The sequence below is a fragment of the Pezoporus wallicus genome, unplaced genomic scaffold (genome assembly GCF_028554395.1).
Source record: "Pezoporus wallicus isolate ANWC-B61680 ecotype Strahan unplaced genomic scaffold, APGP_CSIRO_Pwel_v1 contig_3017, whole genome shotgun sequence".
In the NCBI taxonomy this organism is placed as follows: domain Eukaryota; kingdom Metazoa; phylum Chordata; class Aves; order Psittaciformes; family Psittacidae; genus Pezoporus; species Pezoporus wallicus.
The window spans coordinates 1,795,683-1,851,825 of record NW_026638957.1 but is presented as its reverse complement, the minus strand read 5'-3'; the positions used below and the strand labels follow the sequence as shown (position 1 = coordinate 1,851,825).

At 42.9% G+C, this 56,143-nt stretch overlaps 1 long non-coding RNA gene and 1 other non-coding gene across 2 annotated transcripts; one reads left to right on the top strand and one right to left on the bottom strand.

Annotated features, from left to right (window-relative positions):
• Positions 1 to 7,170: 7,170 nt before the first annotated feature.
• On the bottom strand, positions 7,171 to 24,479 carry LOC130601378 (uncharacterized). The gene is made up of 4 exons (XR_008972653.1): positions 24,356 to 24,479; positions 23,607 to 23,726; positions 8,267 to 8,413; positions 7,171 to 7,275 (listed from the first exon to the last, which is right to left on the bottom strand). It is a non-coding gene; the product is annotated as an uncharacterized LOC130601378 (long non-coding RNA).
• Positions 24,480 to 28,713: 4,234 nt separating this feature from the next.
• On the top strand, positions 28,714 to 28,786 carry TRNAT-UGU (transfer RNA threonine (anticodon UGU)). Its single transcript has one exon. It is a non-coding gene; the product is annotated as a tRNA-Thr (tRNA).
• Positions 28,787 to 56,143: the final 27,357 nt, after the last annotated feature.

Here is a 56,143-nt window from a genome sequence, read left to right as displayed (position 1 = left end):
GTTTTGAACACTTCCAGGGACGGTGACTCCACCACTTCCCTGGGCAGCCTGTTCCAATGCCTGAGCACCCTTTTGGTGAAGATTTTTTTTCCTAATATCCAATCTAAACCTCCCTGGGCACAACTCGAGGCTGTCACCTCTTGTCCTATCACTTGTTACCTGGGAGAAGAGACCAACCCCCACCTCACTACAACCTCCTTTCAGGTAGCTGTAGAGATCAATAAGATCCCCCTGAGCCTTCCCTTCTCCAGACCGAACAACCCCAGTTCCCTCAGCCGCTCCTCATCGCACTTTTGTTCCAGGCCCTTCATCAGCTCTGTTGCCCTTCTCAGGACCTGCTGAGGCCTGGGCTGTACCCATCCCCACTGACCCTGATTCCACCTCAATGTCTAATTTCCTACCAGAGCAGCTCACTGCTGGAGGCCACCCCCTGCCCGCATGGTGCAGAGCTGCTGTGCAGCTCAGAGTGGGCAAGCTCCCTTGCCTGCTGAGCCTGGGACACCAGGCACTTCTGGCCAAAGTGTTCCCTGTGTAACCGAAGCTTCAGCAGCCCTTACCCAGAGGCCTGCTCACAGTTCTGCTGGCGACACCATCAACTGTATCTGCACTGTACTAAAATAAAACAGTTCTGTCCTCTGATTTGGCTTGAAACCCCCTCCCCACAGCTACTTTGCCCTGGCCTGAACCTCACTTAGAAGAAATTTTATGACCAATAAATAACCAAACAGGTATAACCAATTGCGGAGGTAAAGGAAGGAAGCAAGAGGAGAAAAACTAAACCTGTGCTCTCCCCCATACCTGTTGCACCTGTTGCGCATTCGTATTGTCAAGTGAGAAGGCAAATCATGAGGTGACTGTATTTTTGGCATTTCTCAACTATGATCTAATGGTCAGACTAAAGTTTTCTTGATTTTTAGAGCAAATAATTACCTTTTTGTCAATACTGGCCCACAGGTACGATGCTCGTAATCTTATCAGAGATGCTTCCATCCAGGTAACCAGACCATCAGTCCTGGTTCCACTGAAGCTGGCAGCAAAACTTATATTGGCTGAGGAGCAGGGCTGTCCCTTTAATCATGCACATCTGTAGGTGTGGACATTTGGACATGTTTTACAATTTTAAGCTAATAGAAGGTTCAGTTACTTCTTTCCAAGCCTATAATTCTTGTCGTTTTCCTGCTCCCTGTTTCTCTGCACAGGCTATTCTGTACAACTGCTGCAAGCAATCTCCACAGGCACACATGAAAACGTAGCAGTGATTTTGCCCCTCTCCCCTCCTTCCATGCATGTTATCTCATTTTGCTCTAACGGACCACCTTCTGGGCAGGGTACTGCAGATCAAATTAAATATGCTTCTGTATCAACACTGCTCCTAAGCAAAATATATTGATTGGTGAAGCTTTGGACCTCCTTTAATCAAGTAATCTAAACAGGGCTTAAGCTTCAAAAGCCTGGTTATGCTCCTAGCTTCAAAGCTTTTACTTAGACTGAATTAATTTACCCTGGATGTTCTAATGCTCCCAGCAACCCTATGGATTATAATGTTAGAGGGTGCAATCATGGCTCTGATAATATTCCCGAAGCTTAGACAGTATTGATCATATGGTAAAGGCAGAAAGGGGTGGGGAACACAAGGCAAAAACGAAAAATTTAATATAAAGCAGGAGTGAATCTGTTCATGCAGGCTGCTGGGAAGGAGTATCATAAGGTGTTAACAGTTGTTTTTTCCTTGACTCAAGATCTATTCTGATATGGGCTGAGTGTCAAGTGCTCATTTCCAGACTCCTTCTTGCACAATATTGTATTATGTCATAAATATAATTCTTTGGCAAAAGGGAAGTTGGTTTGGATTTCACATGGAGTAGCTAGCACAACGCCGCTGAACATCAGTACAAGTTACAGTATTAGTCTCGGGTCTACTCCAGGAAATGGGAATGACATTATTTCCCAGTCCAAGTGAGAGCTAGAGCCATCCTGTGTAGCCACCTGATGCTAAATTATGTGCACTAATCACACAACTGCTTAAGAAGCAGACCTGGTAATGTTAAGTTGATAGTTGGACTTGATGATCTTAAGGGTCTTTTCCAACCTAAATGATTTTATGATTCTATGACACAAAGTCTCATCTTTATGAAGCAAGATGTTTATACTTGGAAGAACCAGTCAGGCTCTTCCATAAACCCTAGCTGGGCACCTGTGCAAAGACAGGGGAATCTCTTACCCCATGTGCAATGTAGTCTAAAGGTGCCATTAAATCTGATAAGGTTTGACCTTCATCAGTGAGAAGATAAATGTGACACAAACATAGCTGCACCCACTGCGGTGCTGATGCAGGGTCCCTCAGGGCTGCAGGCACATAAGCCAGTGGCATCTAGCAGTTTTATCATAAGCACCCAGGGCTGGCACCTTTTGTTTCTGTTCCCCTCAGCAAAGCCCTGGGACAGCCTGTGTGGGTAGCTCTACCCTGGCAGAGCACTGCCTGGTGAAGTCTGCAGAGGGGCTGGGGAGTAGGGCAGTTATGGTCCATCAGTGGAGGGTGGCAGAAACCCCTTGCCCTGGGCCCTGTCTGTGTTCCAGAGATTATCACGGAAACAGCATATTGCTGAATGAATTAAAAGATGATTTAAGGCAAATATAACTTTCACATTGTTATTAGGTGTCCAGGTAAAGGCTCATACTATTTTCAATACAGACTATCTCCTGCTTTGCAAAATTCAAAGCCTATGAAACGGTTTCACACAGAGAGCTCTGATTACTACAGTAATAATTTCTTCTAACAGCCTTTCAAACACTTAATAGAAAAAATAGTTCAAACTGTCTTCCCATCACACAGAAAATACCAATGTTCACAGTGTGAACTTTAAAATCCCATCTGATTAGTTAATGCCAACAATTATTAGTGTACTGTCAATTTAGATTTCTATTGTCCTCCTCCATTGATCTCACTCTCCATATACTGTGCAGTGCACATCACTCAAAAAGTAACTTTGCTATGCTGACTGGCTAGGGATAATTTTCTGTTGTGCTGTCAACTGGCAGTAAGTAAAATAGGACTTGGGCACATTTTCCTGTGACAGGCTCCCACCTTGCTGCTTACCACCAGTAGGACGGCATCTTTAAGGATACAGAAAGTGGCTTCAAGGAGGGTCCAGGGGAGTAATAGCAAGCAGAGTGCCACTTGTTTTTGTTTCTTATTCTCCTCTCCTATTTTATAAACCTTTGGGCACACACATATGGCAAGTTTTCTGTTTTCAGCATGGCAGAAATGACTGTTACCTCCCATGAGAAAAGACACAAAAAGGAGTTAAAAGGTCAATCACAGTCTATTTAAGATATCAATAGTGCTGCACCTGCTGTTTGGAAGGCACAAGCCTTCTAAACTATATTTTTCTTCTAGTCTGTTAGTGTCAGGAATCATATTCCTCTAAGGGGTAAGGTAAGGCAGCCTCTGGCATTTGGTTTTCCTGCTCCCAGCCCTAATTAAGCTTGAGTACTACTAGCAATACTCTTTATATTCTGATTGACTGTATTGTGGCCAACAGAAGCTTATCCTTTTTTGCACTTAGGTTCCAGAATGGGTTGAATTGCTCCATGGGCACTGATTCCTGAAGCAGGGTTAATATGGACTGCAGCTGCTAAAGCTGTGAATGAGGTGATCCCCCCAGCCCATGCTTCCCTTACAGGTCTCCCACCCTGTACTGCAGGATCCCTTAAAAGAGACAAGACCTTTAGACAGCTGCATCCCAGTGGAAGGGAGGGACTGACTTTTAGCTCTGCAAAATCTGTGCCTCAGGTTCACAGGTGTTGGAGAAGACTGAGGAAACTCAGTCCAGCTGATCAGCTCTGCTTAAGGTCACATAACAAAATCTCAGTCCTGAGTAAGTGTGGACTCCTTGCATACATGTCTGACTTCCTGGCACAAAACAGTAGGGGTTTTTCTATTTTATTTCCAAAGCCCTTGGAAACCGCATATAGAGAGTAGACATCTGGGCTCCTAATTTCTCTCTCCCTGTTCCTGCCTACCCTCCCCCCAGTAGTAATCCCCTTCTGTGCTGCCTGCAGGAGAAAATGAGTCCACTTGTTCCTCCTGGGCACTGCTGCCAGGCCATTTTACATAAGCATCCTTTTCTGTTCTCCATTGCAGGACACCACGTCCTGCTGGAGCCACTTGTTGTCTTTAATCTCTGAATGTAAACACAGAGATTACATTCCATTCTGTCACCAGTGTTCAGTGGATAACAGATGTGCTGTCATATCTGTGCTGCTTACCCTGGGCTGTGCTGATCACTCCCCTACTGGGCATGTGGCACTGGATCACTAGCCATCAGTGATAATACAGGCTAGGATAAGCCTTCCTTGCCCCCCTCTTCCCAAGGCTTTGATACATCAGGCTGCTCCATTCAACCCTCTATGGAAAGCTTTAGCATCATCTTCCTCATTCAGAGGTAGGAGGACATCGAAGTGGGCAGGCTGGGCTGTCTGTGTGGTCACATATGGGACTCTCCCCTCTGTCCTAATTGGTTTACCAGTGTTTAACCTTCCTGGCAGCTCCCACAGATTTGTCAGAGGTTAGAGAAGAAGTTTGTATTGAAATCCAGCTCTCACTACAGTACTGTGTGGCCTGATGGATCCGAACAGCTTTATGACAATGCAATGAAAATGCCAGAAACATTTATCTTGGACAACTCCTGAGCCCCAGCATTCTCTCTTTCCACTGGTGGAGCTGCTTTTAGGACAGGTGATGGAGAGCTTGAGATTAGACAACAGAGGGACTCTAAGTGATGTCTTCATTGCCAGAGGTAGGGGTGGGAGGGGTAGGTGTATATGCACATGCGTATAGGTGGGGAAATATAAGTCACAACTTGCTATGGTGCTGCAGGCTCCACCTTTGTGTAGATATCGGAGCTCGGCTGCAAATTCAGAAAGATGGGGTTACAGGCAACATCTCAATATAGGATAAGTCAAGGGAGTGTGTTCAGAGCAGAGGGACTGAGCTGTATGTACTCCTCACTGGCAGAGAGCTGAAGGCAACATGATTTTTATAGAGTGCAGGAGACTCCCTTCCATCCAAAGCCTGAGGCTTCCGACCTTCATCATGTTTGGCTACAGCATGGCTGAAAAAGACTTGCACCTTGCATCGTCATTGAAACCCCTGCTGCAGGTTTCTGTACAGGATGATTAGCAGCTGCCTACACATGTCAGAGCACATGTTGTCTGATTTTCATTGTGTTATGCAGCAAGGACTTGAAAGCACTAGCAGGGAAGATCAAGCATCCTTATATTGAGGAGGGAATGGAAGTTTACTGAGAGGCTGCAAAGCTTTCTGAGTTCCTGATCACTTATTTTGTATTCATGCGCCACTTTCAAGAAGAGGGTGGCAAGAGGGGGGAGAAACATTATGGTTCATTCAGTCATTCCATTAATAAACACAGGGAAAGGGTAGACAAAATTGGTTCTTGCTTAATGTTTTATCATTTGAACTTTATCTATGTCAGGAGATGAAGGATGGCAATACTGTACATCAGCTGTGCTGGCTGCTCTGAACAGACTGAACTTAGGAGCTCAAATTTGGGAATTTGAGCCTCTTCTCAAGCTCCAGCTCAGGCATGGGCAACTAAAACACAGCTGAGGAACAAGAACACAGACAGGCTTGGTGCCCAGCTCTCCCCCACATCAGCATTGCACAAGCCTGGAAAATTTATTTGCTTTCTGCACTAATGGGATCCAAGAGACTGCTTTACCTAACACAAACACAAATCTCTAACACAAACGTATTTGCAGTGCTTTGAACCAGCTTGCAAAAGTTGAAATAAAGAATGGTTTACACCAGTTAACTGCATTTATTACTCAGGTTTCTACTGGCTCATCAATCTGTGCTGGTCACACCAGAGAAAATTTCCCAATATAACCAAATCCCAAGCAGCAGAGCAGGCTGCATCCCAGGCTGTGTACTAAATTGCTGTTCGCTTTCTTCCCAAGTCTTTGTCTTCCTCTCATTTTCCCTCTCTCTCATCTCTTTTTTCCTTTCTTCGTGCAGAGAAGAGAAATGATTGCTAATGAATTGCAAGCATGGGGTATGAAAAGATCAGTTAATATGGCCCAAGTATTCAGTAATACAAATACATTAAAGTGATCAAGCAATGAATGAAAATAGACCCGAAGAGCAGGTTCCACTGAGAAAACATGTGAGAATGTAAATTAATGTGACTTGATGAAACTTGAAATGTCATAACACAGCAGGGCATACAACACATCAGAGGAAATGTGAAAATTATACTTTTTCCTGAAATCATAGTTTTCAAAAATAAGTGGCTTTTAAATTCTTCTAAAAATATAATAAAGGAATTAGCGTCAAGAAAAAGGTTATTGTTGTTTATCAGACTGCAGGCTCAGTCCACGGTGTCTTTTCACAGATATCTGCTTTTATTCCTCTAACTATGTAGTGGGAAAAGGAAAAGAAAAATCCTGAAGTCTTTCTGCTTGTCTGGTTCCCTCTTCTTAACTTTGCATAAGGGAAATTTTTAGTTGGTTGGAGGGTAAATGGCATGACTAGCCCATCTGTTGGGAAAAAGCTTTCCTTTCTTTCTGCCATGAGGGACGTCAGATTTTTCTGCTGGCCTCCATGCTAGAATATGGTCCTCACAGGGGTCTAAGACATGAATAGGAGGGAAGGATCCCTCCCCTATATATCCTTCCCCTACAGCCAGCAAGTAGTATGAGAATAGTTTTCCTTTCATCTGACACAGTGAATTTCTGTAAGAACAGTGACAGTGCAGCTCTGTAGAGTGAAAGGAGGAATTCCCACACACCACAAAACTGTTAGTTTGCTCCTCTGACTGCAGTGATCACGCATGGAAAATCCTCAGCCTTTTCCTCTAGCACTGAGTGCTCCATAGGAAGGCTGGATTCTGGCTGAAGATGGGTATCCTCTATGGAGTGTGTCCTAACTGTCCTTGTGCCAGCCACCACCTCTCTTCACTGTTCCAGCTGAACTGCTTTCCTTAGACTATTTCTCAAGTCTTTATTTCACCAGCCTCCCTAGCCTTCTTTCTCTCAATTGAGTTAATACACATATAGGAAGAATTAACAAAAGCCTATGTCCAGCTAGGGACATGAAAAGACTTTCCATACAAGAGAGTGTCTAGCAAGCAGGACAGTCTGAATCACTAGGGGATACCTGAGCACAAGGCAGCCTTGATGCAACCCAGTCCCATCTGCAGATGGTGGGATGGTACAGTCCAAAGAGAAAGTTGACAGGTTCTTGTGTAACAAAGCCTGTTCATACACGAAAGAAATAGAAAACTAAATTAGAGAAAAATTCATGCAAGCAAAAAACATAAAAAGCAGGCTGGAAAGAAGAAATACAGCAGGTCAGTAGAGCTATTAGATGGCTAATTAAATATCATAGTATGTAATGTCATCTTATCCTTGTATAATAGATAATATTAATTTCATGAAACGTCATGATTACAACCAGGACCATAATTCCTATTTTGTCTCTTTTTAAATGAATGCAGGAAGCTGGCTGCAAAAGAGAAGGATAAAAACAGGTTAAAGGATATTTTACCACTCACAGAGTGCTCAGAAAATTTGTGCAGCTTGTGTATCTCTGCATTGATGCAAATAAGCAGAGTTGGAGGCTGGTTGGTCTGTTTTCATCAGCCAACAGGAGAAATAGAAATAGTGAGAAGGGGCTGCAAACCTCCCATGTCTCATCTCAGGTAACTGTTTTTTTCAGATTTGAATTTATATGCTGAAACATATGGCCTAACAACGCAATCCTGAACAAAAATGCAGCCTTTCAGAAAAATTCAGCACTTCACCTAAAGGAAAAAAATAATACAAATTTCAAATGTTTTAATGTGACTGAGCAAATGATAAATGGGAAACTACTGAATAGCTGTTTCTTCTGGACATTTTCTTTGCCTGGCTTAGGAATATCTTCTCCAGTTGGGTTAAAGTGTAAATTAAAGTTTTTTTTATTTTTCATATTATTTTATAGTAAGTTTTGTTACATATTTGTAACAACTATGCCCTCTATTAATTGCTGGCTAAAGCATAAAGAAGAGCCTTCTGCTCATATTAGAAACAAACCTTGAGTATCATTGAAGACAGGATTGTTTAGTGTTGGCTGGTTAGGATCCAATTACAGATGGTGTATTTATTTTAAGTATATATAAGATGCACAATAGAGATCTCCAGGAACAAAAATGAGCCAAAATTGGCTGAGCACTGAATGGAAAAAATAATGATCCGTGTTACATACCTTGTGTACTAGAGAGTGCAGATGAGGGATTAAAAAATTAAGGCCGTGTCTATGTACATTGCACAGCAGAGATTGTTCTGAGTGTTATTTGAATATTGGCACCCAGCAGATACACATCTTGCTTTTTCCATGATTTAAGTACACCTCCTGCAACACAAAGGATGGCATGAAGTACGAGTGTAAGGTAGCAGCTACTTTATCAAAACCAAGCCACAGAAGGGCTATAAAAGCTTTCTTCTGCCAACTCTAGTGACAGACACAGCTTTCCAGGGTTACTGGTGTCATGAAAAGCCTGGTAGTCATTTGTGCTCACACATTCAGGCTCATCTTTTTCCAGCCAGTACTCTGGTTAAAGTGGAGAGATTCCATCCCTGGACATGCAGAAACTAAAGAGGGGAGGAAAGGAAACTTTTCCAAAGGAGATGGCTGTTGAAGAAGAGTGTTTCTAATTCCATGAGAATTGGTAACAGAACACAAAGCAAAACCACAGAAGTAGAACCCCATCCACTTACTTGTAAGTGATAAGCTAAAGAAGCCAATTGGCTTTTGCAGTTCTCAGCATGTGTGATCTCTCCAATATCCCTTCCATTTACTTACGTAATATCATTGCTGAGGAAGATGAGTAAACTTCCCTGTTACAAGCCACCTTTGACTCAATAAATTCTTGTATTATTTTCTACATGCTTCATTACATGTTTTTAGACAGGACTTCTGAAATATCTTGTCCATGTTTCCCAAAGAAGGAGTTGGTGGCCTGTGGAAAACCTCTTCTGTCTTAGAAAGCCACAGAGCTCCACACAGTGTTTAGTCTTTCCTTGTTCTAAACAAACCTTACAAATGACCTTTCCCTGTTGGTAGACTTCTGCTACTAGAAGTTATTTCTAAAGCATCTTTGTGCCTTGCCAGTCTGCCTGTATTTACACTGCAGTTCCATCTGTCTGCTTGCATTTGAGCCCTAAGAGTGCTTTGCTTCCAACTTTAATTTTTTCCAGGTGGAATGAGTTGAGGCTGTGAGTGAAGGAGCTACTGTTATTAGGATACTTCCAGATAGAATTAATTCTGGATAGTTTCTCATAGCTCATACGCTTTCACTTCCCTGTTACTTTTACTCTGGGTTTGGGTTGCAGACTTTGTTTATTGCTTAGAAACAGCAATGCCAGAAGAGACATTAACATCCAGCAGTGCAAGCTGGTTTTTAAGAAATAAACTCAATTCATTAGTAGCAACTGTGAACCACAAGTGGAAACAGAGCATCTGGGTGAGCTACACCTCAAAAGAACTTAAGAGGATGAACCATTGTGGGAAATCTGATCCAGGACTACAAACGCTAGCCTGTATCACCCCAGACTGTAGAGTATCAGCAATAATGTCCATACTACTGGGATCACTGGTAGGGACCAGCTCTTTGAAAGCCTCTCACCAGGTTAAATAAGATCCAGTCATAGCAAGTATCTGTACATTGCTTAAGTCCTGGGTTCAGTTTTAAATGGTTTGGGAACCAAACGAATTGCAAAACAAAAACAAAAACCAGAAAGAGTAAAATATTTTACAGTTACTTAATAGAAAATGAGATATTATGATAGATTTTTTTGTTACAGCATCATGCATGTTCTTTGGAACATTTACTCTTGACACACTTTTATAACAGCTATTCATATAAACAAATACTTTTTGCCAAGAGACCAATACAGTTATATTATTTATGCAATCATATTAAAAAATCTTTATCCAGATGATATAAAACTTGGAGAGTGAAAAGCTGACCCCTTAACTCCCCGAGAATACTGGTTTCACTAGGATCAGGATTTCACTCTCATTTCTTAGTCTCTGACATACTCTGGTAAAATTGTTAATTATTGTACCTGATCACCCTGTGCTAAACTGATTTGCAATTTTCTAGCTCATAGGCAGCTGTCACCACAGTACAAAGGATTCACTAATTTTAAGCAAGACAGAGTCAAAAGATTTTTATGGCATTTTGGATATTGCAGTAGCCTTTAAAGAGCTTAGTGATGATACAGTTGGAATTAAGGTACAAGTCTCAGGTAATATTTTGTGGCTCTTGATGCTTGCTGTTATTAGCATGTTTGGTTGTCTTCCTTCTTAGTGAGTCCAAAAGCTATTTGTATGAATCACTGAGGTCCTCTAGTACGGTATTCGAGCATCTCTGTATAAGTCAATATATAAATACCATTCCTTAAACCCAACAAAATTAAAGGAGGAAATCCAGTTTAAAAACTATTTAAAAGAGCGTCAGCCACCTTCATTTTACTGGCACCTGTCTGGAAAGTAACAGAACAGATACAAGTGACTAGGAATCACAGGAATAAACACAGGGCAAGGTCAGGCTGGTTTCTGCCTCCGGAACATGGGCTGGTGTCCATCAGGCAAGACTTGTGAGCACTGGCTCATATCATCAGAAAACACCATTCTCCCACTGTAATCTGTGTAAAATGGGATGGACTTGAATGTCTTTTTTCTCATTTTACAGCTATATCTCATTCCCTTGACACTGTTTCATTTTCTGTGCTATGCCCTCTTACCACACTTTATTTGCTAGCCACTGCTGTCAGCAGCACCAACAGCAGCAGCTCCCTGTCTGGCCAGGCCATGTCCCTCTCTGAAGCAGATTTTGTAGTGGTAGTATTATATATGCCACAAAAGGAACATCCGCTCCATGCTATTCCTTCCTCCACCAAGCCATCCCTCTTATTTCTTCCTCCTCCCAATCTTTATTCTTTCAACTTAAATATTCCCCCTATATATAACTTCCTCCACTCACACTTGCATGCTTTTGCTGAGCTGCTGTTTAGCACTTAGGAGCATTTTTCTTTCTTCTGCATGGGAGGGCAGCAGTGGGGTTTGGGATCCTACTAGCAGCTATTAAGTACTATTGTAGTCAGATGAGCTGGCAGTTATCACATGTCCTTTTTTTGCATCCTTTCTATGGTCATCTTGAAGAGTCATCTTGGCGACCATCTTGAGAAATCCTAAGGAATTTTAAAGTGGCACTAGACACATGTGTTTAAACACCTAACTGGCTCCCCAGTGGTGATCAACAAGCTTTTTTCCCCAAAATTCCACATTAGTATTAGCTATCTCACAACTTGACTGTAGCTCATACAGTTCAGAAACATGCAATGGATAGTATCTTAGTGGTAGAAATTCTCGTTGCTCACATGAAGTCATGAAAGCTTCATGAAAGCTGCCAAAGCCAAAGAAACTATGCCATTTATTATGGCAGCTTGTGACATGACCTGCTGTTGTAATGTGTGCATCTTCTTATGCCTACAGATTTCTTCTCCGTGTCTTAAGAGCAAAATCTTTGCAATAAGGATGTTTTACTCAGCACAGAGCTCTACTTCAAGGTATCTGAAGTATGTCCCCCAAAGCACTGTCCAATTATACTAGTCAGTTTTCAACTCGCCTTTTTGTCATTTGCTTAACCATTCTGTAATATTCTGTTCGGAGGTCATATTGCCCATTTTGAGCTCAATGGTAGTGTTCACATTGATCTGAATAGAAGGTGGCCTGTATTTCAACTGGATATATAAATCACATGTAACAGGAACCTTTTGACAGTCTTCCCAATTTTTCTACTCTTTCCAGACTAGGTTATGATGTATCTTGCCAAGACGGAAGTACCAAACTGCATCAGATTTGAACACACTTTTAAAATAAAATTTTGAAGTTGAGATCAAGTCTTACACCCTTACATTACCTAGTCAGTGCAGATGTTATATAGATACATATTTTCATAACTCTTACATGAATTATTGTATTTTAGTAACTATGTATATTAAAAGAATGAGTTGTACTCAAACACCTATTGATAGGTTGTGTTTTTGATCCTGAAACTCTCTACATATATCCTGTATTTATCAGCAGGAACTTCGGGACTAAACTATTGAAAAGTGGCAAAGACAGGCAAGAGGCAAATAAGTTATCCTGAATGAGGGGCAGTGAAACCATCCTGCTGTGCCACAGAAGTCTGTACTCCACCCATACCACAGGAAGATAGCTTTCAGCTATTTCCAGATTCTTCTAGTGCTATCCACTTCTGTGTCCTGTAAAGGCAGACTTCTTTCTTCAGCCTCTACCTATAGCATCATAAAAAGTGTCCTCCTCCTGCCTCCCCAGAGTTTCTGTAGCTACACGTGTCACAGAAACAAAATGTGTTGTTCATCCATTTGGAGAAAGGAGACATCTTTGATTAGTAGGAGTCTCTTGAGTCTAGCTCATACAGTCTTTGAGGAATGGCCTGTCACTCATTATATGTGTACAGCATTTAGCATGGGGGGCTGCCTCACTGGAGGCCTGGGGATAGTATTGCAATACAAATGTTATCTGTGGGGGTTTGTGGTAAGTTGATGAACTACACAGTCATGCAGCAGCATTCATCACACAGCCTTCATTTCAACAAATAAAGCACAGAATATAATAATTTATAAAGACTTATATTACTTTTTCTTCCTCCCTTTTTGTCTTCTTCAGGTGGGAAATCTATATAGCACCATGGTAAATTGTAACTAAGAGAATTGGTATCATTAGAAAACAGTGCTGCAGAAAAAGTGTTGTTTCAAACTACTAAAATGCTTAAGAAAACTTCAATAGAGGAGGCTGAAAAATTCTTGATGATAATCTGCCCTGAGTCTAGGAAGAGTAAGATGATACTGACAAAGTAACATCCAAAACTTGACCATTTGTCTGCAGTGCCAGGGTTTTTAATTAATCAGCTTTCTAAGTGCACTACAATTTGTATCTGCATTTGGCATTTAGTCATTGCAGATAGTAAACTGTATTTAGTAATCTTGCTTATTCCTCATGCATCTTCTTGACAGACGGACAGGAGCTATACATCTGCCTGAAGCCAAAGAGGTCCTCTCACACATGACAAAACCTATCAGCAAAACCAGACCAACAAAAATGATCCCCAAGGTCAGTAATCCTGAGACAGCAATGCACAGGAGAAAGGGGCAGGAAAAGGTGGGAAAGAGAGTTTGATGGGGAGAGTCTGCAAGGCAGACCGGGACCCACAAAGGAATAGAAAGGCATGTCTGAGACTGCTGGGAAGGCGCAAGGATAAATGAGACCATTACCCACAGACCTGAATGTGCAAATGGCCTTTGTCTCTCACTACATCTGCCTCCCACAGGCAGAAGTCTGGCATCTTGTCTCCTGGGTCATTGGGAAGGAGGAGGATTGCCAGTGCATGTGTGACTGGGAGCTCCCAGCTCCTCCTCACACCCACCACTTATTCTGCTGCTAAATGCAATATGCTTTGCCGTTATCTAGCTGTAATTTGTTAAATCGTTATAAAGAACTTTATCACTATACAGAGAAGCTTCAGCTGCAGAGTTGAAAAGCTTGTTAAAAATGTGAATATTCCACATGAAAGAATTTGTCTTGTTTCAAACCATTTGCATTTTCCTTACATGTTATTGATCTGATTGAACGGTTCCCAGATCAAAGGCATGCTGGTAAATGAGCAGCCAAGGTGGCAATATGCGAAGTGGACATCTGTTAAGAGAGCAACTTAAATAATCGCTCTAGGATTTATTGGATAACATGATTAATGATTATGGAAATATGATGACATGGAACCAAAGAGTAGTGTTCAGTGATTGATGGGGAAGTTGGATAAGGCCAAGCTTAGACGCCAGAGTATAGGAAACAGTAATATAGCTTGTAATCATGGTATATGCGGTGCTTAGTTGCTGGGGTGGAAATTTTGGTATTCATTTTTGCCTGCTGATAGGAACACAAACTGCAAAGTATGTTGTGTGTAATATTTCTCTTGTAATGAGGTAAGGAAAAAACCTCCTGCTAACAGTGCATTGTAATAGCAGGACTGATTCAAAGAGACATGCTCATTTAAAAAAAAAAAAATCATTTAAATCACCACAAAACTTACTGGAAGCTCATGCTGTTGTTTTAATTAACACCTGAGAGAACTATACATAACACATTAAAGGAGGAAAAGATCTGTTGGTGGAATTGACAGTAGTTTGCATACAGCTTTTTTTCTGTTTTGTTTTCTTTTAACCTCAAATTCCAGCAGCCAGCAGTAGCTTAACACAAGAGATGGGAAGCAGAGAACCAAATTGAAGGTGAGGCTACTCCATGGCAAAACTACTGCAAACACCTGGAGTTGATTTTCTGTTAAAAGTTGCTGAGATTCCTGTTCACTGGTGGGTGATGCAAACCCTCCTTCAGAAATTCTTGTGTAAGAGCTCACGAAACATATTACATGAAAACTTAATAAAAAGCTATTATAAATGTGAAACATTAGCAGACAGTTTTAGAGGTGAAAGTAGGCAGCAAAATCCTCACTGTGAAACCCCAGTCCAGGTAAATGGAGTGCAAAATTGTTACTGACTTCAGCGTGGGCAGGATTCCATGCTTGGGTTTTGTTTTGCTTTTCTAAAAAATTCCATTTCCTATATTGAGTATACTTGAATATAAATAGGATCCTACACTGGATTTGAGACACACAATCTTTGCATGCCAGAAACTTGGCTGGTGTAAATGAGGGGACCTCATAAAAATTTTCAGTTGGGTTGCCGTAGATGACAGCTATTAGAGCCAGAACTCTGGATCCTGCCATTAGACAGTTGTGGTATGCAACAATTGTCATAGCTTTAAAAATAGAGTGATGGGGGCAGAGCTAGTTAAATGAAAACAACATTGCTCATGCTAGGCAAAGCAGACAGCTCTGGAAAGAAGTATCTATATTTGAAACCTTGGAAATGTTGTTAATCTCTTCAGGGATGTGAGACAACAACAGAGATGGTGTAGGATTCGAGAGAGATACCAGGAAGCCTTGTATTTTAAAGCCATAATCTAGTCTGCAAGCCTCAAGAGTGAGTATTAGTGAGATTACAAGGTCCGGTGAAGAGTTTTGACAACAGAGGGTAAGAGATGGAGTTGGAACATCTGTTGGCATTTAGGGACAGATTCATTTGTAGCTTTAGATGACTTCCTTGGCATGTAGGGTTATGTGATGGGTCAAAACCCCAATGTTTAGTTATGGTCATGCTCAAACATTCTGAAATATTGTCTATCACCTAATGCACCACAAATACCACCTACCCCATCACTCTTCACAACTGGGAAGCTCACGCCTTTTTTTATAGCACACACAGACATCCCCATGAGAAAAAACTGGGATCTCTCTGTAGCTCTTTCACACCAGCCTGACGTGCCAACTCTGCTTGGCCCTTCTGAGGGCTGTTTTGAGGACACTGCAAATAAGGGTTTACTATAGGGTCCACATCCCATTTCAGTCATTTCGGTGTTTTCGAAGTGTAGCCTGTAAGTACTACATGGCAAGGACTGTGTGTGCCCACGTGTCTCTGCTGCAGTCATGTTACAAGTGAACTATAATTAATAACCTTCTGCACACCTGAAAAGAATATCTGTTGCATGTTTTTATCTTGTTCCAGACATTTGTTCTTATATAGTTTCTTATATTTGTATTATTTGCTCTTACATAGTTTCTCATGGCTGGCACTGGCTTTTTTCTAATTCTGTTTATAACCTGCATCAAATTTGGGCTAGCCCCTCCTGGCTTCTGTACAGATACACTAGAATTTCTGTAGCAACATTCTTTTAAAACAAAACCAAAGAAAACAAAACAAAAACAAACCACAAAGTTTGTTATTGATTTAGATGTGATCAGGACAATCTCATTTATCTACTTCGCTGTATCATTTATTTTGATATACCTTTTTGACTGCTCTCCTGATCACTTCAGTTCTCATCATTTTTCTAACTTCAGGTCGTGCAAACCTGCACTGTAGAAGTCTGGAAATCCTGCTAATATCACTGAAACTGCATATGGGTCAGCTGAGATTTTGTGCATCCAGCTGGGGAGGAAATGCTTATGATGTTCTTGTTTTAAGAAGGTCTGACTGGCAAGCGCTCTGTCCTTTTATGCACTTATGGTCAGCCCAGTTTTCACATCCCCTAGGAAGCCCACTGATGTTCCAGGTTCCTGGGACTCCCCAGTGTGCCTCTAACAGGCAGTTCTGATGCCAGGTCCCCCTCAACATCCAGAGGAGTGGGGTGATAGCCCCGCTGTTGCCTGGTCCCTGGACTGCGCCCTCTGTACCTGACCGCTTGGTGACTGGACAGCCAAAGACAGTTTTCATCCTCCCCATCTTCCAGGCTATGGTTCTCCCATGCGAAGTCCTTTACAACTTTAATGGCAAATTTTGTAGTTCCACTCCAATTTATATTTCTACTTGAGAATTTAGTTTTTTCATTTAGTTTTCTGGAAGTAAATATTTAGCTTCAGGACAGGAATTCAGGTAAGAACGTGTGATCAAACCTTTCACCTGTGACTTCAGCTTTAAGCTCAGGTTCAACTGTGCCTGGTTATTGCAATCAAATTATTAGTAAAATATTGACTTGGATAATTTGAATCAGTGTAAATGACTGATTAAAACCGTAGGCATAATAAGAACCCAGTAGCTCAAGCAAAAATTGAATGATTTTTTTTTTTCCATGAAGTACACTGGAAAGTTACATGGATTATTAATGAAGTAGGGAGCATTTGGCACCTTCTGGAAGGCAGTGAGGTTGGTAAAGAAGCTCCTTTATGGAACATGAGAGTGATGTGCATCGCAGGAAACCCTAAATTGTTCTCAGATTGTGGGTGCTTGTTGGCATAATGAATCTGATAGTTTCAAACCTGCTTCTGATGGAAAGATGTGCAAACCATAAACCAATGCTGCTACACTTTGCACACTTATTGGAAGTTATACCAGAGGGCTGAGGACTGAAGAAGTAAATGAGTGTGAAGACAAAGGCTCAGATCCACAGAGGAACTAGAGTTGCCTGCATGATGGGTTCAGTTCTGCATCAGAACTGTGCTCATTTCTGGGCTCCCCTGTACAAGACAGATGTGGACTTACTGGATTGAGTCCAGCCAAGGGTTGTGAAGGTAACTAAGGGATTGGAGCACCTTTCATATGAGGAGAGGCTGGGACAGCTGAGTATCAAGCCTGAAGAAGAGAAGGCTTGGCGGGGGGGACGACTTACCAATGCTTATAAATACCTGATGGGAAGGAAAGAAGATGAGGCAGCCAGGCTCACCTCAGTAGTGCCCAGTGATAGGACAAGAGATAATGGGCACAAGTTAAATCACATGAAAGTCAAACTGAATACAAGAAGACTTTTTTTACTGTTAGGATGGTCAAACACTGGCACAGGCTGCCCAGAAAGGTTGAGTCTCCATCTATGGAGATATGTGAAGTCCAACTGAACACAGTCTTGGGCAGCTGTCTCCAGGTGACCCTGCTTTAGCAGAGGGGTTGGACTAGATGATCTCAAGACATCCCTTCAACCATTCTGTGATTCCATGATTCGAAACCCATAGTCAGCTGCTGCTTGAATTTAGCCCTGTTTTCTCATGTACGTCTGCATCTGTCAACTTGAGAGTCCCTTTGCTTCCTGGCTTCCTGGCAGTGTTGCCAGTGGAGTGCTAGGGACCCAAAGCACCTGCTCTGCCCTGTGCATGGCATTTCAAAGGTACCTAATTTCCATCTCTGCCTCTGCACAGACATGCTTCTGTACTGAGAAGTTTCAGAAGCCGGGTACGTAAGATCACAAACACAGTGTGCTACACAGGCTTCAGAAACAGGGATTCCTTTGTTAGTCTGTCCCGGTAAGTGACCTGAGAATCAGCTATAAGGTTCAGCTATGTGGGTCCAACAACAGCTATTTTCTATAAAATGTAGCTGGAGGCAGAGTAAGCAGTGACGTTATCTCTTCAGTAGCTTAGTGCTTCTCTCTGTTAGAGAATTCACAAAGATGAAAGTTAAAATATCTTCTCAACCGGAGATATTCAAACCCAACCCTTTCACTGCCCTAAAGTACCAGCTACAAAACTAGTCTATTGAAAAAGTAGAAGCATTCTTCAATTTTTCAGTCGAAATTACTCAACTGTACTTAAACCAATTCATACCTTATTGCACCAGATTTGAAGTCTGACAAATTTTTGCTTGGGTGTACAGGCCTTGTATAAGCTCAGTTTGCCTTGCATCTAAGCTTCTACCTCAAAGTAGCCTGCAGACATGTTATTGGGCTACTCCTGTGGGAGGCAGGAGCTGCAAGTACAAATCCTAACTAGAAAGACATAATTAAGACCTTACAGAGCTAGGAATTACACCACACTGCTAAGCATTGCCTACTGTGGCGACTGCACAACTGCATGCTGGGTGTGAATGCTGCTGCAGATGTTGAGTTCTGCAGCTGTGTGGACTCCATTTTGGAACATGCACACTTAAAAGATAGGAACTGCGACAGTAAATGACAAATGCTTAAGTGTTCTTCTGGATAGTGGCTTTAGTGGCTTAATCTCCAGTATGTTTCCCCAGATCAGAGCTGAGGTATTTCATCAGAGGTGCCTGTGAGGGAAGGAGGGAGGAGGTGCCATTGCAATGCAGTATTGCTGCATTTGCTTTTTGAATAGGCTGTAGTTGTTAGTGTCTCATCCCTGGAAATTAACTCAAAGAAGACATTTGAAGGAGAACCTCTTTCTTCCTGCACACACAAACACAAGCAAAGTTTTTTTGATGATGTTTTCAGATAAACATCCACAGCAAAGCCTCAGTTTCATTTTATCTCCATAGATAGCTCCAGGAAAAAAAAACAACATGGCTTCTGCTGGCAGCCTAAACAGCTCACTTTGCTGCCAAGTGCCATCTGAAAAAGAGGAACAACATAAACTAATTTCATACCTATTCAGTTCAATAATAGGTATTGTTCTAACTATACCTCTAGTGATAAGAGACAGAACAGCTTATTTGCCATTGCTAAGCAACTGTTATAACAGTGTGCAGAATTCAGCCAGCTCTAATAGGCTGATAGGAATCAGTGTCTGAAGTTCTTGTTTGCATTCTGAAGTCAACTATAATTGTCCTTCTCTATTAACATTCATTTAAGATAGTTTATGCCTGCACCAGATACAATCAGGATTCTGTCTTAATGGTGTACTGAATGGTCTGCTCTCCCTTAGAAAGAACTATTTAACCATAATGCATTAAACTGCTTTAATCCACTTGTTTTGTTTTGATGTAGTGATGAAGTGGCATAAAGGTAATACAGAAAAAAAAAAAGTAATATGAAACACTCTGGAGAAGTAAAAGCTGGTGGTATGAATGGTACCAAGTTGCAGTCAGGCAGTTTGATGTATTTAAGCAGGGTTCCATAAATCACAATGGCATTTGTGTCTGAGATGCAAAGACGTGCAAAATCTCTGTGCATTTGGAGAAATGGAATATAAGAAACACAAATGTAAAAGCCTAAGTGTATTAAACCATGGGATTTTTTTTCCAACCTTAATTTATGAGTTCAGATTTTAGTCAATTGTGTACATGACTTAGGAGAAGGGACTTTCTGGCTCTGATAATGCCTTACTGAGATAAGGAATGAGCGTATGAATAAATGCAAAGGAAGAAATGTTGCACTAGAGGATCCTGCATTCATAAGCATTTCTTTGTAGCTGCAGAATGATTTCTGTGACCTAAAAGGAGAATGCATTATCAGGAGAGGAGGATATCTCTTAAGATGCTCTGCTCCTTATCTGTGAGTCTTTAAGACACATGAGTAAGTAATGAAGCATAAGCAAAGGGACTGAAGGCTTACTGTTGCTGGAGCTGGAATTCTGTGCTTGTACCCAGCACTGCTCCATTGCTTTTTTGGGTGCGTAAACATATGATAAACACTTATGCATGTGAGCAACCCCATCATATTCAGCAGGGCCAGTACCATTCCCTGTCAAGTAAATGCTTAAATGCTCTGTTGGCACAAGCTGAGAAAATCAGCACTTTTGTCAGATGAAGCCCATGCAGGTGAAACAATATTGCCTTGCTTAGCCCATTGTGCCTCACACCATGACTTGCAAGAGCCAGGTCTTAATGTAAGACCAGAAAAATAAGTGCTTTGAAATAAGGACTTCAGCCAGTGCCTGAGTCAGATGACTAACTTGTTACACAATGATATGAAAATGTAGAGGTAAAAAGTTGAGACTGTCCCTCCACGGAGCTTACAGCAATGTCTGAGTCACCACAGGACATGAGAAAGCTGCAGGCAATGGCATGCAAAGCAGGCTTGCTCTGACTTCTCTTATGTAACTCCTACGTTAGCATCTTCTCTGCTCCATATGTAAACCCAGAAAACATCAAAAAGCTGTTATCGAGAGCAGTGCTCTTATTTATTCATTTCTATGAGCCAAACATGACTTAGGAAATGAGATATTTTCCACATAAGCCTTAGTACAGGACCAGACACTTTCCTTGCTGGTACTGGTAAGACCATTTATTTCTAGGCTCATTAAAAGGATGTTTGCACCCCCTAGTGTATAAGAATCTGCAAGAAATCAGGTTCTTATAACAGCCTTGGCTGACTGAGGATATTTATTATTAAACCATAATAAAATCTCCTTGTTACAATCCTAACAACTCCAAGAGGAAGGATTGTAAACTGAAAGATTATCCTAGCCGTAATCCCTCCTGTACTCAGCAATTGCAGGACTTGAAAACAGATCCTACTGAGTTAGACTTTTACCCCACTGGAAGATCTCAGGGATTTAGAATTAAAAATATATATATAAAAAAAAGAAGTACTGAAACCAGACAATTTGAACCCAGACCCCCTGGAAACTAGAGCATGTCGGATCCAGCTTCACCCCATTACTGAGATAAAGTCTAGCTCTGTTTCACTGAAGGACAGGGACCTTTGAATCTGGACTTTTACTCCAGTTAACAGAAACTGTAAAAATGAGAGGCATGTGCTTAACTGTCTTCCAAGAACTAATGCCCAGATTGTCACAGGTAAGTAGACTTCTAACTTGGACAGTGGCCTGCATCCCACTGGTTGGAGTTAGGTCTTAAAACACCTTTGAAAAACCTCTCCTTACAGCTGTGGATCACCTTCTTGTTCTCCAGAGGCAACTTCACTTACACCAAGCTCTGCTTGCCATGCTAAACAGGGCAGAACCAGACACTGAGATGAACCAATTGAGCTTGCCTTGTTGGGACCCAAACTGGCAGTTCAGCTCCCTGTGTCAGCTCCCTGTGTCCTGGAACCTGAGCAAAACCCAGGTGCTCCTGGAACTAAACCAAACCCAAGTACTGCCTCCTGTCTGTGAGTGTGGGAAGGGAATGGCTTACGGCTGCACTTTCTGGTGGGTCTTGCACTGACTTTTGAAGATTGGAATGTGTGACCCAAAACTTCTCAGTACAGTCTGTATGTGCTGTTTGTCTGTCATCAATGCAGTCACAGGCAGGCTCTGATCTGACTAAATTACCTATATGTGTTTTCAAGAATTCCCCTGCTCACCCCTCCACTGAAAAGAGGATTCGACCTTTTCCCCTGAGGTGTCTGAAACCAAATCACTGCAGCCTTGGCAAGTGAATGACAACCAGAAAACTGACATTGCCAAGGAACAAAAGCGGTCTGCTTTCATTGTCCAAGCAGAATTAAATGAAAAAGCAAACAAACTGCATAAATGATGAAAATTAAATTAGATTTTCTTTACTTTCATTATCTAAATAGTTCATATAATAAATGCTTTCTAAAATATGACTTTCAGCCATATTAGAAACAGACTGATTTTATGTACTGTACAATGCTTAACAGCTCCTCCAAGCCACTTCATTCTGTAATTTTAAATTAATTTTTTGAGATTTTTTCAAAACAAGAAACTTGACATTTTGACAGAATAGTCCTTAATAACACACTGAAGATACTGCCAGGAGGTGTGATGATGATATTTCATCAGACATACTTTTCTTCCACAAGAATTCAAATCATTGTGATATAAATGCATAGATCTTTTTGTCATTTGTGTAAATAAATAATGATAATATAATATGTGAAAAGCACCAGCATATTGAGAGTCCCCAAAGAGCTCCATTTCAAGGCTCAGTACTACCACTGTGATATAAACCAGGCAATTGGTATAATGAGTACACGGTCTTAAAAAGTACATTAAGAAAGTTATAATGATAAAATTGGCATGTCCGGGTGCCAATTTTAAAAGCACTTCCCCACCCATATTTGGAAACATAAATGTATCTACTTTAGAAGCTGGACTTGTTATTTGCAAAGAAGTCTTTTTTTTTTTCTTTTTTTTTTTTTTAATTAAAAAGCCAGATCTTTCCACATCAAACAATTAATTTCTGGCTTAGAGCCTCTTTTTTTCACTACCATAACTAGATATTTGAAACTGAGATTTCTGTTAGACAGAATTCCAGCTGGAAGGCTACTGAAGTTCACAAACTCTTCACTGTAATTAAGAAAGTGCTGGGACCATGTGTCTCATTTCTAAGTACAGACAGAAAAATGCTACCTATTTCCATCTGCAAATTTCACATTGGGGTTAACTCTGAGATTAACCACCGAGGTTGGGCTGCCATGGTATTTCTTGGCCCTGACCTCTCCACCTCTCAGTAGCTCATGAAAATAGAACTGGGGTTCCTGACCACAGAGTGCAGAACTATTGACTATCAGATTTGAGGTGCAGCTCAACTTGGTGATCATGAAGTCATCACTCTTGCAGCCTGTTTGAATTGAGTTGGTGGAGTTTTAATTTACAGTAGGTATTGCTACTGACAGTAAGCAAGAAGGAGCAGGAGACTGCTTGAAGTTTCAGTGGATGCCCCACGTGAACACTTGAAGTATTTTTCCCAACCAAAACTGAGATGCAACTGCTGAACCCAGGACAGTGATGTTCTGCTTTCCAGAGGATTCAGCTGAAATCAAAGAAATAGAACACGTGCTAATCTCTACCGCCCCCCCTCCTTCCCCCCCCCCCCCCCCAAATAGTGAAAGTAACTGAGGGATTTGGAGAGATCATATGGCTTGCGATGAAATATACTGGCTACATTGAAACTCCGTATAAACTGAAATGGGCCTTTGAGAGCTCTCAGGGCTCTCAAAGAGATAGTTGTACTTTCTTGGTCTTCTGATAATGCCCAGTGACATTTCCATAGGAATGGCAGAGTGAGTTGCTTCTACTCCTTCACACTGTGCAAAATAAAAATTATGGTAATATGGTATTTTATATGAATATCAGATTGCTTGTTCACAGGGAGATTTTTTTTTCCTGTTTCAAGAAGGCTGAAGGACTCGAGCCTTTGCAAAGATGCTAACACTCAGTCAGACTTCCCAGCAGCCTTATGCAGCTATTATTCCAAACGCATCACCTTACAGTCTTGGAGAGAAACCATTATGGTTAATGCAGTTTGGCAAGTTAGGGTAATACTGACTGCATTGCATTGATGTGGTTTAATGGCATAAGCAGCATGCACTTTGTATCAGAGAAAATTACCTGTTGAACCTTGCTGTAGCTTGATGCCTGTTCTTAGCCTGGATAGCTATGAAATGGTGTGGAAAGTTCACTCTGGCCTCTAGCTCTGTCCCATGGGGAAATCATTTCCTATCGGCCTGCCTGTTAAAAAAACTCCAACAACTCACTTTGATATTTTCATTTGCTACAGTGTTATTTTATATACAAAACAGGGCTGCCCAGTGAGCAGCCCTCCTGCCCTACCCTCCTAACGAAAATATAAACCAGCGATGGAAGTAAATACAGAAGGTATCAAAAAGAGGGAAATGCAAATGGACTTTTTTTATTGTGATGGGAAACAAAGAGACTTTGACAGTCGTTTTGGTGGAAGCAAAGTCCACTTGGTCCATTCTTGGGGAATTCCTTCTTCACTCAGGAAACAGATTGGCACAGTGAAAACACAGGTGGTCTTTATAGCTGTATAATGTGAGAGAATGAAATTTTACCCTGGTACTTGAATAAATAGATTAATTAGATGGCTGGCAAGTAAATTTCATGCTCTCGAAAGACATGAAGGATGTCAAAATCCTCTGTTAGTTCAGAGAGGAGGCCTGTCCTGTTCCAAGGACCTCACCCCAACCCAGAGACCCATTGGCAAGAGCATTGCAAATGTGCAGAACAAATTTATTTATTCCTTGGCTCATTTCCTCAGCAAGATTCTCAGTCACTTCAGGAGTCACTGATGGCTCCTGAAGTACACAAAGTTTCGGAGATGTGACCATGCAACTTACCACTTAAGAGGTGGTTCTTCCCTTAATTTAGTGGGAATTTAGGCAACTGGCCAGGCCAGATCTTTGAAGCTTCACGTGCTGACCCTGCGAACTTCCCCCTTTGGACTTGGTCTCCTCCTCGTTGCCAGGAAGCTTACTGTTCAGACATTTGTATCATGGCTCCAGCAGGAACCTTCTGCTCTGGCACCTCACTTGCCCAGTACTGGAGATTTTGCTTGTTGAGAGATATTATTTAGCTTAAACAAGTAAGTTTTAAATAGTCTGAGTCAGAGTTACAGTATTGTGTGGTCTAGTGTGCTATTTGCTTAGCTTTACTTGCTTAGCATGAGTAGCTAGATTTCTGAAGCTTTGGGCGCTAAGCTGTGGGCTTTCACCTAGATATGCTTTTGGTTGGAATAGAGTTAGATTTTAGTAATTCTCCTAGAAGCTGTTACAGTGCTGTGTTTTGTCTTTAGCATGAGAAGAATGTTGATAACACATTGATGTTTTAGTTGTTGCTACGTAATGTTTATTTTAGGTCTAGGACTTTTTCAGTGTCCCATGCTCTGCTGACAAGCAGGTGCACAAGAGGCACAAACCAGAAGGAGGCTACAACCATCAGCAGAAACTGCAGCTCAACAAGATAAGAACAGTTAACAGCCTGCTGGCAGGAAAACACTGAAAAAATCCAGTAAGGTGTTAGAATACCCTAGACCAAAAAATTCCCTTTGGGCTAAAATGAGGGGCAAGTGCATAAATAAGGGTATTATTGCCCAGGGATTTCTTTGCCAAGGTCCCTCTCCAGCTTGAGCTGTGCCTTTTGCTGTACCACTAAATTATTTAATTATTTTTCCATGGAACTGAATGCCTGAGACCCTGCTGTGGGAAACCAAGGGTCGAGCCTGAGGAAGGAAGGAAGAAGAGTGCCTAAGAGTGTGTGTGTGTGAGCCAGGAGTCAAAAGTGGCATCTGTCAGTTCACTGGAGCCACCTGCTGCAGAGGAACTCCTGTTCCAGCAATTAAAGTCTCAGGTGGTGTGTATGCAACAACTTGAATGGTGTGTGACTGTTTGGGCAGCAGCTTCTCCCCTAACATGCCATGGGAAACAAAGCAGCTGGGTGCAACGTAATGGAGGAATATACTGCCAGGCACTGCTGCCCCCCCCACAGCCTCCTGTTATGGGTCCTAATGGATGCCATCACCTGGTGAGCTCAGGAGCAGGACCAGTTCATGGTCCAAGACATGCGCATGTCACCATGTTGCTAGATGTGAACAGACTTAGGCTCAAAGCTTCTAAGCGCTTGAAAGCTGTAATCTAGAACCTCTGATGCAATAAAGGCTAGAGTGACACTTGTGCACAGGGATGCTGTTTCTGCAGCATGTTGTACTCATTAGGCGTGAGTGTCAGTGGAAAACAGTAAATAGGCAGGTCCTCAGTACTTCCCTTTGATGTCTCAGGTAACATGAAAGGCAGCCTATGCCACTGCTCTGGTAGGGTGACATTAAAAAAATGAAAGAGGGAGAAATCATCGACTGTAGGATTGGGAGCTTGGCCCTGCAATTTGGCCAAGCTCCCAATCCACAAAGCTACTTTTCTGATTTCTCTCATTAGCCCAGCTGCAATATGCACAGAACCAGATTACTTATCAGGCCAGAATATTAATGTTCACAGCATTAATGTTTTTGGGCCCTTAAAATGAAGAGCGCTAACAGAAAAATCTTTCCAATCCTTTCATATGAAACCCCAGCCTTCTGAACTGACAAAAATAAATGCAGTGAACTTTCAGTGATATAGCACCATATAAAAAGGTTATTAAAAATGTATTTGAAGGACTAGCTTTGTCAATACCTATGCACTGGAGAAGTGGAGGGTTTCCCAGCTCAGGCAGTGAGGTACACCTAGTGAGGGAGTGATTACTGCAGTAATAGATTCTGGTAGCTTAAGTAAGACAAGCATTTTTAGACTTCACATGCAAAGAATCACCCTCTTATAAAAAGATGAGATACTCCGTAATACTGAGGTGAAATAAGAATATGCATTTAAAGGAATATTTCCAAGTAGATATTAATGTGTTTGGGGTAAGAAGATAAAATAGAGCAGTTTAGAGGGATAGAAGAGTACTGGCAGGAATTGGTTTAGTTGTTGATTCTTTTTTCCATGGTAATCAGAGGGGTTTTCAGAGATAATCTGTACATTCCCTGAAGTGTTGTGAACATAGCAACAAAGTGGCAGCACATAAAAATTTTAAAGCACAATTAACTCCACTTTGAGAACTGTCTTGAATTCAGACATCCCTGACCTTGCCACTCATTTTTGGACTAAATAACTGCTTGATCAAGATTCAGTATTCCTGCTATGGAGTTTTGACAAGTCTTCCAGAACCAAATGAAAACCAGTCAATCCTGTTTTATTGCTGTAAATTATAAGCCTAGAACAAAAAGAGAGCAAGAACAGAAAAAGCCAAGCTTTCAAACCCTTACATTCAGCCATTTAAGACGATGGTAAGAGAGGTAATAATTTATGTCTAATTATTATTGTGGGGCTTGGGTTTTTTTGATAATGCTCCCACTGAAGAATGCATAATATACTTTACTCCTCCCATTTATAGATGCTGCCACTTTCCGTTTTGTTCTCAAGTACCATAGCTGAGGTGTTTCTTTGGCTGTTTGCAGCAACATCTTTCACTCCAGCTGTCAGCCCCCGTTGAAATGAGAAGGTAAGTGCCAGCTGCCTCAGTTAAGCTGCCAGCTCTCACACAGGTTTTGTGCAATCCTGTCCTTGTGAGTCCCAGCTCTGAAACAATCAGCTGCATTCTGTGTTGCTGTTTTCAGTGCACAATTGTCTGCTTTTCCAAGGTTAATTTAATCAGCAGAAGTGCCTATTAGTTTTTGATGACTTTCTTAAGGATGTAAGGGCATTAAGTACTAAACCCAGCACAATTATTCTTGTCCGAAGAGGGTCTCTTTGTCCTATATTGGGAATCTGGGGCAGCTCTTGCCTAGGGGTGATAGGTCCACTCCCATCAGGACTTGCTGAAATCTCTTCTGTTTGTTCTCCCTTAGCAGTGATGTGTAGGAGCAGAACACAACAGAGGTTTAAGAGAGCAATATGGTAACATCTAACAAGTTTTCATAACGTGTTGTTGTGGGCTTTATGGGTGTTTGCGTGTTTGGTTTTTTTTTAATAATGCTTAAATATGTTCTGGACTTCTTGTGCATTGATGCACTTACACGACAGCCTCCAGCTGGGATTCCACTGACTTTCCTGAGTTCACAGATGGGCATGTAGTAACTCCAGACCCCAATCCTGCTGTGGACTTAATTCCATTGCGTAACATTCTTTATAAAACTTCTCCAAGCTGAGCCAGGTTTATGAGCCATCCCATTGCATCCCTTTCCCACCCACTGATCCTACTCTGAATTCTACATAAATAGATATTACTATAGAATCAAGACAGGGCCCTGAATATTGCTTTCTGAAAGGCATACAACTGGAATTTAAATAATTTTATCTGCATGCAGCTTACACACACAAAAATCTTCAGTCCAGCCGTAAGCTGTCAAAGCTCTTTGCAAGGCATCTGCTTTAATGTGTGCTGTTAAAAGTGATTGTACCCAGCATCAGCACTGAATGGGCCCTACTCCTGAACAGGCCTTACAGCATTGCTGCCTTCCACCCATTAGCTATTACCTGAAGTTTCCAGCTTCTAGCTCTGACCTCCACAGAGCCTGTGTGAACGTGGCTTGCAGGTACCTGGTGAGAGAACATGCTAGAAACCCTAAGATTAATGCTTAGTGCTGAGAGGTGTCACGAAGGAAGTGATGCTCGAGGACCCTCCGGGGCAATACATCTGTGCTGCAGCAGCGGCTCTCAGACTTCACCAGACTACCCAACCTTTTGCAGAAAGAACACCCTGCACCACCTTACATGGCTTTGTCGTGACAATTTTTACTCCTGATCTGTAAAAATCAGGCCGTATTTCAGATATTCGCCTATTTTTGATTTCTCCTCTTGCGGGTTTTTTGCTTGACTGGATGCGTGGCCTCCCGACCAGTTTCATTTCCTGGTTTTGCGAACGTCCCAGGCACCGTTCTGCGGCCTGGACGCTCCGCACGCAGCCGCAGCGCTGACCAGCTGGCAGCGCGATAAGCGACCAGCCAGCGATGGCAGGAGCGGTAAGGTAGCTGCGGCCTCCCCGCCCGCCCCTCGGCGGGCCCCGGACAGTGCGCGGTGAGTCGCGGGCTCCCCTCGACACCGGCTGCTACACCGGTCTCAGGGCGAGCCCCTTCCGGCGAGGAGCGGGGACACAGCCTCTCTGGGGGGGGCGGGAGGGCTGCGTGACTGCCCCTTAGTGACAGTCGGAAGAAGGCGTGAGCGGTGGCTCCATAGCTCAGTGGTTAGAGCACTGGTCTTGTAAACCAGGGGTCGCGAGTTCGATCCTCGCTGGGGCCTCACAGCGCAGTTTTTAGGTAATACTGCATTCCCCAGAAACTGGTTTCATTTTGGACTATTTTTGATTGTAACGGACTGGAGCGCGCTTGCGAGCTCTTTGGGCTTCTTAGCAAGAGGAACGATCCGGAAGCAAAACCTTTTGGTATAATCTCAGTGTTAACATTGATGCTGGTCACCGAAGTACCACATGGCTGTGCTTTGTGCTGGCAGAGGAGTTGGGGGAACAATAAGCTCTTTGGGAAGCAGGATGGCTGAGTAAGTATTTGTACAGCTCACATCACAATTTCCCTGATGGGAGCTTTGGCAAAATGCTGTTAAGGGGCTTTAAAAGGAACAAATTGCCCCTGAGTGGAGAATAAACTGGACAGGATTATCTGACTCTTGCCTGTGTGTCAGGCAAGCTGAGCTGTTGGTTTTATTTCTGTATTGGAACCTAGACAAGGGAGGTGTCATTTTGTTTTTTTTTTTTTTTACTTTTGCTTTTACACTATAGGGAAAGAGCTAGAAACGTCCACACAAATCCTCTAGAGCACCACACTTAATTTTAAAATGTGCATTCAGGGTTGTTTTTCAAAACTCTTCTGAGCAAGCCTTTTAGTTTCTAACATTGCAAACACTACAGCAATCGTTACCAATACCAAGAAAGGGAATTAATACACACACTTTGGCAAGTGGACATGCTGCAAGGTGCTCATACAATGGCAAGAGCTGTTGCACAGGCAGGCAGCTGCTGGAGGCTTGATGGGCTAAGAAGCACACGCGGGCTGTGGTGTAGCAGTGCAGCCTGTTACACCCTCCTGCCTCCTGTCACAGCTCCTCCCCAGCCTCCTTTCTCTGATGAGAGCAGAACAAAGTTGTGCTGATGCACAGGGTTATGCCATTGCTGTGGTGAGAGGAAAGGGGTCTGGCAGGCTGTTTCCTCCTTATGGCAGGAGTCATGCTGTGCTGTGAGGCCCCACAAAACATTTGAATTTGCTGTGCTTTGGGGTTCTTGCACATAAGAGTTTGCTTGGAATAATTCCTGTTTGCAGCATTGTCTCCCCATCACCCAGGAAAACAGTGCTTTGTCCTCATCCAGTGTTACCAGCTGACCATCATCCTGGTACAGCAGTCCTCCCAGGGTCCTTGCGGCAGGTTCGTGTCTCATGAGAGGGTCAGTTCTCTCGGGGGCTGGTTGGAGACTGAGTACAGTTTCTCTGTGGACAGGGAGCTGGGTTTCGCCATGACCAACCACAGCATTACCAGAACCCTGGGGTGCCACGGATGGCCTGCAGAAGCAGTTAAGTGTGTGCTCATAAAGGTTTTGTAGTTTGTTTAGTCTCTCCCAGAGTGAACAAGTAGGAACTGCCTCTGCAGCTGGGCCTGGAACAGTCCAGCAGAACCGTTTGCATGTTCAGGGGCTGAGGCTATGGTTTTTTCGCCATGGAAGAGAAGATACTGAAGCAACACTTGGTTGCTGTGTTCCCTACATCCACGAAGTGTCACAGCAACAGGGTTCAGCTATTCCCGTTTGCCGTAGCTGTGTGTATGAGCTGCCACGAAAGGCTTTCTAAAGCGCTGACAGGTTCCAGGTGTGCCGCTACAGCAGTGTGGAAGCGTCAGTGGGAGCTGAGCATCCGAACCGCGCCTCCATTTCAGGGCTCCCCCGACAGCGCCTTCGGCCGCGCGGCTCTCACTCAAGCGGCCGGGAGCGGCCGATGCAGCCGGAGGCCTCCAGAGGGAGAGCCAGCTCCTCGCAGCCGTTGCCGCCAGCACTGCCCCGGGAAACAGAACCCAGCGGGCAGCAAGGAGGGGAAGACCCAGGCCGGTGAGAGCCCTCGGTCTTCCTTCCGCTTCGATCATCTGTTCCCTAATGCTCTCAGCCGCGAGTGCTGCTGTTGTGGGGCCGTGACGGGCCTGGCCATCCACAGCAGGATCTGTTAAGGGGGCACGGCATTTCATTGCATGCTGCCCTAAATACCGAGTTTGCTGCCGGTGTGATTGAATTTTCGTTTTTTTTTTCTGAGATGCTTCTTTACAATTAAACAGGGCCTGTTTTAAAATAGCGGTCTTAAGGGTAGTTTATAATTGTTCTGCTGTCATATTGTGTATAGCAGACCGGCTGATGTGCTGTTACAGCTGACCGCACAGAGACCTGCAGCCTCCTGGCTCCATAGCTGTCTGTGGGCCCAGTCTGTGGACACTGCCCAGTGGCAGGCACTGTCAGCACCACTCTCTGTCCCCAGCATTCACACACACGCCGGAGTGGAAAGCAGGAGGTGGGGCCAGGTCTCCCCTGAGCTGATTTTCCTCACCATCTCCCATGGGACACCTATGTACCTACCGCCCCCTGATGCCAGCCAGCAAGTGCCCCCACATTTCCTCCATCCTCTACAAGTGGTGTCATTTCTTGCTGTAAGGAAAAAAATCTGCTTTATTAGCAGCTGTTGCTACTGAAGATGAGAAACGTGCTCAAAATACCTAAGGCAACCTTCACTAGGTCCAGTGATACAGTAATTGGTGATACCATGTCGTGGTTTAAACCCAGTCAGGCAACTTGTTCACTCACTCCCAGTGAGTGGTGCCGGGCTGACAATAATTGAGCCCCCCCCCCCCCCCCCCACGGCTCTCCCCTTCCCCGCTCATACCACTAGAAAATGTCTTTATGGTTTGTTCCTCCAAACTATGGTAAGGGGCCTGGACAGTACTAATTGTGTTTTCATTTTGGACCATTAGCAGAGCCCCTGAGAATTGCTGCAGTATCTGGAAAGACAGATACCTTGCCATCACTGAGGGCATTCTGAGCATATCTCAGAGATATTTCTCTTTGTTATGTTGTGGGTTTTTTTTCCCAGGAAATTTATACCATCTTGCTCAGCTCAACATCAGGAGACCTTACACAAGAAGAGGCTGTTTACTTCACAAGTCTGCTATTTTTCTTTCAGATATGTAACAAAAATTGACATATCTAAGCATAGCTTACTGCAGTGTGATATCATTTTTGACAATGGGAATAGGGAATCAAAGTCAATTACTGTGAAACTGGTTTAGTCAACAGAGGAAAAATGAAATATAAACTCTTCCAGTCTTGCACATGCTTTAATACTGTACAGATGCTGCCAAAACTTCACAAATTTGTAGAAAACACAACCAACCTCTTTTCCACCAAACTCCAAGCACTTTCAAAGTATAAAAATATAAAACAATGTTTTAATTTGTTTAGTTAGAAAGGAGCTAAAAAAATTCTCGCTTGTAATTATGGACTTTCTACAAGTACTCTAAGTTTGATGACTGGATTTGTGCCAGTGAGGTAAAGACAAAAAGTGGAAGTTGAGACTTCTTTTTTTCCTCACCTGATACAAATGCAGCTGTCAAAAAAAGCATTCAGTGAACAGTGAAAACATTTACTTGTAATAACATAAGCTGTTAACAGTAACATCAAGAAGAAAAATGTGTTTGTCTTCTAAAGATACTGTTTTTAGTCAGACATTTAATTCTGTTTTTCTGGTTGCTAAAACAACACAAAATTCCTTGTGTCTGACAAGCTATAATGCTTCTAGTCAGGATGTTCCACACTTTGATGCCTGACCACTTATTTTTACAAGTTTAATGTTCCTCTTACTTTGTGTATAGTTCCTTTTGCAGTGTGTCATTAATAAATTTGCAAGTGTTGTTTGAAGGTAGGTAGAAAGAAATCTGAATACCATAATCACCAGCTATGATACTGATCCAGTCTGGTATATCCTGACCTCTAGACTGAGCTATATCCTTTCCCCTTTTCCTCCTCCTCTGTCAAAATATCCTTTTTAAAAGAAAGTAATTAAAATACTGCTTTTCAAGTCCAGATGAAAGCTAAATGTATCCCCAGATGAAATGGGAACTCAATGCATTGGGACTACGAATGATGATGCAAGGCAATCTTCACAGAGGAGTAGCAGTAGATTAATCTGTATTTGCTGGTATTCTTGGAAAAAGACCATATTTCTGAGCCAGTTAGCTATGGATGGAGAGACAACTAATGAACCCATTTGGCTTCTGGTATATGGATATTATTTACTGTGATGTTAACATATGAATAAGGATGCTTAAAAAGAGCAGGGGCCTCTGGTAATGAGAAAGTGCAGATGAATGCAATCCTTCAGTGTTAGCCGGGAGAGTGACTGTGGTGTTTTAAAGAAAAATAATGTTTTCCATATTTTCAGGGAATCTTTTCTAACTCTTGAAGAATAGAAAAAAAAAAAAAAAAAGCAAATACAAATGTCTTATTGAAACTCACGAAGTTCAACAAGGCCAAGTGCAAGGTCCTGCACCTGGGTCAGGGCAATCCCAAGCACAACTACAGGCTGGGTAGAGAATAAATTGAGGGCAACCCTGAGGAAAAGGACTTAGGGGTGTTGGTCAATGAGAAAATGCACATGAGCTGGCTTCAGTGTGTGCTCACAGCCGAGAAAGCCAACCGTATCCTGGGCTGCATCAAAAGGAACATGACCAGCAGGTCGAAGGAGGTGATCCTGCCCCTCTACTCTGCTCTCGTGAGACCTCACCTGCATTACTGTGTTCAGCTCTGGGGCCCCCAGTGTATGAAGGATGTGTAACTATTGGAGGGAGTCTGGAAGAGGCCACGAAGATGATCAAAGGGGTGGAGCACCTCTCCTGTGAAGACAGGCTGAGGGAGTTTGGTGTGTTCAGCTTGGAGAAGAGAAGGCTCCGGGGAGACCTTAGAGCAGCCTTCCAGTACCTAAAGGTGGTTTATAAGAAATCTGGAGAGGGACATGTTCCTACAGGGACATGTTCCTACAAGTACATGTAGGGACAGGACAAGGGGGAATTGCTGTAAGCTGAAAAAGAGATTTAGATTAGATATTAGGAAGAAATTCTTTACTGTGAGGGTTGTGAGGCACTGGAACAGGTTGCCCAGAGAGGCTGTGGATGCCCCATTCTTGGAAGTGTTCAAGGCCAGGTTGGATGGGGCTTTTGAGCAACCTGGCGTAGTGGAAGGTGTCCTTGCCCATGGCAGGGGTGTCGGAACTAGATGATCTTTAAAGGTCCCTTCCAACACAAGCCATTCTATGATTCTGTGGCTGAAAGAGTAAAACCAGAGGATCTTCAATATGCAAGAACAAACAGTAGTATTTACAGCCAGCTACCATTCTGGGTGCTATTTGTATTATAGATTTTTCACTGCTTTTTGATCCTTAGTCAGTTAAACTGTAAATGTTTTATTGAATCAGAAAGAGTTTTGCTTTCTGGTGCAGAGAGCCCTGCCTTTGATAATACACCCTTCCAGTCAGCAGGCTACTAAGAAGAGGCATGAGAAAGCACTCTATGCCTCTTTTATGTTTTCAACAGAAGGTGCTTTTTCTACAATTTTTGTATTTTCCCTTCTATTTAATGAGCTTCCTGGGCTGTGCAGATCTATTCCCCCATGAGGCTGATGGAAATGTTGATATATTTGGGTCCTCTTTCAGTGAATAATAGCAGCCATTATTCAGGGTAAAACTTTTAAAAATGACAGTCACAGTGCATGTGCAACAGATGTCCAGGGCAATCAGATGTGTATGTGCCAACAGAGTGTTCACTTCACCTTGCAAAGAAGGGCCATTTGAATATAGTAGATCTTTCAGGCTAGCCAGGCTGGATTTACTGAGTGGAAAAAAACTTGTTCAGATATTATAATTAACTGCTTAATAACTGCAGGCTTCTTATCAGCACAATAGGAGGAACAAAACTGGAAAGCACTCTCATGACTGTTCTAAAATCACCTGGTTGCCCCTTGAAAACATTTCTGCTGAGTGCTGGCCTGAGCAGTGTGTTTCTGCTGCCTTCTCTGTGCACCCAGAGGAGAAACATGTCTGCTTTAAAAAAAAAATAAAAATCAGACCATATTTCAAAGGTTCTGTGGCAACTTTTGTGTTGCCATCAATGCCATTCTCAGAAGTGGCAGAATACCTGAATGAGCTGTAACTAGTCCATGTTAGGTATCAATACCTGGGAAAATGCAGCAATCTGGAGTTCAGGAGCTTGTCATCCAGGTCAATGTTCAGCACCATGGGCTGGCCTTTTCGGCCCAATCTGAGCCTCTGCTTTGCTCCAACTGTACCTTGTGGCTGTTTTTTGTCAGCTTGAAATCACTGTGAGACTGTCAGGCTCACAGTTTGTGAGCCTGAGCTGGTCCTTCTGGGATCACACTTCCTGCTTGGTGAGGCAGTTTGCTTGTTCCAGGTTTGAGCCAGGGTGAAATCCAAAATGCGGGCCTTGTGGATGATAAATGAGTTAGTGTTTGACAGATTGAGTCCTGAGCAAGCACAGCAACAGAGATGTAACTGAAGATGGTGTGCTAGCTGTGGCATGCTGCAACACCACTGCTGCTTATTTAGCTTAAAAATGTCAGTCAACCAATTAGTTCAGTGAAGCTTTTCAAAATACTGCCTGTGAGGTTATTATGATTAAAGTGCTAACACAAATAGCCTGCATTCCAAGTTCTGAGCAGCAGAGAAGACATCTCAGCACAGGCCGAGTCTGGACACGATAGAAACTGTGCAGCTAAGCCTTTGACATTAGAATCAGGGAATTTTAATGCCTAGTTTACACTGCGATTTTAATCTCTGCCCCATTCTGCACAGCTTGCTTAGCACGACAGCATGTCTGCTCAATTCCCCTCCAGCCAGCTAATGAAAGAGCAGACTGCTGAAATATTACACGTGTCCCTCATAAACTGGGTCTGTTACAGTATACAGCCCCATATAGAGCAGGCAGGCTGTGTTCCAGCTGCGCTTCAGGGATGAGGGGGAGCTTGCTGTGCAGCTGTGCAGAGGAATTAGTGACTGCATTCAAGCACAGCAATATCAATCATGAAGAATCAATTCTTGCTCCTCCCCTCAAAAGCAACAAAATGCCAGGGGCCAGCTGCCCTCAAACAGGGTTGGTAAATACATGACAGGAAATGTCAGACTGGTTCAGGCAAAACTAATACTCCTAAACCACCACTGACAGGAGCCCGTATCTCATCCAGCCTTCAGTGATGCTGCTATAACAGCTCAAGCCTCTGATTCAGCATGTATTTTATCCATTCTTCCATCCTCCCCTGGGCTTTCCACACATTCTTGCTCTGTTGGCTTCATGCTGCTTCGACCCTTCGTTTGCATCTATCTCTTACTAATTCTAATCTGCTTTTTAAAAGGCAGTCTTTATATCTCTTTGTTGCTTTATCCCACCACAAAAGCATTTAGATACGACTTTTCAACACACTCCTGTAGACAAGTTCAATATTTTTTTAAAAAATGCATGCCCCCCCCCCCCCCCAAAAAAAAAAAAGAAGGATCTTCCTGTGATGATTTTTCAGTTTTGTTTTTTTGCAAGACATTTATATCCCACTACTCTGGGATTTCCAATGTAATTTAATGTTCAGCTTGGTTTTTCTGCTTCTTTGTGGGTTCAATTTCTGCTGGCTAGGAAAGAGAATCTAGGTGAAGATGTAATGCAGCTGGACAATCAGCCACTAAAAATAGCTTGCTAAAGGTCTAGGCAATACAGAGACCTCTATAAGCGTCAGATTTGTAGATGATGTGGATCCAGGCTGAGTAGTTTGCTGAATCCTCAATGCTCTGCTAAGCAATTTACCAAGACTGCTTTTTAATAAACCTTCCTGAACCAACTATATTCTCCTGCTGTCATCAGAGTTTAACATTAGAAACAAAATCCTAAAATAAGATTATGGTGGCAACTATATTGTCTCATGAAATTTATGCCATATTTGCTTAAGTCAACAGGACATCAGCATCAGTTATTTAATGGCAATTGAATTAAAGACATAGAATCATAGAATGGTTAGTGTTGGAAAAGGCCTTAAGATCATCTAGTTCCAACCCCCATGTAACTCAGTAGGCAAAATTAAAGTCTAGTGGGACTTTGCTTCTAGAATTTGAGATCTGCTTCATTCAGCTGTGCCTCTTGGTTCAGTGTGTTTCATCCAAATGAAAGTAATGTCAATTCACTTAAGCTTTGTGCTCTCAAAGTCAGCATTTTACTGATAAATACCTCAGGACTTCCACTAACTTCCTCCTGAGGAAATGCTGGCTAGATGCTAAGTCAGGACATTTAGCTCTCAGTGATGAAAAGTCTACCAGTCTGTATGTAAAAAGTGTATGGATAGAAGGAACTGTGTTGGCACTGAATGTTGGTGGAGTGCAGGGCTTAGAGCAGGGATTACACCATAAATTCTGCATAAGCTTGATTTTTAAGGGTAAGTTTAAAGTTACTGCTTTTCTGCCTAAAATGTCAGATTGGAAAGTCACTAATGACTGTTCTAGACAGTGCTTATCTTTGGTTATCACATGCCCTGAATTTCTGAGATGTGGTTTTATCACAGCTGCAGACAACTTCTAACATTTTTTTGATTCCTGAAGTTCTCAAAATTATTCCCTACTTCACGTAATATTGCCTCTCAACTTTCTCTCATTTTTGGTGTGTCAAAAAAACCCCAATCAAACCAACCAAATCCCCAAGAACATTTCTTTGTCTCCCTTTTATGATCCTATAATATGAAACTGTGTTTTCTAATGCTAGCCAGGAGGTTTTGTCCTGAAAGAAAGTTTCTGATATGTTGGAGTTAGCACCAGAGAGTATTGTGATACCAGAGAGATGGTGAGAAAACAAGGAAAAGGAAACACTGGCAGATGTTTGCCCAAACCAGGTTTTACTTTTTCCTGAGGTTGCCAAAACACAATAACAATGCAAAATAATGGCTAATGCAAAGGATGATCAGAGCTATTATCTTGATAAAGCATGCATATTGAAAAATTAGTGAAGGATATAATTACACTGATTGTTAGCTGCATTCCAAATTATCTGTGACAAGAAAATTATTAACACTAAAGCTTTAAAATGCCAGTCAACTAATTAGTTCAGGAGAACTATTCAAAACACTCTCCTTGAGGTTATATAATTAAAATCCTAATATATATATAGCCTATAGTTCAATATTAAATTCTACTGTAGCTTGCTCTACTGGCAAATGTCAGGACCTCGCAGTGTTGTAAAGAGTAGACCAGAGGCCCTCTTGTCCTTAAATTGATGAAAGAAGCCATTGACATTTTAGTCAGTCACAAGAGGCAGATGAGGCTGGGTGGGCAAATAGAAATAAGTGCTACTGAGGAACGACCAATGAGTCTGTTGCAGCCAGAGATCTGGCACACATTCACATTAGCACATTTCTGAGCTGCAAGTCATCCCTAGTGAGGTCCCAGCAGTGGTATCAACAATAGTGAAGTCTGTCGTGCCTTAGGGGTTACACTTCTCTATTACCTTGACATTCAGTCAGTACACAGCACATTGGGAAAAAAGCTTTGTCCCCTTTATCAACTTAACCAGTGGTACAAATACTCAAAAACTTTTTTTACGTTAGCATTTCTGTCATTGCTACGAATGAATGAGGGAGGAGACACTGAAGAAGATTTCTTCAGAATGCTGTGAATGGACAAAACTAGTGGCTTTTCTTTTTTTTTTTTTTTCCTTGGCCTCTGCTTTCTAATATCTGCTGAGATACTGACTCTTCTACTGCAGTTCCTTTCTAGCTAAGAATGGCTTTGGCTGGATGATAACTTGTCACAGCAATTTTAGACTCATACTGTGATTCTTCCTCCCCTCCAAGCCCCACAGAACAAATGATGTTTTATGTATAGTTGTTTTGCTAATGTAGGTGGTACTACTTTGATGGGTTGGGTGCAGAAGCAAATTTGGTAAAACATCTCACTGTTGACTCAAAAGCAATGAATGTGCTCTTTAGTTCGGACTTCTGATGAAGAGTCCTTCTTTCCCTGCTCCCCACTCTCATCATGATGATCACAGGAATATAAGAAGCCAAAGATGTCCTAACGCTTGCTGTTTGACATGGGCAGTCATTAATTACAGGCATTCTGCCTTTGTACCATTTGCCTTTGGATGAAATCTTACCCTTGTTTTCGAGTGCCCCTGTAGACAAGCTCTTAGTTGGCTCTTGCTAATAAACTCATTTCTGTGACACTACAAAGCCCACAAGCAGAACCCATAGATCAGTTTCTACTTGAACTTAAATCAGATGAGTTATAATTGAAAACCTTCCTGAGGGAGAGATTAGTCTTGTACAGTCCAGTAGCTGTCCCTGACCTTGCTTACTGAAAGAAAATGACCCATAGGAAAGCTGATAGAAAAAGAAGCATTTTAGTCACAGAATATTTACTATTAAAGATGTATTTTTACTTCATGGTAAGAATCTAAGCTATTACTTGATCTGTTTGTAAAGATAAGAAAAGGAACTGCTTTTATTAGTAAAGGGCTATTATTATATACTAATAAAGAAGCCTAGAAAAGTTTAGGAAAGAAGTATAAAAATGCAGAGGACTACATCCAGATATAATACAGGGTTTAGGCACATGTGATCCAATCCAATGTGATTCAATTAACTATGGCAGCCTGTCAGCTAAAGTTACTATAGGGTACTGCATGTATGCCTCAATTGCTCCATTAATTGCTCATTTTATGCATCTCAGTTATGAAGACCAGTAATTCAGGAATATAATAATGAGTAACTTACTGATACTCCTTTTAAACAAATGTACATCTCATTGTAAATAAATGTGCATCTGCAAAATAATTGCGTGTTGTATATTCAAAAAATCCTTTCATTCTTACCAAATTCTCTATTTTACAGGAATTTCATATATATCAAAATTTAGGACTTGTAGTTAATGACCTCAAAGTGTCAATTCAGTCATTGTGAATTAGTGTAAATATATTATTGTATAATCTGTGAATTGGGGAATATTTTGATAAGGTTGTAGATACTTCAAATTATAAGCAATAAAGACCAGCTCATGACTTTATATGGGCATGTGCTTTTCCCGTCTCGGGCTAAATGTTACCACACATTCATCACAGGGCCGGTACAACCAGATTGAATTTATTTGCTTTACGTCAAGGATATGAGAGAGGCATTTGTCTCCTTCCTTTCTACTGACATGCTGAACAAGGTGCTTTATGAGGTGCACTCTGAGAAGGAAGAGAAACTCAAGCATAGCCAGACGTCACAGTGATGTACTGCAATGCTAACCACTATTTCCTAGGAATACTTTGGTTTATAGATGGAGATTATGATGCTAATTGCATTGGCAGTTGCTGACAACTAGAGACACTGGAACTCAGTCATGGCTGCTTCCCTCTGCCCTGACAGCACCATTCAGCCTGCATAGGAAGAGAACTGGCTTAGCAGCAGCTCTCCTCCAGAGGTGTTTTAGTGTTTCCAAGACTAACCATCTGCCTTGAGATCCGCCAGTTTGTCCTGTGATAAGTGCAGGTAGGGTTTGGCATATTTCCTCTTCACAGGGCTGCTCTTGCTGCTGCCTAGAAATCATCCCTTCCTATTACAGGTGTGCTGAAAACAGAAGCTCTGCGCTGTGATTTACTTTTCAAAGCTGGTGCCATTTCAAACTGAAATGAGAATACTGTTGATTATTCTTCGAACAGGCCTTTCCCACAGCTGACAGGCTTGTTTTATGGTGATATAATAGAGGCCACATTTTCTGAGTTTGCTTATGGAGAAGTTTATCTGACACTGCAACAACTTCACTAAACTGAACAAACGTTTCCTCTCCTGTCTTCCTCCACCCAGGAAAGCAAGTTTATTCTGAAAAGCAAAGTTATTCACTTGGAAAGAAGCTAGCTTGGTTTAACACACTTTATTTTGATAAATACAAGCTGTCTCTTATGATGTTTATGTCTTTAGTTGCTTATACACAGACTGTTTCATATTTTGTTGCAATGTCTTTCCAGGTATTAAACTGAAGCTGACTAACCTACAGTTTTCCAGCTTCTCCTTTTCATTTCTTCTTTCTGTTGAAGAGCACCATAGCTGTTCTTGTCAGTCCTCTGTGTGTCCTCAAAGAAGTTCGGATTGTTTCAATTATTTCTTAATCTTCTAAGGTGGATTTCAGGAGGCTCCGTTATCATGCACACGTGTCTCAGCTAAGTATTTGCTGTCTATTCTCTCCTAATTCTAGCGGGTGTTCCAGATGACTGAAATGTGTTAAGAATGTGGTCACAGATATTCTTTTTATTAAAGCTCAGGAACTGAGCACCTTGTCCTTTTACATTTCTTCACACATGTTTTACTATTCCTGCTTAAGACCAGTGCAATGCTCTCCATCTTTTATCCTCAATGTATTTATAAAAGCTTTTCTTCACTGCCTTATATGTCCTTTGCTGGGTGCAGCTCCTTTTATGCCCTAGATTTTCTGATGTTTTCTGCAAATCACTTTCTTATGCTCAGTGAGTGTCTGTTTCAATTTTTAAACAATTAGTTTTTTATTTTTAGGTCATTAACAAGGTTTTGATGTTCCTGATATTGAGCATTCATGATACTTCTTATCTCTCCTATGCAGAGGTATAATCTGCTGTTGTTTCAATATAGAACACTGATGTATTCTATTCCAAGAATATGAAAAGTATATTTCAATGCTGTCTGAACTTTTTTTTTCAGTTTTATTCTATAAAAAAGAAGTTGTTGCAAATCAATCCCATTTCAGAAGAAAGTGGCTTTTGACAGTCTGAATATAAGACTAAAATAAGATTTCATCAAACTTTCTGCAGCCAACTGGTATTTCAAAAATAGTATTTCAAGAAATGGGCAACATCTGCAGGAACAAGAGAAAAGAATGAGAAAATAGAAACAGTCTGAATATATCTAATATCGCAAGAATATCAGATAATGCTCCATTACAGCAATACTCCTGAAGACTTTCTGGCAATAGGAATCTGTCAAAGAAAGCCTTTCTTGCCTTCTGCAGGATAAAAGTGCACGTGGGAGATCAGTATCAAGGAACAAACATGCTGCCCTAAGGCCATTTCCATGGGGAAGGCAGATCATTAGGACTGTGGTAGCAGATGGCAGAACTGTAAAACCTTTTCTATACACCCTAGTTGTCCCTGATAATCTGTCAGGCCTAGTTTATAGGTGAGCTGTGTACTCTTTCCTGGACAATGCAGGGGTTTTGTTTCTAGCTAAGAGGTGAATTTTCTCATCCACTTCTGTCGTGGTTTAAACCCAGTCAGGTAACTTGTTCACTCACTCCCAGTGAGTGGTGCCGAGCTGACAACAATCAAGGTCCATGTCCGTCTCCCTCCCCGCACCGGGGCTCTCCCCTTCCCCGCTCCCGGAGGAACGGGGAGAAGGATCGAGAGAGTGCAACTCCTACGGATTGAGACAAGAACAGTCCAGCAACAAATCACCACCGCTACTATCAGCTAAAACAATGATAAGGGAAAATAACAAGGGAAGAGAATACGATACCACCGGCCAAGAAAGCGAGTTCCACCCGGAAGCCCCTGTCCTTCCGGGTAACTCCCAGTTACCCCCCACCCCGGGCATGACGTGCTGTGGTATGGAATACCTCCCCGGCTAGCCCGGGTCAGGCGCCCCGTCTCTGCTTCCTCACAGCTTCCCCTCCTCCCTGGCAGAGCATGAGCCTCACAGAGTCCTTGGTCAGGGTAAACATCACCCAGCAACAACCGAAAACATTGGCTTCACCAACACTGTTCTCAAGCTAGAAGTCAAAACACAGCACTGCACCAGTTAACACAAAGGAAAAACATGACTGCTACTGCTGAACCCAGGACATTATCCACCCCTTATTCCATACCATTCACGTCGTGCTCAGATCCCACATTTTCAATACACCATCGCTCTCCCACATATATACATCCATATACATACAGACCAAGAGGAAAAAATCATTTTCTTAGTGCATGGACCAATCCCTATAATGCTGCCGAGTCCATTCGGTCCATGATGTTCAAAGTTCATTCTCTGTTGGGATGATGGCTGGAGGGAAGTCAGGGCCAGTCGCTGGTGACCTGGAGACATCTAGTTGATGGGCTATAAAAGTATTACACAGCAGGCAACGGCATACAATTGAGTTCACTGGCTGTTTTCCCCTAAAATCAAATCCCCTTGAGGTATACATCGGACTTCCCCATCTTCCCGCATTACCCACCAAGTATATCCAGGTCCCTGAGCAAAAGCAATCCCACGAGTGGGTTTGCCTTTACCTGAAGCAGGAATAACCCAGACTGTCTTCCCCAGCAAATTCTTCATATGCACCACGGGAACTTTGTCCCCCTCTACAATATGTAAAAGTTCTGACTGGGCTGGGCCGGCCCTGTTGACAGATCCTCTGGTGTTGACCAACCAGGTGGCCTTTGGTAAGTGTGTATCCCAATGCTTGAAAGTTCCCCCACCCATCGCTCTCAGTGTAGTTTTTAACAGCCCATTGTACCGTTCGATTTTCCCAGAGGCTGGTGCATGGTAGGGGATGTGATATACCCACTCAATGCCATGCTCTTTGGCCCAAATATCTATAAGGTTATTCCGGAAATGAGTCCCATTGTCTGACTCAATTCTCTCTGGGGTGCCGTGTCGCCACAAAATCTGTTTCTCAAGGCCCAGGATGGTGTTCCGGGCAGTGGCATGGGGCACAGCGTATGTTTCCAGCCACCCGGTGGTTGCTTCCACCATGGTAAGCACATGGCGCTTGACTTGGCGGGTTGGTGACAGTGTGATATAGTCAATCTGCCAGGCCTCCCCATATTTATACTTCAACCATCGTCCTCCATACCAAAGAGGCTTTAACCGCTTGGCTTGTTTAATTGCAGCACGTTTCACACTCATGAATAACCTGGGCAATAGTGTCCATTGTTAAGTCCACCCCTCGGTCACGGGCCCATCTATATGTTGCATCTCTGCCCTGATGGCCTGAAGTGTCATGGGCCCACCGGGCCAAAAATAATTCACCTTTATGTTGCCAATCTAAGTCCATCTGAGCCACTTCAATCTTAGCCGCTTTATCCACTTGTTGGTTGTTCTGGTGTTCCTCAGTGGCCCGACTCTTGGGTACATGGGCATCTACATGACGTACCTTCACCACCAGGTTCTGCACCCTGGCAGCAATATCTTTCCACGGTGCAGCAGCCCAGATGGGTTTACCTCTGCGTTGCCAATTGCTCTGCTTCCATTGCTTCAACCACCCCCACAGGGCATTTGCCACCATCCATGAGTCAGTATAGAGATAAAGTACTGGCCACTTTTCTCGTTCAGCAATGTCCAGGGCCAGCTGGATGGCTTTCACCTCGTCAAACTGACTCGATTCACCCTCTCCTTCAGCAGTTTCTGCAACTTGTCGTCCAGGACTCCATACAGCTGCCTTCCATCTCCGATGCTTTCCCACAATACGGCAAGAGCCATCAGTAAACAAGGCATACTGCTTTTCACTTTCTGACAGTTTATTATATGGTGGGGCCTCTTCAGAGCGCACCACCTCCTCCTCTGGTGACATTCCGAAATCTTTGCCCTCTGGCCAGTCCATGATGACTTCTAGAATGCCTGGATGACTGGGATTTCCTATTCGAGTTCGTTGTGTAATTAGTGCAGCCCATTTACTCCATGTAGCATCAGTTGCATGATGTGTAGAGGAGAGCCTGCCTTTGAACATCCAGCCCAGCACGGGCAACCGGGGTGCCAGGAGGAGCTGTGCTTCAGTGCCAATCACTTCCGAAGCAGCTCGAACCCCTTCATAGGCTGCCAGTATCTCTTTCTCAGTTGGGGTATAGCTGGCCTCAGATCCTTTATATCCCCGACTCCAAAAGCCGAGGGGTCGACCTTGAGTCTCCCCTGGAGCTTTCTGCCAGAGGCTCCAGGTAGGACCGTTCTCCCCAGCTGCAGTGTACAGTACATTTTTTACATCTGGCCCGGTCCGGACTGGTCCAAGGGCTACTGCATGAATTATCTCGCGTTTAATTTGCTCAAAGGCTTGTTGCTGCTCAGGGCCCCATTTAAAATCATTCTTCTTCCGGGTCACATGATAGAGAGGGCTTACAATCGAACTGTAATTCGGGATGTGCATTCTCCAGAACCCCACTGCACCCAAGAAAGCTTGCGTTTCTTTCTTATTAGTTGGTGGAGACATTGCTGTTATCTTGTTGATCACATCTGTGGGGATCTGTCTACGTCCATCTTGCCATTTTATTCCCAAAAATTGAATCTCCTGTGCAGGTCCCTTGACCTTACTCCATTTTATGGCAAAACCGGCTTTCAGCAGGATTTGGATTATTTTCCTCCCTTTCTCAAAGACTTCTTCCGCTGTATCGCCCCACACAATAATGTCATCAATGTATTGCAGGTGTTCTGGAGCTTGCCCCTGTTCCAGTGCAGTCTGGATCAGTCCATGGCAAATGGTAGGGCTGTGTTTCCACCCCTGGGGCAGTCGGTTCCAAGTGAACTGGACACCCCTCCAAGTAAAAGCAAACTGTGGCCTGCACTCTGCTGCCAAAGGAATGGAGAAAAATGCATTGGCAATATCAATCGTGGCATACCACTTGGCTGCCTTTGACTCTAGTTCATACTGAAGTTCTAGCATGTCCGGTACGGCAGCACTCAATGGTGGTGTGACTTCATTCAGGCCACGATAGTCTACTGTTAGTCTCCATTCTCCATTAGACTTTCGCACTGGCCATATGGGGCTATTGAAGGGTGAGCGGGTCCTGCTGATCACCCCCTGACTCTCCAGTCTACGGATCAACTGATGGATGGGAATCAGGGAGTCTCGGTTGGTGCGCTATTGCCGCCGGTGCACTGTTGTGGTCGCAATTGGCACTTGTTGTTCTTCAACTTTCAGCAACCCCACAGCAGAGGGATCTTCTGAGAGACCAGGCAAGGTGGACAGCTGCTCAATTTCCTCAGTCTCCAAAGCAGCAATACCAAAAGCCCACCGGTACCCTTTTGGGTCTTTGAAGTACCCTCTCTTGAGGTAGTCTATGCCGAGAATGCATGGAGCCTCTGGACCAGTCACAATAGGGTGCTTTTGCCATTCCCTCCCAGTCAGGCTGATTTCAGCCTCCAGCACAGTCAACTCTTGGGATCCTCCTGTTACTCCAGAAATATAGATGGGTTCCACCCCTTGACAGCTTGATGGCATCAGGGTACACTGTGCACCGGTATCTACTAGAGCCTTATACTTCTGTGGGACTGATGTGCCAGGCCATCTGATCCACACAGTCCAGTAAATCCGATTGTCCCCTACCTCCACCTGGCTGGAGGCAGGGCCCCTCTAATGGTCGTCACAGCATTGGACACTTAAGTCGTGTTGAAAGGGATTATTCTTCCTTATCACAGGAGCTGGAGTAATATCAGCTCTTCCACTCCATCTGGGAAACTGCTCACCAGAGACTGAAGCCGTAGCTCTCATGGGACGATCAGTCTTGGCCCTTGCTCCCCTCTTCAGTTCACTCACCCGTTCCTCCAAAGCTGAAGTAGGTTTTCCATCCCACTTTGTCATGTCTTCTCCGTGATCCAGCAGGTAAAACCATAGGGTACCCCGTGGCGTATACCTTCTGTATCTCCTCTCTTGAACAATAGGACGCCTTTTGTTAATAGCTGAGACGTGTGTTGGTACATGTGAGGAGCTGGATAAATCAGATACATCGTCCCTCAATTTTTCGAGGTCCTGGGACAGTTTTTTCACAGCTGAGATGATGGAAGGGGTGAGATTGTCTTTGAACTCTCGGAGTTTATGAACCATTTCATCCACTGTTAGTGGTACTATGTCATTCCAGGTCACTGTTGCCAATGAATGGGCATATGATGACGGTGCATTCCGTGTAAGTTTTCGCCACATGGATCGTGTACATTCAACTTCATCTGGATCTATGGGTGTATCCCCGTTATTCAGCTTGATGTGATAGATCATCTCTACGATGGCTGATTCCCTCAGAGACTGGATGCCTTTGTCTATAGTAGTCCACTTGGCCGAACGACTCGTAACATCGTCCTTGTACGGAAACCTTTCTTTCACAGCTGCCAAGAGCCTCCTCCAAAGGCTGAGGGACTTTTTCTCTCTTGCAATTGCTTTGTCAATTCCCCCTTCTCTAGCAAGTGATCCCAGCTGCTTGGCTTCTGTACCTTCTAGTTCGTGACCATCTGCCCCATTGTCCCAGCATCGGAGTAACCAGGTGATGATGTGCTCCCCTGGTTGACGGGTAAAATCTTTTCGCATATTCCGCAGCTCGGTTGAGGTCCAAGGTCGAGAAGTTACCTCTTCTTCTTCTTCTTCGTCATGTGATGATGACTCCTGATCAGATTCTGGGCCGGGTGGTGAATTCATTGGTTCTTCATCTCGCTTCACCCTTTTTGCCTCCTTTTTGCTTGTTCTCTTGCGTACAGGGGCAACTGATATTGGTACGAATTGGTCCTCTGGTTTGGCTGCAGTGATTATCACTGTGGTTTGAGTAGCGACTGTACTTGTTGCTGGGGGTGGTGTAGCTACTGTGCTTGGAGCTGGGGTAACCGCACTGTCTGTTGCAGTTGAAGTTTGAGCAGCTGCTGTACTTGCCACTGGGGTAGCTGCACAGTTCATTGCAGCCAAAGTTTGAGTAGCGACTGTCGCTTTGACCTCAGATCCGCTGACATTCTTTTCCTTTTGAAGGTGCTGGATAGTGTTGAACAAGGCCCTGTAAGCATAGGCCAAGCCCCAGCACGTTGCCGTGATTTGTCCATCTCTGGTATGTCCAGAATGACCACACACCTCATTTAAGTGTTTTACTAATTCTTCTGGATTTTGCAGTTGTTCGGTAGTGAAATTCCAAAGTACTGGAGGGGCCCACTGACCTAGATACTTGCCCATACGATCCCACACACCCTGCCACTCATGGCTGTCCAGCCTCTGGGAAAATCTCTTGGTCCTCCTACATCGTCGTTTGACCCCAGACAAGACCCAAACCTGAATCTGCTTAACTCTTGAAATCAATAGTGGGCAAAACACACTCTGTATGCGTGTTAGCATGGTGATTCCCATCATCATCAGGAAACAAGTCTCAACAGCATTAAAAGGCCATTCAAAAAATTCAAAACTCTCAAATGTAAATGGTCTGGGGGGACGACTGGGAGGATAAAAGGATGTCTCCTTCACAGGTTGACCACCTGAGGAGGAGAAAAAAGATGTGTAATTGCTAAGCACCTCCATCATATACCTCCCAAAGTATAAAGGTGGTGACCACACTGGGAACATAAGCCAGATCAGTTTCATGATCAATGATTCTATTGTATTACAAGTCATTACCATAAAGTACAATGGGATAAAAACCTTAGCCCAAGCCCCACACTTGAAAAACACTAATACAGCAAATACCGGATGGACGTAAGATATGATATACTGAAACTGTGAGATCAAGAGGAAAAACCTTGAGAGCCAATAAATCAGCATTGTGATGAGTGACTATCAATCCAGTCAGATCTGTTCTTATCTCAACCCCTCGTGCCCCACGTTGGGCACCAAAAAGAACTGTCGTGGTTTAAACCCAGTCAGGTAACTTGTTCACTCACTCCCAGTGAGTGGTGCCGAGCTGACAACAATCAAGGTCCGTGCCCGTCTCCCCCCCCCCTGCACCGGGTCTCTCCCCTTCCCCGCTCCCGGAGGAACGGGGAGGAGGATCGAGAGAGTGCAACTCCTACGGGTTGAGACAAGAACAGTCCAGCAACAAATCACCACCGCTACTATCAGCTAAAACAATGATAAGGGAAAATAACAAGAGAAGAGAATATGATACCACCGGCCAAGAAAGCGAGTTCCACCCGGAAGCCCCTGTCCTTCCGGGTAACTCCCAGTTACCCCCCACCCTGGGCATGACGTGCTGTGGTATGGAATACCTCCCCGGCTAGCCCGGGTCAGGTGCCCCGTCTCTGCTTCCTCACAGCTTCCCCTCCTCCCTGGCAGAGCATGAGCCTCACAGAGTCCTTGGTCAGGGTAAACATCACTTAGCAACAACCGAAAACATTGGCTTCACCAACACTGTTCTCAAGCTAGAAGTCAAAACACAGCACTGCACCAGTTAACACAAAGGAAAAACATGACTGCTACTGCTGAACCCAGGACAACTTCCTTTCTATTTTTGTCCAACTAAGAACAAATCAGTTGGTGAGTACTGTCAAAATAGTGAAAAAAGGCTTTGTTGGAAAGAATAGGGCTTAGGCCCAATAGATGTGTGTCTGATATTTACATATGAATTTTCATTGGAAACCTGCCCTGCTATTCTCTATTTCTTAACTTGAATAGACTGTAACTATAACTTCTTACAATCTTTGTTAGATCCCTATTTTGGAGGTTCACCCTACTGCTGAACTCAATCACAGTGAAGCAGTCACAGGATCTGACCCTCGATGAACTTTGTGTCTTAATTTGGCACGGCAGAGTGTTCACTCGTTTGCTTTCATCAGATATGTGGAGCCCCACAGTCCAGCTGTCCTCAGGTGCAAAAGCTGTGCTGACTCCCCAGCTAAGTTAAGGACTTCCTCCCATAGACCACCTCCATCCTCACCTTCATAGAATCTCTGATTAATAATCGCATCTTTCAAAGAATATAGAAGTTTCATTAAGTTTTACACATCTTTGCAAAAGCTGTTAAATTCAAACCATTTTGCTAGTTGATATGGTGCATGACACATACAGCTTTAAAGATAGCCCATGGCCAAAACCTGCAAAATCACAATTTTAGTTGTAGTTGTACTAAGAATCTTCCACAAATTAGAGCCTTCCCATTCCTTTGGCCAACTCCAGAAGTTTGTCTCAAACTGATTTCCCTGAGGTTTTTTTTTTCTCTCCACTCTGACACTTCCAGTTCTCCATGATGGTTGCGACAGGTAAGCATCATTAGCAAATCACTAGTGTTTGGCAGACTGTCTTCATTCTCCTGCTAGGGCAGAGTTATGCTGTCATCAATAGTCCATCTGCCTGCCCAGATTTCACAGCAGACATTGAAGCACAGCATTCGTCTCTGGTAAATGAATTATTTAATGATGGAAATCATTTTTACATCATTTTAATGATGTAAATGAATTATTTTGCTAGCCGGCAACCCAGAACCACACAGACTCTCGCTCACTCCCCCACTTCCTTCCCCCACTCCTGGAGGGATGGGGAGGAGAATCAAAAGAATGTAACTCCCATGCGTTGAGATAAGAACAGTCCAGTAACTAAGGTATAACACAAACCACTACTGCTACCACCAATAATAATGATAAGGGAAATAAGGGAGAGAATACAACTGCTCACCACCCGCCAACAAATAATCAGCCCAACCCAACAGTGATCTAGCCCTTCCGGGTAACTGCCCCCAGTTTATATACTGGGCATGACTTGCTGTGGTATGGAATACCTCTTTGGTTAGTTTGGGTCAGGTGTCCTGTCTCTGCTTCCTCCTGGCTTCCCCTCCTCCCTGGCAGAGCATGAGGCTCAGAAAGTCCTTGGTCAGAGTAAACATTACTGAGCAGCAACTAAAAACATCGGTGTCATCAGCACTGTTCCCAGGCTGAAAGTCAAAACCACAGCACTACACCAGCTACTAAGAAGGAGAAAAATGACTGCTACTGCTGAACCCAGGACAGTATCCACCCCGTATTCCATACTATTCGTGTCATGCTCAGATCCCACATTTTTCAGTATACCATCATGCTTGTCTCATATATATGTATATATATATATATATACATACACACACACACAGAGATTATTCCTTAGTGCAAGGACCAATCCCTATAAAGCTGCTGAGTTCATCCAGTCCATGATGTTGGGCTGCATCTCTTGTAACAGTCCTTCAGAGCAGGAGAGAGAGTATGATGTAGTCAGTCAGCCAGGCCTCCATGTATTTCTGCTTCAGCCATCGTCCTCCATACCAAAGAGGCTTTAACTGCTTGGCTTGCTTAATTGCAGCACATTTCACACTCGTGAATAACCTGGGCAATAGTGTCCATTGTTAAGCCCACCCCTCGATCATGAGTCCATCTCTATGTTGCATCTCTGCCCTGATGGCCTGAAGTGTCATGAGCCCACCAGGCTCAAAATAATTCACCCTCCCCTTCAGCAGTTTCTGCAACTTGTCGTTAGGGACTCCATACAGCTGCCTTCCATCTCTGACACTTCCAAAGCACTGGAGGGGCCCAGTGGGCTAGATACTTGCCCATACTGTCCCACACACCCTGCCACTCATGACTGTTCAGCCTCAGGGAAAATCTCTTGGTCCTCCTGTATTGTCATCTAACCCTAGACAAGACCCAAACCTGACTCTGCTTAACTTTGGAGATCAGATGAAATGGTCATGGACAAAACACACTCTGTGTGTGTGCCAGCATGGTGATCCCCATCACAATCAGAAGGCAGGTCTCAAGAGTACCCAAAGGCCATTCAAAACCTTCAGAACTCTCAAATGATGCTGCTGTACTTGTCACTGGGGCTGGTGTAGCTGCTGTGCTTGGAGCTGGAGTAGCTGCGCTGTTTGCTGTGGTCAGAGTTTGAGTAGCTGCTGTACTTGTCGCTGGGGTTGGTGTAGCTGTTGTGCTTGGAGTTGGAGTAGCTGCATTATCTGTTGTATTCAGAGTTGGAGTACTAGTGCTGCTGTACTTGTCACTAAGGTGTGTGGGAATGCCTCCCTCATAGGTTGACGACCCGAGGAGGGGAAAAAAGATGTGTAATTGCTATACACTTCTGTTATATACCTTCCAATACATAGTGGTGGTGACCACACTGGGAACGCAAGGCAAATCAGTTTCATGATCAATGAGTCTATTGTATTACAAGTCATTACCGTAAAGTACAGTGAAACAAGAACCTTAGCCCAAGCCCCCCAGCCGATGAACACTAAAACAGCAAATACCAGCTGTAAGTAAGGTACAACATGCTGAAACTGTGAGATCAAAAGCAACAATTTTGAGAGCCAATAAATTGGCATTGTGACAAGTGACTATTAACCTGAAACAATGAATGCTTATCACAAATACGATTAGACACACTCTGGTCAGATCTGTTGTTATCTCAACCCTTCATGCCCCACATTGGGCGCCAAAAAGAACTGTCATGGTTTAAGGCCAGCTGACAACCCGGAACCACGCAGCCGCTCGCTCACTTCCCCCCACTTTCTCCCCTGGCTCTTGGAGGGATGGGGAGGAGAATCGAAAGAATGTAACTCCCACGGGCTGAGATAAGAACAGTTTAGTAACTAAGGTATAACACAAATCACTGCTGCTACCACCAATAATAATGATGATAAGGGAAATAACAAGGGAAGAGAATACAACCACTCACTACCTGCTGACCGATACCTAGCCTGACCCAAGCCTTTCTGGGTAACTGCCCCCAGTTTATATAGTGGGCATGACATGCTGTGGTATGGAATACCTCTTTGGCTAGTTTGGGTCAGGTGTCCTGTCTCTGCTTCCTCCTGGCTTCCTCTCCTCCCTGGAGGAGCACGAGACCTGGTCCTTGGTCAGAGTAAACATTACTGAGCAACAACTGAAAACATCAGTGTTATCAGGGCGGTTCCCAGGCCGAAAATCAGAACCACAGCACTGCAACAGCTACTAAGAAGGAGAATAATGACTGCTACTGCTGAACCCAGGACAGTGATACAGCTGGATCCAGTCTTCTTGGAAGAGCAGACTCTATGGCTCATTCTGGTGGCTGGGGAGAGTGAATGCCACTGACTCTGCTGATGATATCTCAGTCTTGGAGGGGACAGAAGAAAATAGAATTTATGCTTGCACTTGTGCTGTGCAGCTTGGCAGGGCAGGATGGCATCAAGGGCCCAAGTCAGGGTGCTCTGGAAGGCTATGGCAAAGGCAAGTAGAGCACCCCGAGCAGGCTCAGTTGGGTCAATTCTCCTTACAGGCTGTACACATTCCATGAGCCAAAGGCCGAGCTCTTCTGAAGCAGTAGAAGTAATAGAGTAATAGAAGTATAGAGTAACAAATAAGAAAGGTTAGAGCCATATGGAGAATTGGGAAAGTCAGACTGAGTATATTGGGTTTTATAGATAGCTCAGACTGTCAGTGGAACACTGTATGATTGACACAAAGCAAAGGATATGTTTTCATGGAGAATCAGTTGTTTGATAAAAAATAAATACTTCCAAACTGAGCAATACACCTCACAAGGAATATACTATGCTGCTAGCATTAGTTAAAGCAACATTTCTTAAATATTGAAAATACTTGTATGACTGAGATGTGAGCAGTAAGTGTTAATGATTTCCAATTCTGCTAATTCTCAGCTAAGTTTATGTGTTGTGGCTTGTACCTCTGAAAATACAGAAGTAGTAGAGAAGAGATGTTTCAGTCCGCCCAATGTGGTGATTGGTATACAGCTTCTTGCAATTATAACAAGGCATTGCAGGACTTTGATAGATATAGTCACTTCTGAGGATATTTGTTTTTTATTCAGACACTCAGCTTTGCCTCGTGCTTTGCAAATGCTCTTGAGGCAGACTGACATTTGACACAGATCATGGTCTTGGCTTTGAATTTCAAACCAGCTGTGTCTTAGCTCACTGCTCAAAGCAGCTGATAATATCAGACTGCCTTATAGTTTAGGCCAGATGGGACTCGGCTGAGTTTCTTGAAACAGCTGGCATCTCAATTGAAATAATTCTTGCAGCTAATCAGAAAAAACTTGAAATATCAAATTAAAAAATAAGTACAGGAAGAAATATGAAGCCTTTTTCATTTCTGACTGAAGTGTATTTGTTTTTCTGATCTACCTCAGATTACTTGGTCTTTTTTTATTATACTGCACCTCGACCCCACTATGTGTTAAAATATTTAGCTAGTGCAGAAGATCTAAGTTGTTACACTAAGGGCTTAAGACAAATACCAATGCTTCATGCTGAAGGATTCTGTTTGATTGCCAGGGTTACCCATTGTGGAAGCAAAGCTAAACTGGAGGTTAACATGAGAGAAGTGTGGACATACAGTGTAAGGTATTAGAGGAAAGGAAAAAGATGTTTACATAAACTCTGAAAACAGTACATTAATGAAAACATTCATTGTGCCTGAGTTTTGTTTCAGCTCAATATGAAGGGCTTATGCTGAAGCTGGTCAGAGGCAACTGGTTCTGTGAGTAATATTCAGTCTTGATTTAAGTAATATAAGATTCTACTGCTCTTGATAAATTTCTACTTTTGTAGACTGTTGACTTTGCTTCTTGTTATGGTTGCTTATTTTCTAGTAGAGTGCTACTAATATGTTTAGTGAAATGCTGTCAAATGGTTTCTGTGCCTTTGTGCTGACACTGAAATGCTCTTCCCAGGCTCCAAGCAGTCTCCACTTTTCAGTATCTGGGCACTTTGAGCTAATTGTGATGGTACTTTGGTATCCTTGGGCTTACAAAATGTTAGCAAAATGAAGGGAAGGGTTTTATACATGGTTAGATTAAATACAATGAGCAGAATATGATCCATAATAATATTTCTTATAAAAAAGTTGGAGTATGGGTCTCCAGTGGCTATTGAAAGTCAGCTGCAGAAAACATGAACAATATGCATTGTGTCTCTTCCTGACTGGAGCCCACCGGTTCTCCATAGATCTATATTGCTCATCATGGATAGAACTCAAAATAAAGTCCTGCAGACTGGGCAAGTGGTATGTAATGAAGCCATAACAGTTCTAGTAAGCATACAGGTATTTAATTTTGTGAGTGAAATGTACTCTTCCTTGCTCAAATTTCAAAGTCTACTTGCACTTTTAAAAGTACATATAATGAGTGTTAAATCTGATGCCATTGCACCCACTGAACTCGGTGCTGGATTCATTGTTGTCACGTGCTAAGAGAAGGGAACAAGAAATAGTAACAGACCTCCAAAATATCCTTCATGATTTGTCTGTCTATCCTGTACCCCTTTAGCATTGCTAAATTTCCCAGGAAAAGAAAAATAGAAGATGGTTTCAAATTACTGTTCCATGCAAAGAACCAAACCTCTTAGGATTATTTGACTTAGTTGTCACTTTAGAACTTGCAGAGCTGACTTTTTATTTTGTAGCTGTTATTAGCTGATTAGCCTTGAACATGTTGGAAAGCAGTGTGAGATCTTTCACCACAGAGCATCTCTTCAAGTTTTGGGCTCTTTTTTGTGTATAACACAAGCTGATAAGAACTTCAGTTTAAAGGAAAGAAAATTATGAGTGCGGAATAAAAATTTCTTCTTTAGATCCTCTTTGCAGTACAAGCTGAAAGAATTTTGACCGAGCATTTAAAGAGACATAAAATAGGAACGTGGAAAATATTTTGTCCTCAAGTTCTTTTTGACACAAATGCAAAACAAGGGGGAAAACTCTTTTGTAAGTTAGAAATTCAGTATTTTTCTACTATGCTTTTGCTGGTTTTTAATCAAAGATATATAAGAAATAGTGGTGAGCAACTGAATGGGGAGGACTTGCTTGTTCTGTTTTAAAACACTTTGGGGTTTTTCGTGTTGCCTGTACTTGCAACGTATCTTCTCAAACACATAAACAGGTAGTTGGGGAAAAACAATCTAATAATTCTTTTCACTGTTAAAGGGCCTACAATAGTCCCCAAGAAGAAAATGCTAAAAAATCTCCCCCACTGGGGACCTAGCATCCTGATATGTTCAAGGTCGTAATAATGTCTAATAGCTTATTTTCATTTGTTGTGGGAAAATGTTACTCCCTGGTATTCTGTCTTCTGTGCTTTACTTACATATTTTAAAAAGGAATCAAATAATTTTTTCCCCTTTGGAAATCAGTATAAGAAGCCTGCACTATTTGTATTGAAATTACAACTGTTTACCTGGCTTTTTCTAACATGTTTTCAACATGCATTAAGTGGTCTGAAATATGCTTGTAGGACATTATTAGATATCTCTAGGTAAACAAGGTCAGGTGTGTCTAGCATTTGATTAAGATGTACTGAAAGAAAATGTAGGATACTGCTAAAACTTTACTGATGTAGGTTTTTTTTCTCTTATCAGTGTAGTACCAATTCTCCAGAATACTGGTAGAAGCTAGGTAAGCTCAGTAATGGCAGGCTCCGGATGAGCACCAAGATGTACTTCTCCTTCCCTAAGAAGAGAGCCATTAGCTTTATGTGTGGGCCCATTTGTAATTAATATAATTCTGTCTCGATTATCTCCATTTCCTGCTATTTTAATGGATCACAGTGTTGTTTATCCTACAAAGTAACGCCTTTTGGAGTGGCACTGCGTGTGAACTATTAAATGGGATGCTGCCTTCCATCTCTGTGGGAGCAACAGCCAGGTTAGATGAAGTTACTTCTGAATTTACAAAGTGCACTGGCATCATTTGGGAGTGTGAAGCTCTCAAGCATTATCAATATTTTTGCAGCTTATTGGAGTCTGACATCTTTGATGCAATTGTGTTTATTTACAGAAGACATCTACAGTGTTTCTCTGAATTAGTCTTTCTTAGTTCCAAGTTATTCAAATACCACTTTATCCAAAACTTTATTTCTAGACTTTCTAGGCTTTTCGCAGGGTGATATCCCATTAGTTTGTTCCTCT